Raw genomic sequence first — 72,089 nt, 5'->3', positions numbered from 1 at the left:
ATAAAACCAAACGCTCTTAACTGAAACAACTTGGTTATCGTAAAGAAAATACTATGCTTCTTGTTAGAAACAATAAAACTACACTCATGTCCTCTTCTTTCATATCCAAAATGGTCGGCCATTTGTTTTAGAAGGAAACGGTGGTGTAAAAAGTGGAAATACAGTTAGTATGGAAGAAATAAGTCGCAAGTACTTAAAATATAAACGAACTGGTCATTGCTGATTATTTTTCAAAAAATACAACACAAGCAGCAAAATCGAGTGGCATTATTGACAGAAGCATTAAAACTAAACCATTTTAATTCCAAGGCAAGCTTGCTTTTATGTAGGATATATGCTCTTAGAAAGGTATAAAATAAAACCATTTGATCTTAACAATTCTCTGTCGATAGACTAAATAGTGTTATTTGGATTTCGACAACATTGCTTCCTGGAGATCCTGAGAGCCATGATAGATTAAAATATAAGGCTTACATAAAAATTATACATAAGCGACTTAAACATATAAACTCGATTTATTTTAACATTAAACATTAAAATTGGAGATATTTTTTTTCAAATTAATAGTTTTCGGATTTAAATTGTTTAATTATTATTATTTTTTAATCGCCAAAACTCAGAAATATTAGGGCGCGTGAGTTATTTAGACCTATTTTTCTTAATATTATCAATAAAGTTGGTTGCGCAAGTGTTTTTCTACCTTAACAGTTCGAAAAAACCAAGTACCTACTTTTTATTATTTTATGGTTACAAATACGTATCTACCTATCAAAACACATGTAAAAATTTGTTGGCCTATACGGAGTATATGGGTTTAAAGAATCATTGAATATGGTAAATTGTCTTTAAAAGTCTCCATTTAAGAAACCTTTTTAAGTTTGCCATAAAACTGCCTGCACTTAAAGGGTCTTTTAACATGATTTTAAAAGCACCTTCACAGCAGCTTTAAAACCAGTTATATGAGAAAACAAAGTTTTAAGGAGGTTTTTATTTTTGGTTTTATTGACCTCTTTCGGTGTGGGCCCATTTATGCTGAAAGCGGTTTTATTGCAACCTTAAGATTTACTTAAAAACCAATTGTTTTTAATTTTAGTTTTATTCTACAGTTTTAAAGCATCTTTAAAATACTTAATAAACCCGTTCGATGCTACGTGGGTAGTCCATAAGCTTTATTTTTAATTGAACACCCTGTATATTTTTATGTGTTTAAAAGCTTCCTATCAACCTAATTTAAACGAACTATAGGTATCATGTTCGTTGTGTTCACAGGTTGTGTTATGAATCATACAGGGTGAAATTTTGAAATTATAATGTATGGAAACCACTTATGAAATAAAATTGTTTGTATCCTCGTTTTAGAAAATTATAAAAAACACTGAGACACATTACCGTTTAAATTTAAATGGGCGCTTTATAATCATAAATTTAATCATATAGAGTGATTCGCAAATATGGAATAGTCTATGATCTTTAGTTTTAATGAACCACCCTGTACATTTGTATGTTTTTAGAAAATGCTAAACAACCTCATCTCAAAAAGTGTATTATGTAGGGTCTATTATGAATAATACAAGGTAAAACATTGAAATTATTTAAAAATTTCGTCAAGACATTGAATACAAAACCCAATATAAAATATTATAAAATACAGGGTGTTTGGTAAAGAATGGGCCACAACTTAGCCTTAGATTTCTGAGCTTAAAATAGGCGGATTTAAGCTAACTTAATTAAGTACGAAAGTTGATAATATCCGAAATTTTGAATATATCCTCACAGGAATGAGGTAATAACACTAAATTTGGTAAGCGAAGGTTTTTTGGGACAAGAAATCTAAATTCGCCACCAAAAATGACGTATTACATAGAGGGCGCCACATACGCCTTTCAGGGCTCATTTGATAGGTTCAATTTTTTTTATTACCCTCTCTACATACTTTTTGAATCAAAACTTTTATTGTCTCAACACTTTTACTTAAAGAAGTTATAATGCACTCATCTCGCTAAACTCAATCGATTTCGAGATTAACGCATTTTAAATCTGCAAGCAAACATAATTTTTTGCATAATATCATTGTAGTTACATCCGAAAAATATCTTAAAACCATAATAATTTCCAAAGATGTATCGAAAATTTCTTCAAATGGATTTACGATGCAATGACATAAATATGAAACTGGGGCCTGATTCTAATTCATTTCGACAGTCGCAATTTCATTTCGACACCGCCATGACAGCCGGAGAGTATAGCGATTCTTGGGGATATTAACCTTATCATGTTGAGACTGCTCAGAATTTGGGTTGGCGCTTCGGTTTCTTGGATTTTGTTGATAGTCTGGGAAAATTATCGAAAAAATACCATTTTTGGGAAAAATTATTTACCAGCTATTTTATTGCTAAAATCGAATCTTAAGATTGCATATATTAGTAATATGGGGTATGACAAGTCCGCAAAAAGTGTGTTATTTTATTTATAAACAAATTAGCACTCCTAAATCTTCTTTTTTTTTTCAATTAGTGGTCTGTAACTCCTATAATTTTTCCTTTGAGCCAAAAACACTCAAATAAAAATTCACCGTAATTTAGTTCTGCACAAAGTTATTTTTTTTCCGATTTCCTTCAACAAAAATTTTACTCAGAAAATCCGAGTTTTCCCAAAAAATCTGCCATTTTCAATTAAAATTTTAGGGAAGTACCTAATTATTTATCAATAATTAAATAATTGAAGACATGAAAGATTTATTATAGTAGATTATACAGAGGGGCTAAATTATGGAATAAATTCATTTCTTTAAAACGGACGATTTTGGAGCAAAATCCCGAAAGAGGTCGATTTTTATTTTTAAATTACAATTTTTTGGCATATATTTCATACTAGTGACGTCATCCATCTGAGCGTGATGACGTAATCGATAATTTTGTTAATGGGAATAGGGGTCGTGTGGTAGGTCATTTGAAAGGGCGTTTAATTCTCTATTCAGTAATATAAACATTAATATCATTAGGTATTTATACAGGGTTGCCAAAAAAAATTTTGAATTAAATTAATTGGCGCAAAAAGAAGAATGTATGTAATTTATTTAACTCAAAATACATTGTACTGCTGTCAGAAAATAGAAAAAAAGGTTTATTTCACAAATAAACATTTCTTTTCGCTTAAATTAAATCACAAACAGCCTCCCTCCTACCTATTGGCAGTTTGAACTTTTAATTTAAGCTAAAAGCAATGTTTATTTGCAAAATAAACATTTTTTTCTATTTTCTGACAGCAATAGAATGTATTTTGAGTTAAATAAATTACATGCATTCTTCTTCTTGCGTCAATTAATTTAATTCAAAATTTTTTTTGGCCTCCCTGTATAAATAATGATATTAATGTTTATAATACTGAATAGAGCATTGAACGCCTTTGTAAATGAGCTACAACACGAACCCATATTCCTATTTAAAAAAATAATTACGTCATCACGCTCGGATGGATGACGTCACTAGTTTGAAATATATGCCAAGAAATTTAATTTAAAAATAAAAATCGACCTGTTTCGGGATTTTTCTCTAAAATCGTCCATTTTAGAGAAAATGAATTTATTCCATAATTTAGCCCCTCTCTGTATATCAGGAGACCGGCGACAATCTAACCAATAGTTTAGCAATAATTAAAATGTTAATTAAAAAATTTCGGTCGAAATAATAACCAGAAAGATTATGATACACCAGAATAACTATGATTTTCATATAAAAAAGCACTATACCTATTCAACGTACCTTACAGGATTGAAATTGGACCATTTGAGCGGTCCCAGGAATGTTATAAAGAAACAATTTTTTGGCTTATAAACAAATAGAACCCCTCAGAAAATATTAGATTAAATTAAATTAAGTTAACGCTGTTGAAAAGAGCACGGCTTCTGTGTCCTTTTCGAAGAAAAACAAATTGAATTGCGAGGGGTGATTCCAGGTATAACCGGTCAAATTTGACCGGCATTTGCGACAGAGTTATAAACAACAGGATTTTAATCTTTGAACCATTAGATACCTTTTAATTCCGGTCCTCTTTGTACATACAAATTTTCATATCTTCAAGACACTCATAACAAAAAAGATTTATGTCACTGTCACCAAATTATTTAATTATTGATAAATAATTACTTCCCTCAAATTTTAGTTGAAAATTAAAGATTTTGTTTGGAAAACCCGAATTTTCCGAAGAAAATTTCCGTCGAAGGAAATTGGAATAAATTATCAATGTGCAGAATTAAATTACTGTCAATTTTTATGTGAGTGTTTTGGTTTAAAGTTAAAATTTTCGGAGTTATAGAGCAATAATAAAAAAAAAGATTTCGGAGCGCTAATTTGTTTATAAACAAAATAGCACACTTTCTGTGGACTTTGCACAGCTATATTACTAATATAGGAAATCTTACGATTTGATTTCAGCATGTCCAGCAATAAAATAGCTGGTAACTAATTTTCCTTGTTTTTTACTAATTTTCCCAGATTATTACCTCACATCTTTCATTGAGTTGATGATTCATGTTGTGGACATTCTCAATTATTATATTTCTAATTTAATACTATTCTATCTAATTCCTCAAAACAAGCAAATTTCAATTAAACCCAGCTATATTATAATACCTTTTGATTTAGTTTTCCTTGCAAGAAATAAACAAAACACATCTAAACTAAACCTAACCTCGCTTTTGGCCATTCATTCATCTCCGTGTCAAATAATTTCGACAGTCGCCATATTGAAAGCGACTTGTTTTTGGTCGAAATTTGATTTAGAATCAGGGCCCTGGCACAACTATTATGGTTTTAAGTTGATTTTTCGGGTGTTACTACAATGATATTATGCAAAAAATTATATTGTATCGTAGATCTAAAATGCGTTTATCTCGAAAACCGTTGAGAATAAAAATTTTGATTTAAAAAGTGTGTAGATTGGGGGATATAAAAAGTGAATGTATTAAATGAGCGCTGAAAGACGTATGTGGCGCCCTCTGGGTAATATATAATTTTTGGTGGCATATTAAGATTTGTCCCAGCTTACCATAAGATACCAAAAAATCCCAGCTTACCAAATTTCGTGTTGTTATCCCATGGCTGTCAGGAGATATTCAAGAATAAATAAAATAAAAGTTTAATTTTGACACCCTGTATTTCGGATATTATCAACTTTCGTACTAAGGTAAGTTAGCTTAAATCTGCCTATTTTAAGCTTAGGAATCTAAGGTTAAGCTATGGCCCATTCTTTACCAAACACCCTGTATATTGATAAATAGTTTAGAAAATGTATTTATTTAGCTAATTTAAAAAATATTGCCATTATTTAAAGTATGATAAATTATTAAAACCCATTTAGCGCCAACGGTTCGAAAACGCACCATTTTTTTGTAGAATTTTTTTTGACAATTCGTTAATTTTTTTTTAAATCTTTGTATTTTTTAAGCAACCAGAAGATATAAGTGTAACTAAATTTAATTTTGTTTAATTTCCAAACTCATGTTTTCATCACAAAAATATTTTCTAAATGTCCGACATTTTCAATCCTGCGACACACCTTTATTTTTTCTGTAGTAATTCTATTGGCATAATACTTTTGTGGTCAAATAAATTAAAACATTATTTTTTTAACCTGTTTGTACATCAATTGTTATAAAAATTGTAAAAAAAATTTTTCTGAGTCATCAAATCTCGTGTTTAAAAATAATGGTTCGATAACGAACCGTTGGCGGAAGTCGACTTATAATTCTGTCTGATCAGGAATTTCAAGGTGACGCACAGGCAGTCATTTGTTGGGATATTTTTATGTGCAAAATGTGTAAAAGCACGTATCCACTATGCTTGCGCTTTGAGCACCTGCAACTGCTCCACATAGTGGATACGTTTGCCGCTCCCGGACTGTGCAATTGTGCGCACTCTGCCTGGGCGTTCCAATCTGTGGCGGTTTATATGTAAGGGGGCGCATACCCTATCGATTGGAGCAGTTGCAGGGAGCGCGGAGCGCAAGAGGTTCGTAAAAATAGTCGATGGTTGGCGCTATCGGACCGTGCAACGGTGTGCGCTCCGCCTTAACGGTCCAATAGGTGGCTGTTTATATGTAGAGGAGCGGATGCCGTCTCGATGGGAGCAGTTGAAGGGAGCGGGAACGCAAGAGGTTTGTGAACATAGTGGATGGTTGGCGCTCCCGGACCGTGCAACGGTGCCCGCTCCGCCCCGGCGGTCCAATAGGTGGCGGTTTATATGTAGAGGATCGCATGCCGTATCCATGGAGGGAGCGCGGAGCGCAACCTTTTACTATGTTTGTAAACATAGTGAATGGTTCTCGCTCCTGGACCGTGCAACAGTGCGCGCTCTGCCTCGGCGTTCCAATTGGTGTTGGTTTATATGTAGAGGAGCGCATACCGTATCGATTGGAGCAGCTGCAGGGAGCGCGGAGCGCAAGATGTTTGTGAACATAGCGGCGCTCTCGGATCGTGCAACAGTGCGCGCTCCTTTTTGGCAGTCCAGGCCCATTTACACTCTAAATGTTTTGAGACTTTTCACAAAAAATAAAATTGTGTATTTCAATTTTTATAGCTCAATTCCGCCAAAGGTTCGAAAACGAACCATTTTGTTGTTGTGACACCTGCCATTATCAAAGTGTAAAACAATTTTTTTACGATTGTTTAAATTTATTTTACTCTAGTTAATCAAATATATTACATATTATTGCAGTATTTCTTTGCTTTGCGGTTAATGGGTTAAGTAATTCCAAAATTTTATGTATTTAATATTTTAACGAAAATTATACATAGATAATTTTAAAATTTCACCTAGTATTATTCCTAATAAACTCTACATAATTCACTTTTTTGAGATGAGGTTGTTTAGAAGTTTCTAAAAATATAAAAATATACAGGGTGTTTTATTAAAATTAAAGATTATGGACTATGCTAGATTTGCATAATGCCTTCCACCCTATATAAAACTCACTCTATATTTAAACTAATTTAAATATAAACAGAACATTTCTTTCATATCAGTAGTTATGTGGGACATATATTTACCTATTTCAAACCTATTAATAAATCAAACGCAAACTCCAAACAAAATTCCGTAACTTTTCACTCTGTCAAAAATCTACATTTTTAAATGAAACTGTTGTTGAAATAAAAAAAGGCAACGGAATGAGGAAGATTAATTACAGAGCTAAGAGAAAAGGTCCCGAAACAGGAGTCCGCACTTATTTTTATTTGCCGTTAGAAGTTTGCTATAAATCAGCGTCACGTTTTCTCTCCTTCCCGAACGCCGTTAAATAACAGTTAGCAGCAAAGTCAGTAAAAAATAATCTATATTTACGATTATCTTCTGCAGAAAAGACACTAGCCGTTACAAGAAATGACTTTTCGAAAAATAACTCGCATTTTTGTAGCGAATCGGGGATTCCTCATGAAAGAATAAGTAACATTTATTCGAAACATTTTTTAGAATTGTTTATAGATGGCGCTAATAAATCGTATTTTTCTGATTGTCGCGCCATCTATCAACAATTTTAAAAAATGTTTCGAACACATTTTGCTTATTTTTTCATAGACAATCCAAATCTACAATAAAAAAAAATGAAATGCGGGTTAAGATTTTAAAGTTACCCTCAAGAGCTACATTCGCCAGTTGGCCATTGAAATCCAATATGTGAGGTTTTCTCCAAAAAAAGTTCCAACCACATGGGGAAAGTCCTGTGTTACCCTGGGTAACATCCAGGTTTATCTTTAACATCAGATGATTTTTTTTGCATTTGCATGATTTTACATTTAAAGGGTTTTCACCCAATACATCACCCAACAAAGAACAAGGGGTGGATGACACAGGACATACTAGACTTGATGGAACAAAGAAGAAAGATGAAGAATTACCTAGACAAATACAAAGAAATAAACAAACACATAAAAAAGAGAATAAAAGAAGCCAAAGAGGCGTGGATTAAAGAACAGTGTGAAGAAATGGAAACCTATGAGAAAAAGTACGATGCGTTCAATATGCACAAAAAAGTAAAAGAGATAACAGGAAGCATAAAGAAATGCGAAATATGTAAACTTAAAGACAAAGATGGAAATCTTATTGTAGATCTAGAGAATAAAATAAAAAGATGGACAGAATACCTGAATGAATTATTTGAAGACGATAGAAACAACTTAACTCAGATAATCAATGCAACTGGGCCAGACATATTGAAAGAAGAAGTAGAATACGCAATAAGAAACGCTAAAAATGGAAAAGCAAACGGACCTGATGAAATCCCTACAGAACTGCTGAAGCTTTTGAATGATAAATCCGTAACCATAATATTGCATATATTCAATACAATATACAGTACTGGTATAATACCGCAAGAATGGTTGCTGTCTACGTTTGTCACCATACCGAAGAAAACTAAGGCAATGCAATGTTCAGATCATCGAACAATCTCCTTGATGAGTCACCTGCTTAAAATATTTCTTAGAGTCATTCACAACCGAATCTATCAAAAACTAGACATCGATATTAACGATACACAGATGGGATTCAGAAAAGGATTAGGTACAAGGGATGCTCTCTTTGCCTTGAACGTTCTAACACAGAGATGCCTAGATGTTAACCAAGAGGTACACGCCTGCTTTGTAGACTTTGAAAAGGCCTTTGACAAAGTACGCCACAGTAAACTCAAAGAAATCCTGGAGAGTAAGAACATTGACACCAGAGACATACAAATAATATTAAATCTGTACTGGAATCAGCGAGCTAATATAAAAATAGAAGAACAAACATCGGACGAAATAGAAATACGTAGAGGAGTACGACAGGGTTGTATATTGTCACCGCTCTTATTTAATATCTACAGCGAACAAATATGCCAAGAAGCTCTCTCATATGCAAACGAAGGGATAATAGTCAATGGAGAAGTTATCAATAACATTCGATATGCTGACGATACTGTGATAATGGCAAGAACAGCGGAAGATCTACAACATTTAGTTGAAACTATGAATGAGATATGTAATAACTACGGCATAAGGATGAACGTCAAAAAAACCAAATATATGACCTTCAGTAAGAATCCAATAAACGACACTAGTATCACAATAAACGGTACCCAACTTGAAAAAGTAAACGAATACAAATACTTGGGAACCCTTATCAATGAAACAGGTGACCAAAATCACGAGATAAAAAGACGTATTGAAATTGCCAGGTCTACTTTTATAAAAATGAAAAAATTATTTTGTAATCGTGATATTAGTATTCATCTACGAACTAGAATGTTAAAATGCTATGTATTCAGTACTTTGCTCTACGGTATGGAGTCATGGACTCTTAAACAGAGGAATATTAAAAATCTTGAAAGCTTTGAGATGTGGTGCTACCGCCGTATACTACGAATAAGTTGGGTGGATAAAATTACAAATGAAGAAGTAATACGCAGAATAAATAACGAGCCAGAAGTTCTACGGAGTATAAAAAAGAGAAAACTTGAATACTTAGGCCACCTGATGAGAGGACAAAAGTACACATTCCTACAAAATATAATGCAAGGAAAAATCCAAGGACGAAGAAATCCAGGCCGTAGAAGAATATCCTGGATGAGAAATTTGAGAGAGTGGTTTGGCTGTACCACTAACGAATTGTTCAAAACAGCAGTAAATAAAATTAGAATCGCCCTAATGATATCCAATCTCCGATAGGAGAGGCACTCAAAGAAGAAGAAGACCCAATACATTTTGGTGGCTCAGGCATGCAACTTTTGGCTTTTAAACACTGATGATGGATTCCTTAATCCGAAAACGTTTTGTCTTGTGACCTTTATTTAGGGTATTTTAATATATACCTTTTACAAGAAACTTGGTATTTTTGTGATTCATGGTATACAGCCAGCTACAGGAAGTTTATTTTCCTCGTGGATTTTATTAAAAAATGAATAACCATTTTCAATTTCGTTGCAAAACGAAAATACAGCCGCATCATTATTCTAGATTCTAGTCCAATCAGAGAGTGCAGCAAGCACCTCTACCGGTTTCGAAACTTATTAGTCTCTAATCAGGAGGCACGTATGCTGCTCTCTTTGATCTAACCAAAACAAACCCCGGCGTGCAGTCACGGATTGGAACGAACGAAATGGCATAGATGCCTAGCGGCAACTGCTAGCAAAAGACTAAGTTTTCAATACAATGGCATATAAAACAACATAATGTTATTCTGCATCCCATCAGACTGAAAACAATGGGAACCTTCTCTGGTTACACTTCCGAGGCTTCTACAATTTGCAAGCCATAACGGATGCTGAGATTAAGCATTTCTAAACTATTCCTTATTCATCATTAACCTGAATATGATAACATTCACTCGTCACCCATAAATGAAACCGTATGGTCACCTGGAGAACTGCTTTTTGATCAACGATTACTCATTTTCTAATCTGGGGGATTACTATTTAATAAAAATTGCCCATTTAAGGGTTATGCCCTCGCCCCTCTCCTGTGTGCCTAGAAGAGAGAACCTGGGTACCTCAGATTTTCGTTTTGATGTAAATGGAGAAATACTTTGGGTTAGGATTAGAAGTTTACTATAATTCAGGGTCACGTTTTCAATGACACTAATGAAAAACTCGGATGTCTTTGAGATGTAGATTTATTCCGCACAAGTTGAGTTGATCGTATAAGGAATCCAACAGTTTTACATCGAACAAAAAAAGAGTACAGAAATAACAAATGCCATAAGAATTCGAAAGTTATATTTCGGTCATGTAATGAGACATACAGAGAAGTATTAAACTTCTACACCTCATAATACAGGTCAATATCGCCGAAAAGGGAGACCCAGACCAAAGAAGCACACTTATATGTTTAGTGCTGCCGTAAAAAAAGTTATTATTGCCAATGTGATCGCCAACGTTTGATAATCGGACAGGGTCCTGAAAGAAGAAGAGAAGCAGCTCTGGACAAGCAATGCTGATTGGTAGAAGCAAGGGATTGTAGTATTTGAGTTTTGAAATATTTGTAAGTACAAATAAGTTTATCATTCATCGATATGATTCTTTATATCTGAGGATATTTTGGCAGCCAAAAGAGATGGGAAGGATTATTAGAACATTAAACCTAGATTTAGTGTAAGCAGAACAGAGGAAGAAGTTTTAGCTAGAGAATTTTGATAAAAGAACATTTCTGAAAGTAATATTTCTTCTTCTTCTTTCTCATAATCCTTGCTGCGTTCAGAGCGTCGGATGTCGGGTTCCGCCTCTTATCCATTTTTTCCATGCGCTTCTATTGGTGGCCAGATTCTTCATATATTATATACTCATATGTCTCTTCTCACTTATATTCTAGATCTGGTCCATCTATGTCTTTCTCGGCCTTCCGTTTTTCTTTTGCTTCCCATTTTAGCTTCATGTACCTTATTTGTTAGTCTCTTATGCTCTATTCGTTGTATGTGGCCAAACCAGAATATTGTCTGTTTTAGATATTCCTCATTATCGGTTAAAGGTAAAATTTAAGTATAAAGAAAACAGTAGAAATTTAGAAAAATTTAGAAGACATTTTAAAGTAGAAATAACTGAGCGCTAACTGGTTTTTCGAGAAAAATATTACAAACGCATAAAGTTTTGAAACGAAACAGTAAAATTATTTTGTCTCTTTGTTAATTTTCTGTGAAGTACATAGTACCTATCTGTTATTTGTCAGGATAGGGAAACTTGATAGGGAAAATTTGATATAACCAATTGATTTGTTTGTACGTGTAATAATTTTCCAAGGTATTTCATTTTGTGCAGCCGATATGTGAAACAATTGTGCAGTTAATGATAGAAGTATATAATTTGGACCACATATACTGCACAGATAAAGGTTTAAATTTAGATATGAGGCCATTTCAGATTTTGCCTTTTACAAAAATGGCGGGGATTCAAAATGGCGACTATACATTGTGACTAATAGCACGATAACTTTTGAACGAGACTTCAGATTTCAACCAAATTTGGTATATAGATTCTTTTTTTGATGTATAAGATCGAGGTCTTGAACCTAAAGAATCAGTTTACCAGAAGTTGTGTTTTTTCTGGTTTTTATGTAAAAATATGCTGCTTTGTTTCAATTCTTTCAGTCTGTATGTATTAATTTTTTAAAAAGTGAATACCACCATTGAAAAGAGCGTAAAAATATTTTTTAGGAAATATTATTAGCTTTTTAGTTATGTTATTTACCATTAAATAAATGCAAAACGTATCTTCACATGTACCTCTATGTGGCAGATTCGCGCAAATATAATAAGAATTATGGTAGAATTATTAAATATTGGCATTTAATGGTAGAAGCATATAATTTGGACCACATATACTACACATATAAAGGTTCAAATTTAGATACGAGGCCATCTCAGTTTTTGTTCCTTTTACAAAAATGGCGGGCATTCACAATGGCGACTATATATAAGTGACTAATAGCACGATAACTTTTGAACGAAACGTCAGATGTCAACCAAATTTGGTAGATAGGTTATTTTTTGATGAATAATATCGAGGTTTTGAACCGGAAGAGTCGGTTTTATCAGAATTTGTGTTTTTACCATTTTTTATATAATAATATGTTGTTTTTTTTTCAATTCTTTAACCCTGCATATGTAAATTTTTCAAAAAGGTAATAACGCCATTGAAAAGATTGTAAATATATTTTTTAGGAATTATTTTGAAGTTTTCAGTTGTGTTAATTACCATTTAATAAATGTATAACGTATGTTCACATGTACCTCTGGGCGGAAGATTCATTTTGAATGCCTGCCATTTTTGTAAAAGACTAAATCTGAGATGGCATCATATCTAAATTTGAATCTTTGTATGTTTAGTATGTGTGGTCCAAATTATATGCTTCTACCTTTAAATGCACAATAATTCTTATATTATTATTTGCACGAATCTGCCGCACATAGGTACCTACATGTGAAGATACGTTTTGCATGTATTAAATGTTAATTAATATAACTAAAGAGCTAAAAATGTTTCCTAAAAAACGCTTTACGCTCTTTTCAACGCCAGTATCACCTTTTTGAAAAATTAATATATAGGGTGAAAGAATTAAAAAAGAAACAACGTATTATTACATAAAAAAAAACAGTAAAAACACAAATTCTGCTAAACCGATTCTTGCGGTTCAAAACCTCGATATTATTTATCAAAAAAAGAACATAGAGTTGAGTCCGCGAATCTTTACCCGTGCGTCATCACTTAAAGCATACGAAATATGTCGATGATAAGTCGGAAATTGAAATTTACTAAACGCAACAGCAAGTGACAGTAAGTGACTTGCTGTTGCGTTTAGTAAATTTCAATTTCCGACTTATCATCGACATATTTCGTATGCTTTAAATGATGACGCACGGGTAAAGATTCGCGGACTCAACTATATATACCAAATTTGGTTAAAATCTGACATTTAGTTCAAAAGTTATCGTGCTATTAGTCACATATGTATAGTCGCTATTTTGAACGCCCGCCATTTTTGTAAAAGGAACAAAAACTGAGGTGGCCTCCTATCTAAATATGAACCTCTGTATGTGTAGTATATGTGGTCCAAATTATATGCTTCTAGCATTAAATGCACAATAATTCTTATAATATTTGCACAAATCTACCGCATATAGGTACATCTGAAGATACGTTTTGCACTTTTGAAAAAAAAAACAACATATTTTTACATAAAAACCAGTAAAAACACAACTTCTGGTAAACCGATTCTTCCGGTTCAAGGCTTAGACCTTATACATCAAAATAAGTACCTATATACCAAATTTGGTTGAAATCTGAAGTCTCGTTCAAAAGTTATCGTGCTATTAGTCACATATGTATAGTCGCCATTTTGAATCCCCGCCATTTTTGTAAAAAACAAAATCTGAGATGGCCTCCTATCTAATTTTGAACCTTTATATATATGTAGTATATGTTTTCCAAATTATATGCTTGTATCGTTAAATGCAAAATTCTTATAATATTTGCACGAATCTGCCGCACTAACTCGAATATTATCATTAGCAAAAAAAATGTGTACAAAATATTTTTTTTTATTTAGAATTCTAAATCAACACAATGCTCTAAATACAATGTTAATTACCTCTTTCAAAAAATAAGCAAAATCATATTATTTATCATAGTATTATATTAATACACAAGTAAATACTAGCTAAAGCTGCAACACCAATTGGCACAATGTTAGAAGACGATCCCTTTGTTGTTGGAGGATCTTGTGTCGTTGGAGGAGAGATTGTTGTTGTAGCATTGTCCTTGCCATTATATAAATTAAGTATATTTATTACATGACGATTAAGCAGACTGTCGACATCTTTAGCTAATAAGAAATCGATGTGATTAAAGCGATCATATTCAATCGTATGATTTTCGACTATATTAGGTAAATCACTTGCGAGATGTTGTACATCCTAAAACAAAAAATAGTAAACAAAATTAGAATCTACCATTGAGCAGACCTATAATTTTCGTTTATTTAAATTTAAATGATTTAGGGCCGGTTTCCCCAAACAAGAAATAAATCAAACAATAGTTATTCATCCAATAAAATTTATTAGTCGATTATATTTTTATTGTGTTTCAATACAATTTTTACAATTTAAAGGTAAACTGGAGAATTTTCTTTGTTATAGATATTTAAAGCGAGATCTACTTGTCAATTTATTCGAAGAGTAAATACTTTCTTGATAAATAAAAATGAATAAAATGTTATATGACGTTAGTGAAACGTAGATGTGTCAGTTTATGGGTCGACTAAATTTATTCATCGAATAAACTACTATTATTTGTCGTTGGTGAAACCGGCAATTCTGTATCTGTAGAGTAGAGGGGGTTGCCGTCCTTAGCTCATTATTCATCCTGCCATTTCCAGGGGATATCTTCCCTATGTCATCAGGTGTAGGCCAAAGCTCGCCGAAAGCTTACTCTTATATTGACGATAACTCCGGACATTCACATAGGAAATGCTCGACAGTTTCGTCATCTCGTTCACACTTCCTCCAAATAGGTGTGTCTATTAGTCCCAGTGCGGGGTTGTATTTTCTTAGTCGAAAATGGCCAGTTAAAAAACCTGTCGAGCGTAGGGTTTTCCTGGTCATTCTTAAGTACCTTTTTGATGCTCACTTTCCAAGGTTCCTTAGTATTACCTTGGCAAGTCTACATCCTGGCCGTTCTTCCCATCTTTTTACGGTTTACGTGTGGAAGTGACATGTGGCAATTTCCGCGATTGTTGCAGTTGACCAGCCAAAAAGATCACCAGGCCCTGAGAGTCTTAGACCTGCTGCCTTCCTAGCTAGCTGCTCAGAAATGCGGTTGCCTTTATTCCATTGTGTGCTTTAACCCACCTCAGGATTATGTTACCATCCGAAGCTTTGGCTAGTGATTCATGACACTCCATTAGCCCTGATATTATATGTGGTCTGTTCAGGGTTAGTAGTGCTTGTCTACTGCAGATTATTGTGATTTTACCGGCTCTACCTTTCCGGGTTAACTCTTTTGCGGCTACAGAGATACCAGCCAGTTCAGTCTGAACTACGCTGGCATTTTTGCCTATACCCCATTTTATACAGTTCAGTGATCTGAAGTACATCCTGCATCCTGAGCCTTCTTCCATTTTAAAGCCATCGGCGTAGATGCAATATGCATGTGCCACGTTTAACTTTCTATGTTGTCTTGTTTCGATTTTGTAGGGTTTGTCGAAGACAATCGTAGGTTTAATTGAGACGCATCTATGGCCTGCATGTAGCAGATGTATTGCCTCCAGCACACCCCGCCAGAAACGACGAAACGACATCTCAATTGTCTCATTCCTACATCTAGGTTTGCACCCGCTGAGCGCAATCTCATCGTCGTCAAGAGCGCTACCTCTTTGACATATATTTGTAAAGAGGTGATGCCAGTCAGCATCTCTATTACAGCAGTTGGTGTTGTTTTCATGGCACCTGTTATATTTAGGCAAGCCATCTAGCGAGAAACCGGCCATCAGTTAATTTTATAACCACTGGGTCTAGGACGTTTCATCGCCGCCGTTTCGATGCCGCCAGTTCATCGCCGGCCGGTTCATCGCCGGCCGATTCATCGCCGGCCGATTCATCATCGGCCGATTCATCGCCAGTCATTTAATCGCTATCTGATATATTTCCGAATTTTCGACAGTTACATTTATTATTTATTTTCAGTATTAATTAGGAATTCTAGGAAATGCGAGATATGACCATTCCCGTTGCCATACTTAATCTTTTAATAGACTTTTAAACTTTTATAATATAAAATATATTATATTGATAATCTTTTAAATTTCAGGGTCAACATTTCCAACCAAGAGAAACTGTTTCTTAAATTCGAAAAGAACCCAAAATTTCTGTACAAAAATTTAGAGGAAGTAGAACAGTAAATATAATAATATTTTTTATCTTTTGAATTCTAATAAGTTTTGAACCGAATTTAACGTCGTGTCGTGTCATCTCCCATAATACAAAATCAACTGACTAACTGGCGATGAAACGGACGGCGATGAAACGGACGGCGATGTAATGGACTGGCGATGAACCGGCGGCATCGAAACAGCGGCGATGAACCGGCGGCGATGAAACGTCCCATTCCGTAACCACTAAACCTTGACGTTTTAGAATAAAAAAAGTGCACAATTATTGAATATGAGTTTAACTTCCATACTATTTTACAACTTGAAATTATTCTGAAGGTACTTTTTGTAGCAGCTTATAGCAATTTAGTCGCTTTGGTGAGAATAAACCACAATTTTACTTTAAAATTAAATTTATTTGATATTTAGATTTCGATTTCAACTTCCGAAATCGTTATCAAAATACAAAAGTGAAACAATTTTTGTTTTTGTTGCTATATAATTGTGAAAAAATACAAATGAAATTGACAGTTACTATATTAAAGAAAGCTTTAAAAATCCTTTGTTATCCTATGGCTCTTTGCCTTTAGTCGGTAAATCAGGCAAAGGAATAAATAATAATATTTAAATCCATCAGTGTGGAAATGTAAAGAAATAAAATAAGATAATAATAACAGTAGTCACTAATATGCTTTCAAATGCTTTACTTCAGGGATTCAGCGGTTGAGCCTATTTTCATTCCATCGAATTTTGCCATTGAGCTAAGGACAAAAAAGTACAACCTTGAAACATTTTTTTAATACAATTATTTTAATTTTAAAATCAATACTGCTCCTTATTTCTAATTGGATTTTTGGGGGAAACTGTCTCTTGTTTCAGTTAGAATGTTGATTAGATTCGATCCACAAATATTTAAAAAAATGTCTTTTGTCTGAAAGGAAAAGCCGGTATTATAACACATAAAAGTATTTATCACATTTAAGCCACCTGAATGCTTATATTCTTATATTACCTAGTCTGAAATTTGTAATAATGCAATTGTATTCTGGAACGCTAAATAGACCAGTAATAATACTCTTTAAGATTATATTGAACAGCAGTCTCAATTTCTGCTCTCGCAATGCTTTGCATAGCGTTTCCTACTGTCTGGATCATGTTTTCTCGAGTAGTGGGCCTAGCGGCAAAAACGAGGTCTTTAATCAGCCCCCATAAATAAAAGTCTACAACAGTTAAATCTGGTGATCTGGCTAGTCAAAAAATGGGATTCCACGTCCATCTATCAGTGAATGACTCATCTAAAAAATATCTTACTACCCTGTCAACGATCGTGCTGAAACAACATGGACCTACGACCTGCTAGCGGTACATCTTCCAGAAGAAGATGCAATTCATTCCTTAAAAAAATTGGATACCGTTTCTTTGTTTCTTCCACAGCGCGCTACCTTTCCATTAGCTTCGTTTACCGGTGATAGTAATGGTTAGGTTTAAAATTTACACGTTTCTTAAAATATCTCTAGACAGAAAAAAGGTATCGACATGCGGTTTTCACTATTCTGTTGCTAGTTTGATCTAATTTTATAATACAGGATTAAAAATGCATACTTCTCTTTATTATTTTCCAAAAAAAACTATATTTCTGAAAATAATTAAATAAGGTTTCCTAGCTGGCATATTAATTAATAAGCTGTTTCAAAATTATAACTCGTACTACATTGACGAAAAAGATGTGTTTCCAAGAAGACCAAGTTTGCAAAATTCGATTAAGCAGAACTGGAGTTACAGCCGTTTTTTTATAACAAGTTTCCCCCTACCCCACCTCTTATTTGCAAAGGTACACTTTTAAACTTGTGAAATCAAATATGCGCAGAATTTTATAGAGAATACGATGATCGGATTTCCAGTGCCCTTTCATTAGGCAAATTTTGTAAACTTTTGATTTATTAATTTTTGATATTCAATTACGCCCTCTAGCGGTGGACTTACATTTATGAAAATAATTTCCAGGCATTTCCCGAGGTAACTTTTGTTATAAATATTTTTCTCTTAAAGCTGTTCTATGAACGGTTACTGAGATATGGCCGAGAGCCATTCTTATTGGGACACCCGGAACATTTTTCATTTTTTTAATTGTACAATTTTAAAGGGTTTTTACCCATATATTTTTATTTTAATGGCTCAGCATGTTATCATCCTGTAAGTATAACCGTCTTTGCTTTGTATATTCAGTTTCAACCTTAGTTAACATATCAATTTAACTGTTGCATTCATTTCAATTGTTATACTTATTTCATAGGCCTGGATCCCGCCTGCCAAAAAAAGTTGATTAATAGCAAGCAGACAATTTGTTAATAGCCTAAGGGTGCCTAGTCGGACAAACTTTGATGTACGGAAACACTGGAACAGGGGAAGTTTTAATTGTGGAACAGGTTACAGGTTTGGAACGTCAGACTACGAAAACGTCCTATGTATTTAGTACTGGCTTTTCTTTGTTATTCTACTAGTTCCCGAATTTATTTGGGATAATTTTGATCTTTGAGGTTTCCTATAATGTGTTTGAAATTGTTCAATGCTTTTTTAATGCTGCTGTTCAATGCTGCAAGTTTTTCTTTAGTTTTGATTGGTACTTTTAAGTACCAGTTACACTGTACCCGGCGTTCCTAGATATGAAAAAGGCGTTTGATATGATCTATAGAGAGGGTATAGGGCAAAGCCTGATAAACAGTTAAGTAGATGAAGAACTCTTAAATGCAATAAAGAGTTCTGTTATGGATGAAGTGATTAAAAAGTGATGGATAAAAACTAAAAAATGCGCTATAGGATATAGAAACCTGCAACAAATAAAAATTGAAGCTTGTGCATTTGCTGATGACATTGTTTTAGTCGCAAGAACTGAAAAGGTTCTTGCAGATAATATTAGAATCTGGGCAGCGGAGCTAAAATTCTACAACTTAATAATAAATATGGATAAAAAGGAAGTAATAACAATAGCCAAGAAAGGAGTAAATATAAATATTGAAATCACAAGGAAAATAATTGAGCAAGTAGACCTCTTTAAGTCTTTGGAAATAATGTTAAACAACAAAGGTACACAAGCAGATAAAATTGGGAATAGAATAAAATTAGCAATGAGAACTGATTCATTGTATAAAAATTTCCTAAATAAAAAGTACCTACCTAAATATCGAGCGAAACCAAAATGCCGTTACATTATATGGCTCAAAAAACTGGGTAATGAATGACACACAAAGTAAAAGATTACAAGCTACAGAAATGAGATACTTAAGAAAAGTGGTGGGAGCAAGAAAATTAGACAAAAGAAGAAACGAAGATATAAGACACGAGCTACAGGTAAAATTGCTCAACGAAAAAGTTGAAGAAAATAAGTTAAAATGGGCTGGACACATGATAAGCATGAGTGGTGACAGACAAGTGAAAATGGCATAGGAGGCCAAAGCAGTGGGTAAAAGCACGAGGGCAGACCAAGGAATAGCTGGAACGCTAGTGTAAACGAAGTACTCAAAAAAAAAGGGAACATCGTGGCAAGAAGCAAAAGTTTTAGCAGCAGATAGGAGGAAGTGGCGTAAATTTGGAGAGAGTAGCATATTAAAAGAAAAACTTCGACATCTATGGGTATAAGAGGCAATCGATTATGTATGTATGGTACATTTACGTCAAGTCTATTATTTAACACTTGTCTAAAGCTAGACCAGTCCACTCTGTTATTGGTCAAGTTAGGCTTATTTTCTCTTAGTAAATATAATATGCTCACTGATTATTAGTAGTCCTAGAGACTATTCAGAATTAGCACCATCTGCTTCTATTTGTTTGCTGTTGTTGGGACCAGCAACTTTTATTGCAATGAAAAAGTAAATTAAGTCGGGTGTTTTATTTTCCATTTACCTATTATATTCTTCTGCTTCTTACACCATATCCTTTCAGAACGTTGGTTACCGTCATAGCCATATTAATTTTATTCACTGCCACCTTACATGCTTGCATCAATAACATACCAACCTTTTGCGTTCATCTACCATGAAATAAACTGCTCGTCAAAAGTTAGGGATATAGAAAATTCTGCTGATTTTCATAGTTGATTTTTTCGCGAAGAGACGGATTCCGCTATTTTTTTATTTTAGCATTTTATTTAGTATTTACACAGTTGTGCAAAGGTTTACTCAAACTTATTTTTTGTACTTATACCGGGTGGAAGAAAAAAATATGTTTTTCTTGTGTTAAGTTTGAGACACCCTGTAGGGAGAACGACGTACAAATGTGAGTATACATCAGAATAATATTGTAGTCTTATGTTTTGTGAACATGCTGTTGTTTGAATGTCGCTGATATCTTTAGAAACAAAAAAAAATAGACGGTTTTGTAATTTAACATGTGTTTTAACCGAAACAAAGTTTCAGACACCTTGTAGGGATAAAAAGGCACAAAGGTGAATATACCCCTATATTTTGTTGTAGTCTCATATTTTTTGAATATTTTATTTTTTTAATTTCTCTGATATCTTTAATAACAAATAAACTAGACGGTATTACTCTTTAATATATTTTTCTATGTTTCACATGTGTGATGTGACGCATGTCGTCAGTTAAAACACATATTAAAGAGTAATATCGTCTAGTTTCTTTGTTATTAAAGATATCAAAGAAATTTAAAATATAAAATATTCACAAAATATGAGACTACAACAAAATATCGAGGTATACTCACCTTTGTGCCTTTTTCTCCCTACAAGGTGTCCCAAACTTTTGTTTCGGTTAAAACACATGTTACATTACAAAACCGTCTATTTTTTTTTTATTTCTAAAGATATCAGGGACATTCCAAAAGCAAAATGTTCACAAAACATAAGACTACAATACGATTTCGATATATACTCTCATTTGTACCTCGTCCTCCCTACAGGGAGTCTCAAACTTAACATTAGAAAAACATTTCTTTTCTTCCACCCGGTGTAAGTTCAAAAAAAAATGTTTGAGTAAACCTTTGCATAACTGTATAAATACTAAAGAAAAGTCTAAAATAATAAAAAACAATTAGCGGAATCCGTTAATCTGTTCACGAAAAAATCTACTATAAATATTCAGCAGAATTTTCTATATCCCTAACTTTTGACGAGCAGTTTATTTCTTCGCCTTAGACTGCGATTGCCAGCTATTCCATTTTATATTCTATTGCTGTATGCAAAACTCTAATTTTTCTATGCTTTTTATTGGTTAAATTTGAATTCTATATCGTGCCTTTTGCATTAAATTACTTCGATTTTTTTAGCGATAAAACGAAAAAAACTCGAATATTTGGGTCACCTGATGAGAGGACATAAATTCGCATTAATTCAAAATATAATGCAAGAAAAAATAGAAGAAAAGCGGAATCCAGACCGTAGAAGAATGTCATGGATGCGGAATTCGAGAGAGTGCTTTGGCTGAACCACTAATGGACTCTTTATGTCAGCTGTAAACAAGGTCAGGATAGCCTTGATGATTTCCAATCTCCGATAGGAGTAGCACAAGAAGAATAAGATGCATCAATGATGAATGTTTTTCTCTAAGTGTGTTGAGCAACAGGGAATAGGATAGGGAGGTGGGCAGAGTGAGTGTGTAAATAGGTCACTCGCGCTGCCACTGCTCCGGGCTACCTCAAAATGTCGGTTTTTTGGGCCGGAAGTCAATGGATAGGTAGCGTGACCGCGAGAGCCAATCTCGCTATCTCGCTCACTTGCCACCGGCGCGCGGCATTTGAGTGTGAAAGGACGTGTTGTTTCGTCGTTTATAGGGCAACTACTTACTTGTTTTTATATTCCGTTGTAATAAAATTACCCTATTAATCTACGCCCATATTTTTACTAATTAAGCATATCGCATATAAATAATTGAATTTCGATAATCTTCCAAGAAAAACGATCAATAGTAATTTAGGGAACAAACAATAATAATTTTACAATAATAACTTTCATCTTCTTTGACGAGGGCGTTTTGATTTCTTTTTAAAATATTAGAATCATTATTTGTAACTGACCAGACATAATGCTCTCCTTGCAATTACTTCCACGTCTTGTGGAAGTAATGTTTTGGTTGTTTAAGCTGAAAAGGATTTTCTGCTGATGTTGTGAGAGGCCACTTGCGTATTTAACTTGCAATTTTATCTTCTAACCCAGAAAATCTACCAGCACTGTTGCAGATCAGATGCGATATGCACTTCATTACATAGAGAACTACTGTCTGAAAGAGAACGTTTCCGTGAACCTTCCCAAAACTAAACTGGTATTTTTTTGCAATTGAAATACTGATACTATCAATATAACCAATAGGGCTAAGCGACGCTTCTGGAACTGCAGACTAGTTGTAGGCAAAACAAGGGGATTTAAACCAAGGGTAATATGTTGGTTATACACATCAGTGATACGACCGACAGTCACTTATGGTTCCGTACTCTGGTGGAGAAAGGCGGCTTTGCAATCTTGTGTGACCACCCTCACCACCATACAAAGACAAGCGCTTCTAAATATAACAGATGCCTTAAATAGTACAGGATGGGCTTCGTTAGATGCTATCACTGGTCTTTCTCCTCTGGAATCGTATATTTCTATGAGGCGGTAGTCTCTATGACCATCCTGAGACTCAAAGAAAACAATACTTGGAAGCCGAATTATGTATTAAATAGTCATACAAACACTACCGGTACTATACTTAAGGAATCCATCTTTATTCTGAACTCAGCCATGATGACACCAGAACTAATCTTCACTGAGTAGATTAACACAATTGTGTCATCTAGAAAACAAAAAGTCCCAAATGAGGTGCTCAGAGCAACAGTGACCTAAACCACAAATTGAGAAATTTTAGATTAATCTATCATTAGTTTTAATCAAACAGCAACATTAAATCTACGGATTAATCGGGGTCTACACAACCTACCTTTATATTTTGCTAAATGGCGCTGCATAATTTGTAGCGCCATCCCATAAGCACAATGGAAAAGCGAAGGCAAATATTGTATTTATCTCAAAACTTCGTTTTTGGGGTTAGGCCACTGTTGCTCTGAGTGCCTCAAATATTAATGGAGATTTAATAAGGTTGACTGATGGATCTAAAACTGCCCATGGTACTGGATCAGGAGTCTTTGAGCAAACATGTAACTATAATATATCTTATAGCCTAGGTCAACATACAACGGTGTTCCAGAATGAAGTTTTTGCTTTGGTGGCCTGCATTGATGAAATCATTAATGAACACCCTAAAGCTAAGGGAATCAACATTTACGCAGATAGCCAATCGGCTATTCTGGCTATAAAAGACCCTCTCACTAAATCAAAACTGGTGAGAAACTGAGAAAAAGTCTCCTCAACAACCTGGCAAAAGACAATAAAGGGTATTTAATATGGGTGCCAGGTCATAAAGGGGTGAATGGAAATGAACGAGCAGATATGTTAACGAAACAAGGCTCGAGAGAAACTTTTGAAGCCCAGAACTTTTCTGTGGCATCACTAACGATGCTACAAAAAATAAGGTTTAAAAATGGCTGATAAAGAATAATCAAAATAAATCGAGAGCCATTTAAGGGCAAATCCAGACAGAAAAATGATCAAAAATATTGATAAAATACTCTTGAAAATTTTGGTGAACCTGAATAAACGAGAGACCAAACGGTCACTGGAATGGTGGACATTGCCGTGTAAGAAGTCCTATATACCTAATAGACCTATACAAACTAGCTAAGGTGAATGAACCATGGTGCAGAAAGTGAGAAATATGGAAGAAGAGACTACCGTATACATACTATGCCATTACAGTGTGCTAGCTGATGCAAGGCAGGACTTCCCTGGTCAAATGAGTTTTGCATCAGAAAAGATCCTAAAACTACCAATGAGACAACTCTTGACCTTCGTTGGGGCCACAGGACTTATTAGAGTTTAAGGAGGACTGGGTTTGGTACAAAGGTCTTATGACCAAGTTCCAGAGGCTAACGGGTTTTGGTTGACTTAAGAAGAAGAAGAAGAAAAAGAGAACGAATAGATAAATGTTTAAGTTTATACTTACCGCACTTGTTGATATAAGATCATTTTGACCGTAAAATAAGGCTACTGGAACAGTAACATTACTTAAATCGTAAATAGGTGGTTTTATACTGTTATATATTTGTTTATTTTTTATCATTCCATAGTCATATTGGCTGAATAGACCTAGAAGACATTAGAAAAAAGTTTAGTATCAAAATTTTTAGAGATACCAGTACCAAATAAAGGAAAAAAATAAAAATGTTTGTACCGTTTCCGTATTGGACTTTCCAACGCTTATCATTTGTTTCGAGCTTCTGTCATATGTCGTATATTATACGTCGATTATACGACATACGACAGAAGCTCAAAACAAATCAGAAGCGTTGAAAAGTCCTGTTATAATCTCTTATATGTCTTGGTTTTTAAAATTTAACAATAAACCATGTTTGCTGTCTTTTGAAAAGTGGTTCAGTCACCATAAAACCAAATATGTTATTTGTAGAGGTAATGGATTTTGACAAGAGTTATGAGTCATGCCGATGATGCAGTACACAGTTTTACGTGTTAATTACAAGCTCATTGCCCGTGTCAAAATCCATTACCTATAATTGTTATTATGTACCATGTAAACCGCAAACTGTAAACTCTACTGCATGTGACAATATATATGACATGTACGTTAATTTAATAAAAAAAATAAATGAATGGCAAATCTCAAAAACCGTAATTTTTCGATTTATTTTGTCGTTTATTTTGAAAAATCTTACAGTAGTAGATTAATTGCATTATTCTCAATCAAACTTTTCTACAGAATCAAATTTTTTTGATGTTTTTTGCAGATAGTCCATTGAAGTTTTATATTTAGGATTGCGTTTTTCAGAGGACGCAATTTAATTTTTTAATATGTAGGTGGGGTCAGTAGAAGCTTAAGTTCAAGTTTGTCGAGTCGTCTCCCTTGTACTGCGGCCTCCACCTTGGAAAAAGATTTTCGCGGTGTATCTCGTAAACGAGTAACCCTACAGAAAATTTAATGAAACATACAATGTAGCAAATTAAATTTAATACAATTTTATTTCTATTACTTTTTATCGTCAAGTGACAAACAAAAAAAGTGATAAACAAAAATTAGTAAAAATTTTGTTACAAATTTCTTTTTGGAGATTATAAGTTTTTTTCTGTTCATTAGAGAGAGACATTAGTTTTTTTCAATTTTATAGAGGGTTTTAGATCAACTTAGATCTCTGACGTAGGTAATGCCTTGCAACTATAAGTATATAGGACGTACTGTATTCTAAAAACATCTTCGTATTTGAACTGTGCCCATAATATTATAAACATTCTGCTGTAACACAAAATGTCAAATGGTTACAATTCTGTACAGATATCTTTATGTCCTTACATGAACTTGTTGAATATTGTCACAGATTTCGTTGAGAAATAACCTATAAAATTGTAAGATTTAGTATGTTTTATAAGTTTATTACATTATAATTACAATAGGGTCGTGCATGACTTTTTAAACTTTGGTCTCCTGGTTTTCTTACTTTTAGATTAAGCTAAAATTTATTTACTCTTCCTTATTTATTATTGATAAAGATACATCAGTAGAAATATTTAAAGAAGCAAGTTAATATTAAAAAGAAATACATACAATTTGGATGCAGCAGAAATCTAAGACATAATTTGAATCCCATTTCAAGATTAAAGTTTTAAGAGATCTCCAGTACATAACAATCAAAACACAAAAAAAGCTAATTAAAGATAAGATTTAAACTTACCGTTCATTTTCCATTGTAAAACGTGATTAAGTTCCTTAACAGATATACCAGCAGGAAATGATGAGAAGAATGGTATAATAGAGGACTGAAAGAAATAATTTTTTAAATTATCAGGAGAAGTTGTAAGATTCACGTAACCTTAAGATTGTATTTTAATAAGATACAAATTTATGTCGAACCCGCTTATTAGAATACCGGTTACAGGAATATACCGGTTTAAGGAATCGAAATTTGAGGTCCTGAAACGTTTCTAAAAGCCATCAGTGATCGGATTAGAATATCCCGGTTATAGGAATATTTTTCCTTTGCATGAAGGTTATTCCAATAAGCGGGTTCGACTGTAGTATATAGCTTTACCTATAATTAGAGACCAAACTTTATGACAATTGCATATTTCTTGCATATTTTGCTTTTTTTTACTGTTAATATTTTGGAATACTTGACATATTATAGCATCTCGTCTACAAAATCTGATTTCCAAAATAAATATATTCAGGAAAGTAATAGACCAGGGCATTTAGCACTAAAAACACCCGAATAAATAATTTTTTAAATACAGCACCTAGAGACTTGCAGTTTTTTGCATTATATTCAGGATGACGCCAAGAAAAAAGTCTACTATTCAAAAATGGGTGGAAATGCATAGTTGCACTGTAAAGTGCATAAATGCATCCAAAATTGCATAAATATAAAAAGAAAGTAAAAATCGGTATACTAAGGAACAAAATTTATTATTTGGCGGGTTTTTGGGGTCACTGAATACAATTACGCCATCAGAACTGACCTCCGGATCACCTGGTGCCCAAGGTCACTGCAAGAGACGTCATCTTCCGGAGTTTCGATGGTTTTTGGCATTAAATCGATGCAAACGGGTTACTCGCGGGTTTTAGGGGTCGCTAAGTACGAATATGCCATCAGAATTGACTTCCGCTACTGAGTTTCAAGGGATTTCGGCACTAAATTGATGCAACTGGACTATTCGGGGGTTTTTGAGGTGGTTAAACACGAATATGCCATCAGAACAGACCACCGGATTACTTGGTGCCCAATGTCACTGCAAGGGACGTCATCTTCTGACGTTACGGGTTCTGATAGTTACGGGTTTTTGGGGTCGCTAAACACAAATATACCATCAGAATTGACCTCCGGAAAACCTGGTGCCCAGCATCGCTACTAAGGCACGTAATCTTCTGGAGTTGCGTGAGTTTTCGGTACCAAATTCATACAAACAAATTACTTTTGGATTTTTGGGGATGTTGAAAACGAGTAAGACTTCGATGAAGGATTCTGGAGAATCTAGTGATTATGATGATAAATAATAACGCCAACCCATCACAACATTGTCAGATATAAATATAGTTTACATAAATTTTATAAACCCATAAGTAAGAAAATTGAATAGAACAGTATAGTTATTTTAATAAAAGTCTACAAAAAGAAAAAAAACCTTTTTTAGTGTAACCACTTTAATGAGTCAACAGTGTATCTAGTTTATCGTTCAATCAACGTTCGTATTGCTAGTTTCGTTTTGCGGATCATCTGGAAATGTTATATTATTGTGTTGTGCATTTATAAATTATTATTTACAAATAAAAAGATATTGTTTTACGGAGTACATTTGCAAATGTGTTTACAATAGTTTTGCTGTACACATTTATACATGTAATTGAAGGATACTATGCCTACAATTTTTAAGTATTTATTTTGACATTTTAAGAAACAAGGATTCAGAATAAGGTAAGTTAATTCAGTTTTATTATTTTTTAACAATATTTAAGAGGAAAAAATATCGCTCCATTAAAATCTATATAATATTAAGATTACTCGTACAAATCTATTTAAGTATAATATTTTCTTTTATTCTCATTGGGATACAGTCCTGTCGCCAGGGGGGGTACAACGGCCTCCTGTATTCAGATGGACTTACCCAAGTTTTTATTATGTATTTTGGCCCGTAGAACACGAATTTTTTGGGTAACAGTTGATCCGGATGTCGATAAGATTGTTATAAACAAAGAAGTTGAGGAATTACATAACAGCGATTTCTCGCAAAACAAAACATGTTTTTGTATTTTTTGGGCCATTATAACCAAAAAATGTTCCTACAAGTTTTTTCGTAGGATGCATAGTTTTCGAGATAAACGCGGTTGAACTTTCAAAAAATCGAAAAATTGCAATTTTTGAACCCGAATAACTTTTGATTAAAAAACAAAATAGCAATTCTGCTTACCGCATTTGAAAGTTCAAGTCAAATTCTATCGGTTTCGAGTATATACATTGCTAAAAATGTATGTGTCTATTGCTAAAAAAAGCTATAAACACATAGTGTTTCCCGTGCCTAATACATGCGTTTACATGCATGTTACGTAGAAATAGCCTCGCTTGCACTTGTACCTACTCTACCTACTCGTTCGATTTTAAATGAGAAATCATTGAAAACATCACTCCAGCACTAGGTGTTTATACTTTTGTTTAACAATAAAATAATAAATTTTTAGCAATGCAAATAACTAAAACCGATATACTTTGACTTGAACTTTCAAATGCGGTAAGCAGAATTGCTATTTTATTTTTTAATCAAAAGTTATTCGGGTACAAAAATTGCAATTTTTCGATTTTTTGAATGTTCCACCGCGTTTATCTTGAAAACTATGCATCCTACGAACAAATTTGTAGGAACACTTTTTAGTTAGAATGGGCCAAAAAATACAAAAACATGTTTTGTTTTGCGAGAAATCGCTGTTATGTAATTCCTCAACTTCTTTGTTTATAACAATCTTATCGACATCCGGATCAACTGTTACCCAAAAAATTCGTGTTCTACGGGTCAAAATACATAAAAAAAACTTGGGTAAGTCCATCTGAATACAGGAGGCCGTTGTACCCCCCCTGGCGACAGGACTAATATTCAAATTTCAAATTCATTCAAAAATATATGTTTGTAAAACATTTTACATTTAGATCCTATATTATTATTAGTGTCAACTGACTCAGCACCATGCCTACGCAAGAGTTGTCTGTTTTGCACTGTACTAAGTCAATCGAAACTGTATCAATTTTACATAAAAGTAGTATTAAGGTTGGAACTAAGAAGTAACATACCTAACTATCGAAGAGATAATGCAACAGAACAAGACGGACGGTAAACCTCTCTAGCTGCTGAATACTTTGCTAATTATAATACCAATATCCACCCAAATTTTACTCTGATTATGCTGTCGTTCATATATTAAGACATTGCGTCGAAAAATAATTGTAAGTGGGTTTTTAGAGAGGTTTTTTGTATTTTTTAAATTTAAATAATTTAGGTGCGGATGTCAAAATATCTATTCCGTGTGCAAGTTTCAAGGTTATTTCTATTTTTATTATAAACGATTTTGACTTACTAAATCTTGTTTTTGGCTTCGTATTTCACTCACATTCACTGCTAAGTGTTCCAATTTTCCAATGGTCACAATTTCGCAATTTTCTACTTGTAAGTTTCCGTTATTTCGAAGTTTTCTTACAGAGCGGATTTATCACGTGTTTACTATCACCAGTGGCGTAACAAATTATGGGAAGCAAGAATTCAGAAAAAAAGAAACAGAGGAAGACCATCAGAAAACTGGGATACAACCATTGCGAAGATTATCCAAAAGAAAGGGAAAACCGTAGCAGAAGCAAGCAGACTGGCGCAGGAGAGAAAACAATGGTCAAAGTTTGTGCACACGTGAATAGACATTAGTCCCGACACTGAAAAGTAAAAGGGACTTAAAAGACTATATATATATATATATATATAATTTAGGTTCTTGTTTGATATGTATAGGAATTATGTTATAAAATTTAGGTCCAAAGAACATTAGGGATCTTTGTGTTACTGATTTTTTGAACTGCTGAATACTAATATCCATATTTGTTACTGATCGAGTTAATCGGTTGTTTTGAAATTTAAATTTGTTTGAGTTTATATAAACATTTAAAACACAGTTGTAGATGTAGAGGGATTTAACACTTAATATCTCGGATTCATCATATAATTTTTTTGTTGGATGCAGTTTTCTTTTTTTAAAAATTATTTTTAATAGAGTATTTTGAACTGTTTCTAAAATGTTAAGAGTTTTGTTAAACGCACCACGCCATGCTACAATACAATATCTTAAGACTGATTCTGCAAGCGAGTTATAAACCATGATTAATTTTTTTCTGGGTAGAATATCTCTTAAGGTATAAAATTTATGCATTAGAGCCCTTATTCGTTTACTGACATGAGTAATATGGTCTGACCAACGTAAATGTTGATCTATGAAGACACCTAAATACTTTATAGAGAAAACTTTTTCTATTAAAGAACAGTCACAATTTTGTCCTTGACATTTTGCGTTATGCAATTTTATATGAAAATTTGTAGGTTGGTCAACAATTGTTGGGCTAAAGGCGATATATTTTGTTTTATTAATATTTAATGTCAGTTTGTTAAATTTTAGCCATAAGTTTAGCTGTTTTAGGTTCATTTCAGAGCTGGATTTAACCTCCTCCCATATTTTCCCCATAAATAATATTGCCGTGTCATCGGCATAACAAACAATGTGGCCGTTGAAACTGTTAATTCTTGTGATATTGTTCAGGTAAATATTAAATAAAAGTGGTTCTAATACTGTTCCTTGTGGTACTCCGAATTTTATTATAGATTCAGAACTCAATTCTGGGCCAATTTTTACTCGTTGAGCTCTTTCCGGCAAATAATCTGCTATTAGATTTAGTGCAATTCCCCTAACCCCATAATTACTTAGTTTATCTAAAAGAATTTTATGAGAGACCGTGTAAAACGCCTTAGCTATATCAAGGACAACCACTAAGCATTTCAATGATTCATCCACAGCTCCTATCACTTTCTCCAGTAGGTCAACTACAGCCCTTTCTGTACTTGATTTTTTTACAAAACCAAATTGCTTATCTGAAATAACCGTATTTATAGTAAATATTAAATATTTTAGCAAAATTATTTATTAAAGAAATGGGCCTATAGTTGTTCAGTTTACTCGAATTTTCGGATTTAAAAATGGGGGTGACTGTAGATTCTTTCCATTGTAGTGGTATTTTACCACTTTGAAAACACAAATTTATAATATGAGTTAAAGGCTGTGAGATTAGATCATGGATATTTTTTATTGTTTTAGCATACAATTTATCTGGTCCAGGAGCACAGTTATTTTTTAACTTTGATATTAATATTGTTAAGTACTTCATTTTTAGTTACTGGTTTTAAGAATAAGCTAGATTCAACCTTATCATTAGCAATAAAATTATCAGGTATACTTCTTGTCACCGGTATTCTATTTGCCATATCTGCACCAATATTAGAAAAGAAATTATTAAACATATCTGCTTTTTCTTTGTTATTACTTACAGATATATTGTCATTAACAATTGTTATGTGTTCAATGTTTTTAGATTTTTGATTCCGACCAGAGATATCATTTATAATATTCCACATTTTTTTTGTGTTTCCACCAGCTTCATGAATTTTATTTTGATAAAAGTCATTCTTGGTTTTTTTTTAGTAGACTATTAAGTTTGTTTCTATAATTTTTATATTCAGCATTAAGTGCTGGTGAAAATTGTTTTAATAATTTCTTTTTAAGAAAATATCGTCGTTTGATTGACGATATCAGCCCCACTGTTATCCAGGGTTTTATTTTTGATATTTTTTTATTCATACTTTTTACCTCCGTAGAGGTTTGTATGTAATGATTTAAGTTATTTATAAATGTATCATATGCAACTTGAGAATCTATTTTGTTTATATAAATATCATTCCAATGTTCATTTTATAGAAGCTGTTGTAGTTTTCCGATATTAAAGTTTTTAGTTATGACTGGAGATTCAGGTGTAGGTTTTTTTAGTTTAGTTATTTACTAAAACGGCTGGAGTGAAGTGATCAGTCATGTCAGTGTAAAAAACGAACGGATCAATACTAATTTGCTGTTTTAGATTAGCTTGTGTTTTTATAAATATATGATCAATGATTGATTTTGTATTTATTGTTACTCTCGTTGGCTTGTTTATATAGGAAACAAAACCATTAGAATAATATATATTTAAATAACCGTTTGTATAAAATTCATCTTTTTTTTTATATCAATATTAATATCAACTGCAAATATTTCAATATTTTGTTTTTGTATTGTTCCAAAATATTCGCCCAAATCCCCTAAAAATTGTTTAATATCTGTTGATGGAAGCCTATAAAAAGCCGTATACCTATTTTGCAAATTGTATTAGAGAATTTTTTACTAGAAAACGTTACCCTTAAAAATTTACTTTCATTGATGGGTAATATATTTACCGAGGCACCTAAATTATTCCTAATATAAACAACAACACCATCACATTTATTAGCTAATGATTCATTATAATGAATAGTAAAACCTGGTATTATATAGGTACTAAGATCAGTTTATATTTGTATTTATATTTATATTTATATTTATATTTATATTTATATTTATATTTATATTTATATTTATATTTATATTTATATTTATATTTATATTTATATTTATATTTATATTTATATTTATATTTATATTTATATTTATATTTATATTTATATTTATATTTATATTTATATTTATATTTATATTTATATTTATATTTATATTTATATTTATATTTATATTTATATTTATATTTATATTTATATTTATATTTATATTTATATTTATATTTATATTTATATTTATATTTATATTTATATTTATATTTATATTTATATTTAAGAAAACTCAGAAAATACTCATTCTGAGTTTCGACCAACCCTGTATACTAAAATTAAAAATTTAGCTATACTAATGATTCTTACAATAGTAGAGTATATTAAAAATCATTTGAACGTAAGTAGAGTTTTAGATGTCAAACTACTACAATTCTACAAGGTGTGAATATTGCTACGAAATTAATAAAAAAAACGTAATCTTTTAAAATACCCTGTATAATATTACAAAACCTCATATTTTAAGAAAGAAGACATCGAACAGAATCCAAAAATGTAAAAATATACAGGGTGTCCCATTTAAAAAAATGAAGTTATAATCAACTTCCGGTATAACCGGAAGTAGCAAATAGATAAAAATATTTTCATTACATAGTTCACTCTTCAAAACCCCTTCATTCCAATTTTCATGATTCTGTTGCCTTTAGTTCTCGAGATATTTCTAATAGGCCAGTTATCTCTCTCTCCTGTCGTTTCCCCATTACTGAGGATCGTGATTTCTTCCAATATTCCTAACAATGTTTCTCCATTGGTCTCTATCTTCAGCTGCTCTAAGAGCTGCGCAGAATGAGTTTCCAGCTGAATGCTTTATTTGGTCAGACCATCTAGTTGGTGATCGTCCTCTTGATCTTCTCCCCGGAACGTTTCCAGAAACAATTAATCTCTCCAAACTGTCGTCACCTCTGCGAACTACGTGACCAAAGAATTGAAGAATTCGTTGCAGACATATTGTGGACAGCCTTTTTTTAATATTGAGTTGGTTTAGAATGGAAACGTTTGTCCTATGAGCTGTCCAAGGTATGCGCAGCATTCTTCTCCAGCACCACATCTCAAAGGCATCAATTTTTTGGCGCTCGCATGCGCGAAGAGTCCAAGTCTCTGCTCCGTATAGAAATATTGAGAATACAAGGGCATTCACCAGTCTCATCTTGATATTTTGAGAGATAGATCTGTCTTTCCAAACTTTAGTTAGGCGACTCATCGCATTTTTTGCCATACCAATACGTCTCCGAACTTCTGCTTCACAGTTACCATCGTTAGTTATACTAGACCCGAGATAGACAAAGGTGTTTACTATCTGGTATTCCTGTAATATGTTAGTCAGTTGAATAGTGTCAAATCTGTCGACCACCATTATTTTTGTCTTAGCTTTATTGATTTTCAGACCAACTCTATTGCTTTCGTACTCAACTCTTCGCAGAAGATCAAACATTTCTTGCTCATTTGCTGCTATAAGTGTAGTGTCATCAGCAAATCTTAAATTGGAGATTTTCTTACCAGCTACTGTTACTCCACCGGCCCATCCTTCTAAAACCATCCTCATGACATATTCACCATAAATGTTAAATAAGTCAGGTGACAACACGCATCCTTGTCTAACACCTCTCTCGGTCTTGAATTGGTTTGAGAACTTCTGATCTAGTCGTACTGTCGCTATATTAGACTGGTATAGATTTTTAATAAGTGTCAGTTATCTACCTCACCCTATATATATTTTATAAAATTATGCAGTATTATGTAAAAAGTAAGAATACTACCTTTTGGGACAGATGTTACGAGGAGCATGATAATGATATACCTTTCAGCCACTGGTACTAGAAAGAAAGGTATAGGATAATAGAGGTCTAGGATGTTAAAAGATGTCATGGTTGCGTAATATTCACTAATAGAACGATATCCACAGTATCTCCTTGGTATACCTTAGTATTATGGCTGCAGAAAATTTTACAACATACAAAAAATTGGTACAACCAGAGATAAGAAGTTATACCTAGGCATACTTCATTGATTCCAACCGGAAGTCAGGTGTCTTAATGACTTGGCGACCTTGTTTATTAATCCAAGAAAACCTATCTCATAGTATGGATTTAGTACTTACCCTATCTAATTGATCAGTATCGAATCCAGTCAGTAAAAATATTAAATCAGCACACAGTTCCTTAAACATACCACATATGGCACCCAAACCTAAATCCCATATTATAGAGTTGTGGTCTAAAATAACTGTTGCTTTTGCACTTTCTTCTGCAGCCTGTAAGTTTAAATTATAAATGGTAAACATATTAAGCTCGGTACACATATCATACGAGCCGAGCTATATGCGAACGCATATTCCTATAATTGCGGGACGAACCGCTTCGGAGCTGTACGTTTGCCGCTTTTCTCGAACCATGGCTTGTCGGTTTATGGGACGAACACAAAGGATATTCGCCGCTCAATTTGGATCGCGTTCGCAGCAAATTGTCTGGATCGTTTCGTCGAATACAGATTGTGTGAATGACGTGTTAAGAGGTAAGGAATGTGAGAAACACAATGTAATAAATTTTTATTTTATAGTTGATAAACAAATAAAAATTATTTATATTTATTTATACAAATAATAATAATCATTTGTAACTATTACAGTCTTTATTTACATTTAGAATAACTTTAAAATAAAATTACAAATTAAATGAATCATTTATAGAAAACTCTCACAAGTGTTGGTTCGTAGCTTGTTCGTCGCTTTCCATGAATCGTGAGTAGTTTACGATGAGTTCGCTGTAAATACATTTTCAAAGAACTATACGCGAGCAGTTCGCAAACAGCTCGGCTCGCACATGTGTAGCCAGCTTTAAATTTTATGACTATATCAGATGACTAACGGTGTTTTTAAGACCGGAAAGAAGCTTAATAAAATAGCTTTAAGTATTGTGTTTATATGGGATTGAGCCACAATTATTATTGGTTAGATAGAACTACGCATTGTTAGGTTACATAAGATATAAGCTAAATTCTTCATTGATTGCAAAGAAATACATAACCTAAAAAAATCAGGTTATAAAAATCTGCTCAGAATTTTTTAAAATTATTCTTGCCTTTTTTTTCAGAACGATTTCCGGAGCGAAAATCGTAACGTCAAATATTAGGTAGCTAAAATATTAGGTAGTAATGCTCCTTACACCAATAGTTGGTGCTCAATCCCTTATATACATAAATTAAAGATAATTAAACCAACGTTTATTATTAGGATTCACAACTACATATGTAAACCAATAGTAGGTATCCATATTATTAGCCCAATAAATGACCGTTTTGGAGTGTAATCTTCAGGGTCAACTCTGAATTGCATGAAAATTTGGATCTAGGTTCTACTTACCCTCCAGTTCAAAGTTAAAATTTACTTGGGGGGTGTAAAATTTAATTCTATGTAACTTTTGTTCTATAGAGTTTTTTAATTAAGTATATACAGTGCGTCCATAAAGTAACGCATAAATTCAATATTTCGTATACCGGCGACTTTGAGGAAAAATCCCGAAACGGGTCGATTTTTATTTTTAAATTTCGATTTTTTGGCATATACATCATACTAGTGACGTCATACATTTGGGCGTAATGATGTAATCGATGATTTTTTTAAATGAGAATAGGGGTCACGTGATAGCTCATTTACTAATATAAACATTAACATAATTATTTATACAGGGTGTTCAAAAAACATTCTTTACTTAGATTAATCGAGACAAAAAGAAGAATGGGCACCCCGTATAAATAATTATGTTAATGTTTATATTAGTGAATAGAGAATTGAATACCCTTTCAAATGAGCTATCACATGACCCCTATTCTCATTCAAAAAAATCATCAATAACGTCATTACGCCCAAATTGATGACGTCACTAGTCACTAGTATGATATAGATGTCAAAAAATCGTAATTTAAAAATAAAAATCGACCTGTTTCGGGATCTTTCCTTAAAGTCGCCGGTTTACGAAATAATGAATTTATGCTTTACTTTATGGAAGCACTGTATACTTTTCGAAAAAATACTTAACTTTTTGAGTTATTTGCGAAAAACTGCCTGAATGGTGTTTTTTTGTCAGAAAATAAACGTTTTCAATCGCAAATAACTCGGAAAGTATTGACTTATTTAAAAAAATCTCTATAGGAAAAATGTTGCTTGGAATTAGTCAACTTATTCTTTTTCGGATTTATTTTAAACATTCGTTTTTTCACCCCCGAGAGGTTGTGACTCTCACCCAGCAAGTAAAACTCATCAACGGCACAAGTTCAACTTTGAAGTGGAGGGTCAAGGGTTCATTTACTGGGCTACATAAACATAGTTTCAAAAGTTATGCATTACCTACGTTGAGTCCGGGAATCTTTACCCGTGCGTCATCATTTAAAGCATACGAAGTAAGTCGATGATAAGTCGGAAATTGAAGTTTACTAAACTCAAAAGCAAGTGACAGTAAGTGACTTGCTGTTGCGTTTAGTAAATTTCAATATCCGACTTATCATCAACTTATTTCGTATGCTTTAAATGATGACGCACGGGTAAAAATTCCCGGACTCAACTATAAAATTATGCTCATTTTCATAGTTGATTTTTTCATGAACAGATTAACGGATTCGGCTTATTTTTGGTTATTATTTTATATTTTTCTTTGGTATCTACACAGTTAAAGGTTGACTAAAATTTCTTTTTTATTTCTTATGTTAAGTTTGAGACACCAAGTAGGGAGAACAAGGTACAAGTGTGTAGCGCATTACAAATTATAAAGCGCATTTTTAAATCTTCTTAAGAATCTTCTTTTTCTCCATGTAACTCGAAAATAATAAGAGATACGAGAAAAAGATACCACACAAAAATGTAGGATTTTGTTGAATAAAAATTTTGTTTTGTGTTTATTGTATCTCTTATCATTTTCAAGTTACATGTAGAAAAAGAAGATTTTTAAGGAAATCTAAAAATGCGCTCTATAAATTAATCTTATTTTTTTTCAAAAACCATTTATTTTAAACCCGTCCATAATACTATAATAAAAGGTATTGTAGACGTAAAATGATGCATTAAAATTCTGGTGGATGAGAGGCTAAATATACTTCTCATTTTTTCTTAAAATACATTAATCATCAAATTTTTGCAGCATAACTCGCTTAGTTTGAATGAAATATACCTTTAATATTGCTCATTTTAAAGATCGTTAAGCACTACAAAAGGTGTTGGTAACATTATACACATAAAATCGACCGTGTGTCTGTTATTTTAAGTTGAATACAACAATTTGAGTATGCACCAAAAAAAAACAAACTATTTTCACCTACCATATCTCTTTTTATATTATAACTAGAAGATTTATAAAGGCTAAAGTCTTGTATTTTTATGGGCTACAAAAATGTTTTATAAAGTTTTTCAGTTAGATGCATAGTTTTTAGGATATTTGCAAAAAACCGTTCGAAAAGGTGTTATGTTTCAATGAAAATGGCCAATTTTCAACCACAAATAACTAAAAAAATATTGAGTTTTCAAAAAAATATATACAACAGTTTTTGCTTGAAATTAAGTTTTCTAGCCAATTTCGTGGTTATTTTAACCAAGAAATTTTCTACCCCCGAGAAGGGGTGGGAACCACCCCCAAGATATAAAGCACACATCGGCAGAGGGTAGACTTTGAATTAGAAGATAAGTAGAGGCTATTCCCAAAATTTCATTAAAATCCATGCAGTAGGATAGAATTCGGAGGTAATATCCTATTTTTGCTCCCATTGACTGGCGTATAAGAATAATATTGAATTTTATCAATAATTTATATATTTTTTTGATAAATAAAAATTTAAAAATTGTACTTACCAAAATTTGTGCATAATTATCTTTAGTTACCATTTTCAGAAGAAAATTAGTTGAGTGGTCAAGGTAAACTACTGGAGCTAGTGCAGCTGCGATCTTAACCTTATTTTGATATTCTGGTTTCATAGATGTGGCAATTAAAAATTGGGCAACTCCAGTAGAGTGAGCAACGTAGGATAAGGTCTTCTCTCCTGTTTTGTCTAAAATGAAGTCAATGACTGCTGGTGTGTCTCTTACACCAATCTCGTGAAAGCTAAAAACGAAGCAAGTTTAAAATAATTATATTGTTTACATATTAGCAAATTTAGAACAATTTACAGTTCTTCTTCTTCATCGACCTTTATTAAGTAATTTTGCTTATTCATTGACGGACTGGCACCTTTATACAGTTCTATAAGTGCTCTACTTTCGTTTATTTTTACTTAAATCCATTCATTGTAATCATTGTTTCTTTGAGCAATATTTGTTTTTTCCGATTGGTAGGTTACTAACCTTGCCAATCACCCTCCACATTGTATCCGGGCATGGGACCGGCTGTGGTAACTGTAGAGCTACTTAATCCACCCCGAAATTACCCCAGGCAGAATACAACAAACCGGCATGTTTATGTTTCGTGGACCTTAAGAAAGCATTTGACAGGTTCAAAATAAAGGACGGTATCCATTTGTTATACTCAAAAGAGGTACTTCTAGAAATAATTAAAACGGTCGAAAACATCTATCAGGAAAACACAATAAGAGCAAAAGTAGAACATGAACTGACACAATTAAAGCCGGCAATGGGATAAGACAGGGGGATTCCTTGAGTCCTTTATTGTTCAACCTGATCATGGATGAAATAATAAAAAAAGTAACAACTAAAACAGAATGCCAAATGAGAGAAAAACACCTTATAACAATACTAATCTCTCAAAGTGAAGATGAGTTACAACGTATGTTGCACCAATTTAACATAACCTCCAGAAAATTTAACATGTTAATTTCTCCAAAAAAGAAAAATAACAGCAAATCCAATAAGATGTAGATTGGAGCTGGAGGGTCAGAGAATAGAACAAGTGATGAAGTTTAAATATCTAGGCATCACACTATCTAGATACGGAAGGCACGAAACAGAAGTGGAAGACCAAGTGAATCGAGCAAACAGAGCCGGAGGTTGCCTGAATGACACAATATGGAAAAATAAAAATATCGGGAAATAAATGAAAGGCACAATTAACAAAACAGTCATCAGACCAATAATGACATACGCGGCAGAAACACGACCCGACACAGAGAGGACAAAAATATTGCTCGAAACAGCGGAGATGAAAACCCTTCAAAAAATCGATGGCAAGACTCTATGGGACAGAGCTAGAAGTACAGATATACGACGGAAATGCAAGGTGGATAACATTAATAACTGGGTAAGAAAGAGAAGAATATATGGAATGACCACATAAGCCTAATGACAACAAATAGGGTACTCAGGACAGCGGGAGACAGTTCCCCAATAGGAAGACGATCAGTGGGAAGACCACGAAAACGATGGAACGACAACTTATTATAAGCATGCACATTGAAGGAACAGAGTCGTGTATATACAAAAGAAGAAGAAGAAGAGACGAAGAAAATTTATTGAAATCAGTGTAACAGTAATTTTCTCGTCTCATCATCCAGCCTCAAAAGTCCACTGCTGAACATAGGCCTCCTCCCCTCGTTTCCAACCCCATCTATCCTGCGCCGCCCTCATCCAGTTTTTATTTACCTTTCTTAAGTCGTCAGTCCATCTTGTAGGCGGTCGACCGACGCTTATCTTGTCTTCTCTTGGCCTCCATTCCAATAACCTCTTCGTCCATCGCCCATCTGTCATTCTGGCTACGTGTCCTGCCCATCTCCACTTCAACCTGGCTATCCTCTCGATGACGTCAGTCACCTTTGTTCTTCTCCTGATTTCTTCGTTTGTGATTTTGTCTCGCAGAGTTATTCCTAACATTGACCGCTCCATTCTTCTCTGCGTGACTCTTAGTTTGGTAGCCGAGGCTTTAGTTAAGGTAAGTGTTTCTGATCCGTACGTCAAGACTGGGAGGACGCACTGATCGAATACCTTTCTCTTTAGACATGTGGGTAACTCACTTTTAAAAGTTTCTCTCAGTTTTCCAAATGCTGCCCACCCAAGACCGATTCTTCTCTTCAGCTCATGAGTCTGATTTTCTCGTCTGTTAATTATTAAAAATAAAGATTTCTTCAAATAATATTTTGCATCTTTAGCCCAGTCGGGATAGCATTTGACCTTGCATTAGGAGCTGCTCCAAATTTTATTTTTGTAATCTTTAGAGAGGGTCAGTATTAGTATAAATTTAAAATCTCGACTGAATTCCACCGTTGCGTTAGCCGCCATCTTGATTTTAAACGAGAACTGTTTTTGCTCAATATCTCCGCCATTTTCAATTTTTTGACAAAAAGTGTACAAACTCAAATTGTTGAAAATACGATTTTCTATAATGTCATTTATTATAATTTTTTTCGTGCGGTCGATATTTTCCGAGTTATGAGGGGAAAATAGTGACAGTTGGAGCATAATTATTTAATTATTGAATTATCCCGTTTATTATTAGTTTTACAACAAATATGTACCTATACAAAAATGAAGAGGATTAAATTCTACACAATGTTGATCTCCTTAATTTTTTTGCTAAAATTAATATTTAAGGTAGTACGTATGCGGTAATGGCGCGAGCGTAAGACCTGATTGATTTTGTAGCAATTGTTTTTGTTCAATATCTCCGCCATTTTCAACTTTTCGACAAAAAGTGTAAGAACTGAAATTGTTGCAATTACGATTTACTACAATTTTTCGAGAGAACCAGTGGCGGGTCTACAAGGGGGGGGGGGAAATGGGAAAATTCCCCCCAACAGGGTCCAAAATTTAAAAAAATTGTTGGAACATCACGATATATTAGCTGACATAAAACTTAAAATATCGACTGGTGATGTAACGAATGTCATTTTTTGAACATTCGCGAATACGAATGCGAATGCGAATATCTGCTACCGACATTCGCGAATGCAGATGCGAATGCGAATATTCATTTTTTTAAAATTTGTTTCTATTTTTGTAATGTTTCCTAAATTTATACTTACTTACTTACTTAAGCCGTCCTCTTGTATCTTACGGTGTCGAGGTAAGTGGAGAAATCAGACGTCTCCATGCCTTTCGGTCAGTAGCTAGTCTTTCTGCTTCTCTCCATCCAATATTTCTTTTTACGCAAGCTTTTCCAATATTTGCGTTCCAAGTCCTTGCTGGCCTGCCTCTTCGTCGTTTGTTGTCAGATGCCGCTTTCCATACCCTATTTACAGTTCTACCTTCACTCATTCTCGTCATATGTCCGAACCACGATAACTGTTTCGTTTCAAGTCTGTCTAAGGTCCTTCCAACACCGCACCTTTCACGTATGTCTTCATTTCTTATACGATCACGTCTGGTCACCCCGGATACCGCACGTAAATATAGTAAATTTATAATGAAAAGTTAATTGATATTTAGTGTAAATCAATCTGAATTTTAAGCTTCATTACATAATACCAAATAATAAAAAAAGTGAAGGCTGATAGTGTGATTATACAAGGTTAAGTTCTATATATCTATTGCCCTTCATTTGTCCAAAGTTGAACGTAGGCCTCCCCCTTATTTTTCCACTCTTCTCGGTTCAGTGCTAATACTGTCGATCTGGTCCCTGCGTATCATTTTAGGTCTTCCGACCATCTCGTCTGTGGTCTGCGCCTTCCTCTTTTGTAGTCCCAAGGTCTCCAGTGATTTATCGCTTTATTCCATCTTCCGTCTCTTTGTCTGCTGTTGTGTCCTGCATATTTCCACTTAAGGGTAGCTGCATGTTTGAGGTTAAGTTACCTTTTCTTAATAAAAAAAGATGAGAAGTGAATAGATTTTGATTTTATTAACCTAATATTATCTTAAAATGATTTTTTTTCTGGTTTTCATATTCGCAAAACATTCGCAAAAATTTCGCGAATGCGGATGCGAATGCGAATATGCAAAAACATGCGAATATTCGCGAATGCGAATGCGAATACGAATATTCGTTACATCACTAATATCGACAGACAAATTCAACCAATAAAACCCTCTAGTTAATAAAATTAAGTGAACTTAATATATATAATGTATTTTTATGTCTTTTATATACTTAGTTTGGTTGATGTTTCATTGGAAGTTTCAAAAATTGTATAAAATATAATTCTCTTTATTTTTGTTTACGTACAATTATGTCGCAAAGTTAATAATAAATGAGACAATTCAAAAATTATGCTTCCCCTCCGCTTCCATTATTTTCCCCCTTAACTCGGAGAATATTGATCGTATAAAAAAATTGTGACAAAGAAATTGTAGGAAATTTCATTTCCAACAATTTTCTTTCCAACCATTTATGTCGAAAACTTGAAAATGGCGGAGATATTAAGCAACAACAGTTCTCATTTAAAATCAATATGGCGGCTAATGCAACCGCGGAATTCAGTCGAGATTTTAAATTTACACTACTATTGATTTCTCCTAAAGGATATAATTATAAAATTTGGGGCAGCTCGGATACAAAATTCAATTCAATAATTATGCTCCCCCCACCACTTTTTAATATTTTCCCATGTAACTCGGAAAATATCAACTGCATGAAAAAAATTGTTAAAAAGAAATGGTAGGAAACTATATTTCGAACAATTCTAGTTGAAAATGGCGTAGATATTGAACAAAAACAATTGCTATAAAATCAATCCGGTCTTACGCTCGCGCTATTACCGCATACGTCCTACCTTAAATATTAATTTTAGCAAAAAAATGAAAGAAATCAAAATTGTGTAGAATTTAATTCTCTTCATTTTTGTACAGGTACATATTTGTTGTAAAACTAATAATAAACGAGATAATTCAATAATTCAATAATTATGCTCCAACTGTCACTATTTTCCCCTCATAACTCGGAAAATATCGACCGCACGAGAAAAATTATAATAAATGAAATTATAGAAAATTGTATTTTCAACAATTTTAGTTTGTACACTTTTTGTCAAAAAAATTGAAAATGGCAGAGATATTGAGCAAAAACGGTTCTCGTTTAAAATCAAGATAGCGGCTAACGCAAAGGTGGAATTCAGTCGAGATTTTAAATTTATACTAATATTGACCATCCCTAAAGATTAGAAAAATAAACTTTGGGGCAGCTCCTAATGCAAGGTTAGGCCTGCTATTCGTCTAACCCGACTGGACTACTTACGCTTTAATTTGGTGGCAGTTTCCCAGTCGAAGAAAATACATTAACCGATCTTATGGGGAATTCTCACGACGAGGTCGAGGCGCGTGTTGAAGCGAGCTTCAAGTGGGTCCTAATTTAAACGTCGGCAAAGAGAGATATAATATATATAATAGTGGAAAAGAAAGAGAACGCAGATACCCTACAAGACGGTAAAATTAGTAATATTTACTTTGTGATAGAATGTCCCGAATATGTCCCGAAGAATACAGCCAACCAAAAAGTTGACCGCCCTCAGTGGTGGAGATAAAAATATTAGTTGGTTTTTTTAATTCTCACAATGATAAAAATTAGAAAAAACGTAGTTTGACCATAAAATTACCACGCCACTGATCATACCCTCGGCTGACGAGACATCCACACTATCCACAGGCTAATAAATTTTAGCATTTGGTGTTATTTTAACGGTCATAAATACCAAATTTTGACAGACATTTCTCTATCTCTTCTTGCGTTTAATCTTTTTCACGTTGGGTTGAACCCCGTCTTCAGTTTTTATCTTTTTCTGTTACATTTTTTTATTTCACTCATAATGTCGCAACATAATGTCAGTTTTCCTCTTTATGTGTGTGAGATTAGAACATCTGCACAGTTATGTTTACTAATGAGTTGTTTGAAAGATCACTAAGTACCGATTCGGCGCTCCAGATTGTAAGGAAAAATTAGTAAATACTACTAATAATACGTTTAAGTAAAAGTACAATAATACGTTTTTAATGAGTTTTACCTTGGAGCCTAAGTTCGTAATAAATTATCTCAGCAACTAAAAGGCTTTGAGCACTTTGGTGACTTTTCCACGGCTAAGCAGTATCGCACAGAGTGCAAATGATGAAAATGTCAACATCTCAAATAGGTGCACTTAGTGAGTTTTACCTCTAATACGACAATACCTACGATATAATTATTATTTATATTGTATACCCATTCGCGGTGTGCAAGTACTTGGAAGGGAATTGAGAAACGATCGTGCTCGAATAGGGCTTTTCATCGATTGTCATTTGTTTCGAGCTTCTGTCATGTGTCACACAATATTAATATATCTACGTCATACGTCTTTGATTTGTATCATTGGTTATATCAATAACGTACGACGTAGATATATTAATATTATGTGACACATGACAGAAGCTCGAAACAAATGACTGTGAATGAAAAGCCCTATAGCGGAGAAATATTGCAAATTTCTTAAATAATTCATATTGTCAATTGAAATTGTCAAATTGACGTACATTTCATATCTACTGTCATTGAAGAAGATAAATTATATGTTCCTCCAGAATATTGATATGATATGCTATTATTATATAAAGGTAAATTTAATTAATTGTATTTTGCTTGCAGTACTGCATTTTAATAACTAATTTTATTTAATACATACAATTGTTTACGTTTTAATAACATAACCTGAATCTTATTTTTTTTCTTATTATTTTTTTGGACTATGGCCTTGACAATTATCCAGTAATCAGGACTAATATAATTTGCCAAAATAATTAAAAGTGCGAATAAAGATGCAGAGCGTAGAAATAATAGGTGTAGCTTTGCCGAACTTGCACGGTCCCAATATCTAGGAACTAATGGGTTAAAATTTTGATCTTTAAGGAGCTTAAAAGCAAAACTAGTAAAAGCAAATAATATGTAACTTGCGAGAAAACGGCAAAAAGCTGCTGTTGCCTTTATTTAAGCTTTTTTATGTTCTTTTCATCAATGGTATGTTTAGAAATTAAAGTAAATTATTATGAAAGAAGTTCCAGTTTTTAAATCAGTAATAAGGGACTTAATTTTTACTTTAAAAACGGTACTTTCGTTTAAATTTTTTAAGGGGTAGGCACACAATCTTAGCCCAATGCTATTTACATGCTTTTATTTTTTCGAATCATGAGAAAACTAATACCTAAGTAATTTTGAAAAATTTAAACGCAAAATGAAGAATTATATTATTACCGAGGGCTGAAAGTCCCTGAAAACTTTTATAATGTTTATTACTTTAATAAGTACAGGGATGAAAAAGAGAAAATTTAGTGTGATTTTTAATTTCAAGTATTTTATTCGAAAGATACTTTTTGTTTATTCTAAGGAACTTTCTACCCTCGGTAATAATACATCTTTCATTCTGAGTTTAAATTATTCAAAAATGTTTATTAGTTTTCTCAGGATTCAAAAAAAAATAAATCCATTTAAATAGTATTGGACACAGAAACCCAAGAAGGGAACATAAAATTTTATCGATAGATTTGACTGCTACTGGAGACCAAAATGCAACTTCAGAAGCTGTTTTACATCTAACATTTTTTATCTATTTACAAAGGTTATTTTTATTAATCACTAAAATAGACCAGGATATTTAGGAAAAAATAAATCGATTTTTGAATACAACACCAATTAAAACTTTTTGCATATGTTCGGGATGAGGTGAGGAAGAAAGTCTGCAATAGAAAAATGGGCGAAAATCCTTAATTGCATTTGTGCAAAAAATGCATCCAAAAGTACATAAACATGTCAAAACCAGTACATTAAGCATAGACATAATAAGGATAGACAAAGCATACTGAGCAAAACAGCGTAACGCGCGGGCAGTCGATAGGTCGTCTATCTATCTCTTTTAACCAAGCGATACCGCGCTTGTGAGAGTTAAAGTTGGATAGGTCACTCAAAGTGAATATTAACCAATGACGTCCTTGATAACGGCGTTACATCTCGATGTAACACCTCGGGGATTTTTGGGATAACTTGAACACGAATAATCCCTCAGAACTGACCTTCGGAGCATTGTGTCACTGCTAAGGCACCTCATCTATTGTTTCGGCACTAAATTGATGCAAACAGATTATTTGAAGGTTTTTTGGGGTCACTGAATTAGAATACGTCATCAGAGCCGATCTTTGGTGCACCTGATGCCCGGAAACTCTCGGAACTCCAGAAGATGGCGTGCCTTGGCAGTGACACTGGATACCAGGTCCTCCGGGGGTCGCTTGCTTGGTTGGGGGTCAGCGACTCCAAAAACCCCCCGAGTAACAGAATCTGCAGTTCCACCCATTTTTATATTGTAGACTTGTTTTCTGATGTCTTCCTGAACACAGTGCAAAAGGTTGCAAGAAGGGCTGTGGATTATTTTTTCCCTGGAAAATAAAATGGGTTACCAATCGAATAGTTGTAAACCAATTTTAACAAGGGATAGCTTATTTCTGATGAAAGTTGTCTTAACGCGTTTTGCTTTTGAGCCCCTTTTTATAATTCGGTATAGTTTCGTATAGTTTTTATAGTTTTAAGTTTTATTGTTAAAAAACAAACGACATTTGATATACATATCTTTCAATGTTACCTAAAGTCCCAAAACGAAGCATTTTTGATTGTAGTGGAACTGTGTTTTTGAGAGTAAGTATTTCCCCTGTTGTTTCCAAGCCACACATCGTACCCTTCATCAGATAATCTTAACGGTAATGCTTTTCCAGGACCAATGTGAATAAAATCAGCTGAGCAACCCAGGAGACCTAAATAATAAACAATATATAAATATTTAAATTATACACCCAAAAATGTTTCGTTCTACAAAAAAAAATTATTAAAATTTTACAAATTATTACTGATTATTTGATTTTCATTTTTCCCTAAATATTTTTTCTTTCAACTTTTTTAAAGTGATTTTCTTAAAATGATACTTAATAATATTGTTTTGGAATAGTCTAGCTAGGTCTGCAGTAACCAGTACAGCCTCATCAGTGGAAAATCTAACGGTGCATTTAGATTTAAAACCATACCTAAAAGCAAAACTGCACGATGTTTGGCAAAACCAATGGAATACAAGCAACACTAAATTGGTAGAAATAAAATCACCCGTCCTTCCTTGGAACTTCTGGCTTCTAAAACGGCAACATCAAGCCGTAATAATATCAGGTCTCAGATTAGAACACATAGACGAAGCAACGAAGCACTAAAAAGCCCAAAACCTAGGAATTTACAAGTGCAGTAAGATGAATCATCATGGAACTTTTTGCATTCAATTAGAGAGAGTGTCAGGCAACTTTGTGAACTAAATTCATCTAGGGCAAAAATTTTTGTGCATAAGAAAATGCATTTTAAAAGTACATCTCGAAGAGGTGAAAATGAAAAATTTAGAACTTGGGAAATATTGACGGACATGAGTTGAATTTTTATACTCAGGGTTTTGGGGATCGCTGAGCACGAATTTCATATCGGCGATGGTCTCCAAGGTACTTGGTGCCCACGGTGGAACTCGTCGCCTAGAGTTTTATGTTATAATCATTAAAAATCAGTCAATATCCATTAGTCGGGGGGTTTTTGGGGTCGCCGGCCACGAATTTAATGTTGGCGATGTCATCCAAGATACCTGGTGCCCAGGGTGAAACTCGTCGCCTAGAGTTTTTAGTTATAATTATCCAAAATCAGCCACAAACTATTACCCTGGTGATTTTGGGGGTCGCTGAGTATGAATTTAATGTCGGCGTTGGTCTCCAAGATACCTGGTGCCTAAAGTAGAACTCGTTGAAAGGAGTTTTTAGTTATAATTATTCAAAATTAGCCAAAAACTATTACCCTGGTTATTTTGAGGGTCCCTGAGTACGGATTTCAAGTCGGCGATGGTGCCCAAAGTACCTGGTGCCAAGGGTTGGATCTCGTTGCCTAGCGTTTTATGTTATAACCATTCAAAATCAGTCAATAACCATTACTCGGGGGTTTTTGGAGTCGCTAAACACAATTTAATGTTGGCGGTGGTCTCCAAGGTACCTGGTTCCCAGGGTGCAACTCGTCGCCTGGAGTTTTATGTCATAACTATTCAAAATCAGTGAAAAACCATTAATCTGGGGGTTTTGGCGGTGGCTATTTAAAAATTATTTTAAAATTTTGTCGCTTTTAAAGCAGTTGTCGTTAAATTTTGACACTAATGACATTTATGAAATTTTGACATAACTGGCATTTCAAGGGTAATTAAGTTATATCAGCGATTTTTTGTGATTTCTGCGGTATTATTTTAATTTTTAGATTTCTAGTCTGCTTTTATAAAGAAAACAGTGGTTTTTAGAACTCTTTAGCGACGTATTAGTATAATATAATGTTGATGGATTACCGTCGAAGGCCGATATGATCAACCAAAAAAGAAGATGTATAATATGGTGATTTTTCTATTGACTTTCTTGGGTGTGAAACTGTCTTTTTATTTTACTGCTCCTGGTTTAAAAACAAAGCATAGTATATATGTGAATACCTCCAAGCTACACTTTTATGTAGTTCTGTTCTTTTAAAATTTTTTAATTAATTATAATAAAACATCTAAAAAGTGATTTAAAGTGACTTAAGTATTTACAGCAAAGTAAGTTTTTAATGTTGGTGTTTTGAAAAAGTCATATATTTTATACTTATTAGTTTTGTTAATTACAGAAATAATAATAATATTATAATAGCAACCTGTTTAAGATTGGTATTAAAGGAATTTTCATTATCTACAGTCTATAGCTGCGCTGTTTTATAATTTTGATTTTCGAAATTGCGGAAGAGAGAAATTTGTGTAACTTCAAGTATATATATTTTTTTATTTTATTTTACTTTTTTATTAATTTTTTCATTATATTATACAAATAAATTGAATATGAATACGTGCACTAACATTTAATTTAACACGTATTTTTTAGATTATTGTATACCTACCTTGAAGACCATCGCCAACATGAAATTAATGCCCAACGACCCCTAAAACCTTCATAGTAATGGTTATTGACTGATTTTGTATGATTATACCATAAAACTCCAGGCGACGAGTTCCACCCTGGGCACTAGGTATCTTGGAGACCATCACCGTCATGAAATTCGTGTTCAGCGACCCCCAAAACACCCCGAGTAATGGTTTTACATGATTTGTAATAATTATAACATAAAACTCTAGACGACGAGTTCCACTTTGGGCACCAGGTACCTTGGAGACTATCGAACACATGAAATTATTGTTCAGCGACCCCCAAAATCCTCAGAGTAATGGTTATTGACTGATTTTGAATGATTATAACATAATACTCCAGGCGACGGGTTCCACCCTGGGCACCAGGTACACAGGAGACCATCGCCGTCATGAAATTCGTTCTCAGCGACCCCCAAAACCCCCCGCGTAATGGTTTTAAATAATTTGGAATAATTATAACATAATACTCCAGACGACGAGCTCCGCCCTGGGCACCAAGTGTCTTGGAGACCATCGACCACATGAAACTCTTGTTCAGCGACCCCCAAAACCCTCAGAGTAATGGTTATTGACTGATTTTGAACGATTATAACATAAAACTCCAGGCGACGAGTTCCATCCTGGACACCAGGTATCTTGGAGACCACCATCAATACTAAATTCGTAGCCGGCGACCTTAAAAACCCCCCGAGTAATGGATATTGACTGCTATTTAATGATTATAACGTAAAACTCCAGGAGACGAGTTCCACTGTGGGCACCAGGTGCATTGGAGACCATCGCCGATATGAAATTCGTACTCAGCGATCCCCAAAACCCCCGATTATAAAAATTCAACTCATTTTCATCAATATTGCCTGAGTTCTAAATTTTTCATTTTCACCTCTTCGATATGCACTTTTAAAATGCATTTTCTTATGCACAAAAATTTTTGCCCTAGATGAATTTAGTTCACAAAGTTGCCTGACTCTCTCTCGAATCGAATGCAAAAGGTTGCATGACGATTCATCTTACTGCACAAAATTCCTAGGTTTAATGCTTCGTTGCTTCGTCTAACATGGCTGCAACGCACGAATACCTATTGAAAAGAGAAGAGGAACCAGTGTGTTTTGTTTGTGACTGTAAAGTGACTGTGAAGCACATCTTGACTGACTGTCCAACATATGCAGTCGAAGGAGTACATTATTATCTTTCAAAAACATTAAAGCAACTATTAGGAGAACCTAAGTACACATAGAATTTGGTAGAATTTCTAAAATCTATAAGCTTTTTTAATAAACTTTAATATAATACCTACACCAATAATATTATTAAAATGTATACTGTATATTGTATAATGTAATTAATATTTTGTATCTGTTTATTATGTTGTGTTATTCTTTATCACTTTATCACTTTTTGTAACTTTTTTTCTATACCTACTTTGTATGCTTTGTTATGCTAATAACCGTAGTAGTTGAAGCAAAAATAAATAAAAAAAAATATTGTTCTGAAGCTAGTTCTTTTGGGCCATTATGTAATTTACTACCAACATAATATAGCAAAAGTTAAGCTAGGCAAGGAAATCTCGTCAGGATTTGAAGTGAATAAGGGTCTTAAACAGGGCTGCTGTCTATCGCCGACACTATTTAAAATATATTTAGAGCAAGTTTTGAAATCCTGGAAAAGGAAATGTAAGAATATGGGTATACCGCTAAATGATGATAACATGCTATACACTCTATGTTTTGCGGATGATCAGATTCTTATGGCCCAGGATTATCACGATATTGAATATATGACCCGAAAAATCATAGAAGAGTACCGGAACTGGGGTTTAGAAGTGAATACCAAGAAAACGGAATATATGTGCGTTGGAGGTATACAGCAGGATCTAGCGTTGGAAAATGAAATAACTATTAATCACTGTCAGGAATATAAATACTTGGGTCTTACAATTACACAAGATGGAACGTTGGACAAGAATATCCAAGAAAGGTGCACACAAGGAAGGAAAGCTATCGCATTATTGAACAAAATCCTATGGGACCAAAGTATCTCCAAAGAAAATAAACGTAACATCTATAACAGCATTGTTAAGAGCATTATAACATACAGCAGCGAAGTTTGGCCACTTAAAGAAAAATCCGAAAATATGATCAGAACAACTGAAATGGACTTCTGGAGAAGATCTGCTGGTATATCAAGAATACAAAAAATCAGAAATACAAGAATATTGGAGATAATGGATGTAAAGCATACAATAATGGACGATATAAAAACAAAGCAACTAAGATGGTTTGGCCACGTACAACGTATGGAAGAAGACAGATTACCCAAGCAAGTGCTACGATGGGCACCAAAAGGACGGCGGAAGAGAGGAAGACCTAGGAAAAGCTGGATAGAAGGAATCCATAGGGAAATCGGAGAAAGAGGCTTGAACGAAGACATGTGCTACGATCGAGAGCAATGGCGATTGGGAATCGGAAGACGTCGTAGAACGTTATAAACCGATTATATATATATATATATATATATATATATATATATATATATATATATATATATATATATATATATATGTAATTTACTATTCTAATTGAGAAATAAGCCACAATTTAAGTTGAAAAATCATTTTATTGACTTATCGACTTCCACTTCGGAGGTCGCTATCGAAATACAAAATACAAAGACACCCACATGCAATGGTGATAGTAAAATTTTCTTATTAAGGTAACTGTCTACTTGAGATAAAATCTCGAGAGAAAACCTCGAGATTAGTCTCAAGGTGTTGTCCATTTAAGATCGCTTGCGGTTTCGATATCGGCATGGAAGACTCGATCGTGACTTTAGTCTCGAGATGAATACAATTCCGTGTTGACTAGAGGGTCACAACTTAGTTCACAGTGTGACTTCATCGCGCATATACCTATTTTAATTCTACAAAATATATTCGCATCAGGCACTAGCTTTTATAATTTTGTATACGATTGTGCATAGGACAGCACAGCACTAGCATCAAAAAATAAAGAAAGGAAAAGCGGTAAGACCAGATGATAATTCCTGGGGAAGTATGAAAAGCATTGGGAGAGACAGGAACGAGGTGGCTAGCAGGTTTATTTAATAGAATTATGAAAGTTGGACAAATGCCAGACGAATGGAGAAGCAGTATACTAGTACCTGTCTACAAAAACAAGGGAGATATACAGCAGTGTACAAACTACAGGGCTATAAAACTGCTTAGCCACACCATGAAAATATGGGAGAGAGTAATTGATATACGGATAAGTGAAGAGACCGACATATCCGAGAATCAATTTGGCTTTATGCAGGGCAGATCAACAACAGACGCAATTTTTATTATAAGGCAGTTGATGAAAAAATACAGGAGTAAAGAAACAAACGCTCATATGGTATTCATTGATCTTGAGAAAGCATATGATAGAGTTCCTCGAGAGATTCTCTGGTGGGCACTCAATAAGAAAGGAAACCCTGGTGCATATGTAAAAATTGTGAGGGATATGTATGAGGGAGTAACGACTAGTGTTAGGACATGTGTGGGAGAGACTGATAAATTTCATGTAAAAGTAGGATTGCACCAAGGCTCGGTGCTTAGTCCGTATTTATTCTCATTAGTTTTGGACCAGATAACAGCGAAACTACAGGGTAACATTCCATGGTGCTTAATGTATGCTGATGATGTCGTGTTAGTAGGAAATAGTGAAAGAGACTTAGAACAAAAACTGAAACAGTGGACACGAGCTCTGGAGGAAAAAGTTTGTAAACTCAGTAGGACAAAGACAAAGTATTTGGAATGTTCATTTAAAGATGGAGTTACTACAAATAAAATGGTATCTTTGGATGGTGAACTGATTGTGAAAAGCAATAATTTAAATTACCTGGGATCGGTATTACAGAGAAATGGAGAAATAGATGGAGATGCATGCAGTAGAATTAGGGCTGGATGGATGAAGTAAAAGGAAGCGAGTGTTGTGTTGTGTGACAGAAAAGTTCCAACGAACCTGAAAGGAAAATTCTATAAGACAGCCATAAGACCGGCTATGATGTACGGAACTGAATGTTGGGCAGTGAAAAACAAAGAGGAACAACGAATGCATGTGGCGGAGATGAGAATGCTTAGATGGATGAGTGGAGTGACAGGAAAGGATAAAATTAAAAATGAGGCACCAATTGATGCCAAAAAGAGAGAGCAATTGAGATGGTTTGGTCATGTTCAACGTCAGACGTTAATCATCCAATACGAAGAGTAGCTGAAGTGCAGATTATTGAAAGGAGTAGGAGAGGAAGACCAAAGAAGACGTGGGGGGAGACGATTAGGCAGGATATGTTGGTAAAGGGGATTAATATTGATATGACCCAGGATAGAATTGTGGAGAAATGCAATTAGGGAAGCCGACCCCGCATAGGGATAAGGCAAAGAGAATGATGATGATGATACGATTGTGCAAAAACGAAGAAAAAAAGATAAAAAAAAGTTTTAATGAGAAAATGGATGATGTATAGATCATCGAATTGACTTGGAAGCCGGTTAAGCTCTCATGAATGAGTTGCGGTTGGAGAATTCAAAGTAATTCAAAAATTTTATTCGGGTGTCTGCTGTGCTGCTTTTGAGCTGCTTTTAGATTTAACAAAACACCAGATTTAAGAGAATGTAAATTTAAATTGTGTAACTTCCTTTGTAGTTTGTGTGCATCCTAATTTTTAGGAAAATTTATTAAAAACTCATCATACATTCATTTTTTTTCGCCGTTCCTGTACAACTTTTGATTAACATTTCATTCGTAAAGAGAAACTAATTACAAAATCAATGACGTAAAATCCTCTATTATGTCATTTTTTGAAGTTTTATCATCGGTCCAATGTCGCGCACTCATTTTTGATAAAGCCAATATTTTCTTTTTTACTAAACACCAGCTTGCGACTAGTCACAACCCTTCTGGCATAGACAGAAGACTGAAGATTAGATCTCGAGATCTAAAGAACCATGTCCACTTGTGACAAGCGTGACAATTCCCAGCGTGTCTCGGAGAGTTCTCTCAGACCCATGTACATTTGTGAGTGAAGTCTCGAGACTTCTCTCGAAACTATTTTGTCTTATCCGGGCAACATATTTTACTTACCTAACCGGGAAACTCGTGTCCTTTGGGCCCACCATTGTTCTTGAATATACTATTCATATTTACCCATATATTTATAATATTCTTTTTGGATTTTATATTAAAGTTAAATTTAAAATTGTCTAGATTAAAAAAGGTGCTACTATAGTATGCGGTCTACCTCAAGGATGCGATCTACCTGAAGCATTTGCACAAAATAATGAAATGCAAGAAAACGTAGAAAAAATATTTATTCACAAGTAATAAACATTTGGAGTCAAATAAAGACTTAATTGCTAAATAAATAAAAACTTTTGTATATCTACCAGGCCATTATATTTGAAATGAGGGGTTGATGTTTACGCAGTCTTCTGAGAAAAGATTATGGTAAATTAGCAGCTCATGTATAAAGTACCGACAAAAACAATCTTTACAAAATGAATAAAACGCATAAGTCAGAAGAATATTATTATTTTACTTTTACAAATTAATACTTTGTCATATCAATTTACTATTTTAGTTGGAACTAAGCCACAAGATTAGCTTATTCCCAACTAGAATAGCAAACTGATATGACAAATTAAATTATTATTAACTTCTAGGTTAAAAAAAAAACAATAAAAATAAAAATCCATAAATTAATTTTCGGGACATTCTATTCGCACTATCTACTTTCACTGTAATTCAATGTAATTTTAGGAGCTTAGTTGTCGACACTAACATCGGTATCAAACGACTGATATATGATGCATTATTTATTTCAAAATATGTATAGGTACCTCCCTAACAATCTTATTGCATTACAAAAATGATTACCAGTTTTTAAAATTAATTTAGAATATATATAACACCTATTGTAAGCATGTCTTTGATGTTCACATCAAAGAGATGTTTACATTGTTTGTTACACATTTAGAATTTATTATTGAATTTCCGGAATCATTAAAGTCGTTTATATAATCCACAAAAACATTACCTGACTGCCAGATTAACTTCTGTAACAAAGATTTAGACTTTAGGTATTAATACAAATAGGGTCCGACGGGCCCGTGTTGTCCGTTTACGTGACAAAATTCTTTCGACGCGACGCAAGAATTTCATAAATAATAATGAATATTTTGAATAGCTCATGACTATGTTAAAGGAAGCATACTTCTAAACAAATTCAGTGATGCATAAAATTCAATAAAAATTTTTGTATCAGTTTATGATAAAAGAATTGGCGTCTCGGGCCCGTTGGTTCCACCTTGCCCGGATAAGCGTTAAATGGACACTTAGCTTTAGTAATTCCATAGTAAATCACGAGGAAAAACCAGGAAAAAACCTTATGATGCTATCCCGATATGGTAAGTATTTGTTTTTACATTCAGTTTACTCTCAAAACTAACACCAAACTCTTATTTTATATGTGGTATTTTAAATTAAAAATAATATTAATTATATAGAGGTATACATAATTAAAACTAAAATATAAAGTATGTAATATATTCGATATGTAATTGACTTACTAATAATGGTAATTTCTTTCTATTGACTTCCTTTTTTAATATGGATAAACACATCCTACTGCATTCTACCGAGGAATTTTTGACACAATTGGTTTCATTTATACCCAATTAAGTGAGGTCATCGTCATTGGCTTTCGCTTTCTTTTTTATGTTACCTTTCGTTATGCCCTTATCTCTCTATGGTGTTAGCCTATCTAATTAGATGTATTTAGATATCAGTTTGAGTCTTTCTATAAGTTCCGATCTTTCGTCATACCTACTAAAATAATTATATTTCCTTCACAGACGGTTTCCGCCTATTTATCTGACACCAATACTTCTTTAGTCCTTTGTACTACACCTTTCTTAATATATACACCGGTTTATTAGGCGTTAAAGCCATTCAAGTAGGGATCTATAGAGGTGTATCTCTGAGCCGCAAGTTCTTAGCCGCATACTCTTATCGTACTGCTCCCCCATAGCAGCAAACGTACAAAAATATATGTCAAGGGATAAACAATGGAACTGGTAATATTTACAAAATATCTGTAAGGAAGTATCGAAAACAGAAATACGATCACGGATTAAACAAATAACGAAAATATTGATCTTTACAGAGAATAGCCAGCAATTTAACTTACCGCCTAGACTTACCGAAATGTGCTGTGTAGAAACACTAACATACTATGTTATATTCGGATTATGTAATATTGTATTTAAATAAAAAAATGTTAAATTTGACATAATATAGTGCAGTTACTGAAGGTTTTCACCTTCGATTTCGTTGAACCTCCATCGATTTTAATGAACAAAAGAATGACATAAAGAACAAAGGTGACATGATACCAACTTGCGCTTTTACCCTGGGGGTGGATGCCACCCCTTATCGTGGGTGAAAATTATTTTAATAAAAATGATACCATAAATCGATAGAGGGACAAATTATTCTAAGTAAAATTTGTTATATAAAGTTATTAATATAAATCAATATATTTTGAGTTATTAAAGATCAAACATTTTATTTTTTCGTAAAAAAATGCATCCATTAAAGCGATTTTTGATGTACAACTCAAAAACTATAAAAAACTTCAGAACAACATTAAAAAACTATAATCTTTCAAAAAAAGTTATTATTACCGAAATTGAAGATAATAAAAAACTGAATACACTCCTCACTTAAACGACTAAAATAATGTTAATACAAAGTGAGTTATGGGAAATTGAATGTATATTTTTTTCGACGAGTACTCAAATCTAAAGCTAAAATGGCGGGAAAACGATGCATTTTATAAAATATACCTGCTAAATACTTGTGAAAGTACTTCGGAATACCTATCAAATGAGATAGAGAAGAAATTAATAGCATCAAAATTAAGCAAGTTATGATGAAAATAAAAGAACCCTTTCGAATTTTTTAGGAAAAAGTGAAAAATACAACATCCGCCATTTCCACAAAAATTTAAATTTATAGTGGCCCTTACAAAAATTTCTTTATATTAGCATAAGTAATGACTTCAACAATTGTGACCGATTTAGAATGCATATTTTTGAAAAAAAGATATAATTTAAAAAAATCACTATTTTTAAAATTATCGTAATTTTCACAATCTTTTGATAATAACTCCAAAAATACTCAATAAACGTAAAAAATGATATAAAACCAACTTTTAATTTTTCTGTATCAAATATTTTACCTGTTTTACTATTTCTGTAGGGTAAAAAAATAACCGAGATAGAAATGTTTAAAGCTTAAATTTTGCTGTGATAACCATGTAAATTACCGGGGCCATTTACCTTTTATTTTTAAAAATGTATGGGGTTTAAAATATTAAATTCAACGTGGTTTAATAGCACAGTACATTTTTAAAAGATAAATTTTGAAAAATTTTTGGAACGTAAATTTTAATGCTGTTAAATCTTTCGGGACTCGTTTGATAGATATTTTTAAGTACTTTGACAAATATTTAATAAGTTTATGTAATAAAATGCATCGTTTTCCCGTTACTTAAGCTTGAATACTTAGATTTGGGTACTCACCGAAAATAATATACATTCATTTACCTATCACTTACTTCTAATTAATGTTAAAATGTTTTTATAGTCAGGAGTTTATTTCTTTTTTTAGTAGCTCCAATTTTGGTAATAATAAGTTTTTTCCAAAAACTCATAGTTTTTGAGTTATTGATGAAAAATCGGTGAGAAACATGTATTTTTCTCACGAAAAATTCAAATTTTTGATCTTTAATAACTCAAAAGTTTTGTTTTATTTTAATAACTTTATATAACAAATTTTGCTTACAACTTTTCCCTCTATCGAATTATGACGATATTTTTAATAAAGTAATTTTCATCCACGAAAAGGGGTGGCATACACCCCTAGGGTAAAAGCGCAAGTTGGCACCATGTCACCTTTGTTCCTTGAGATATCTTCTATAGACCAGGGCGCATCTGTAAAAATATTAGTACATTTGGACGTTGAGAGGTGACTCAAATTTTCTGCAGAAATTGCTTGAAAATAAATCAAATAATAATATTTCAGTTATCCTCCCTCTCAAAAAGGTCCGGAACATTGTTTAAATAATCAAAATGTCAAAAAATTAAGGAAAAATTCGATTTTTTTCTTCGTTTTTTGATTATAACTTTAAAAGTGTTCATTTTCGAGGAAAGTTGTACCAACATAAAAGTTGCGTAATTAAATTTCCTACAATATAAAATTAAAAAAAAATTTATTAAACTTAAAAATTAAAAAAATAGTCACCCTTGTTGCAAAATAGCAATAATTGCGAAAAAACCATACAAAAATAAGTATTCGCATTTTACGTTTTTCAACCATTTGTGCTACACCTAGAACCATCATATTTCACCCAGAAAAACTTTAGGACACAGTAAAACAACACTGTAAATTTCATTAAGATAGGTTCAATAGATTTTGCAAAATAAATTTTGCAATCCAGCTTTCGCAAAAAAATTCATTTTTTCAAAATGTTACAGGACTGAAAATAAAGCAGATAGTAAGTTGAAATTGTTTTTTCGTATAGAAGTGTACTGTACCTTTCATTTGCAATTTTGAAAAAATTAAAATCGATTAACACCACGGCGTCAGGAATTTTTTTAAATAAACATTAATTATTGGTGCTACGCGCAGGACAGCGGATAGTTTGCTCTGATTGGGCATTCCATTGACCTTTGATAATGATTGATACATTTTAATTTTTATTACATTTCGATATAAATAAATAAATTTGTTTATTGCAAAATAAAAACACATACTCTCTCCTTTGAAATAACACTTTTATTAGCAAAAACTTTCTTTGTTCATATATTTTAACTTAGAGAATAAAAGTTATTATTATTTTTAAAACATATGCAATTGTGTAAACAATATTTCACAAACAATAATAAAATTAGTTTGATTTTTGTGGAATTAAAATATTAAGATACAACAAAATATAGAGTAAGAAAATAATATATTAGGTAAAGATTGGAAGAAATTTTGGTGAAAATCAACTTGTGTGAATCGAACACCGCTGTCCTGCGCGTAGCACCAAAAATTAATGTTTATTTAAAAAATTTCCTGACGCCGTGGTAATTAATCAATTTTAATTTTGCAAATTGCAAATGAAAGGTACGATACACTTCTATAAGCAAAAAAAAAATTTCAACTTACCATCTTAGCCCAATAAATGACCGTTTTGGAGTGTAATTTTCAGGGGCAACTCCGAATCGCATGAAAATTTGGATTTAGGCTCTACTTACCCTACACTTCAAAGTTGAATTTGTCCCATTGGTTGCTTTCACTTGGGGGGTGTCCGTCACCCCTTCTTATGGGGTGAAAAACGCGTGTTTAAAATAAGCCCGGAAATGGATAAATTGACCGATTATAAGCAACTTTAGTTCTATAAAGTTTTTACCTAAGTCAATACTTTTCGCGTTATTCGCAATTGAAAATGTTGATTTTCGACAAAAAAACTACGTTTTCAGACCGTTTTTCGCAAGTAACTCAAAAAGTAAATATTTTGTCGAAAAAAATATTCTTAGCAAAAGTGTAGCTTATAAAAAAACAAAAAAAAAATGGTGTATTAGTAAAGTATATAAATTGAGAAAAAGCAAAGTTGTAGCTCATGAAAAATACGTTTTTATTCTAATTTCAAATCGAATAAGTCAACGCGAAATCACCCAAAAATTAATCACTTTTCGGGAAAAGCTTATTAACATTTTTAAAGTACCTAAAAAAGATTTATATTTGTTGTTTACAAAAGTTTCTAGCACCAAAATAAACGAGTTACACTGAAAAAAAGTTGGCCCCTTTTTTTGGTAAAAAAAAAATTGTGAAAGCCTCCCTCTATTTAGCACCCTAAATAAAATTAATCGTTACCGCTTTACCATTTATTTTAACTGTATGTATATTAGGTCTGGATCCCGCGTATGAAAAAAAAGTTGATTAATAGCAAGCTGAAAATTTGTTAATAGCTTAAGGGTGTCTAGTCGAATAAACTTTGATATGTGTGAACACTGGAACAGGGGTAGTTTTAATTGTGGAACAGGTTAAAAATTTGTAACGGTCACATCACGAAAACGGCATATTTATTTTGTCCGACAGAAGAGACTTAAACTCTTCGAACAGAGATTAAACTCTCATGCAAAAATCAGACTGCTATTTATCACCAAATGGGCGTTTTAATGAGTGGAACATGTACAATATGTCAAATGACAGGAATTATGACAGGTAATAAATAGCAGTCTGATTTTTTCATGAGAGTTTAATCTCTGTTCGGAGAGTTTAAGTCTCTTCTGTCGGACAAAATGAATGTGCCATTTTCGTGCTGTGACCGTTCCAAATTTTTAACCTGTTCCACAATTAAAACTACCCCTGTTTCAGTGTTCCCATATATCAAAGTTTATTCGACTAGACACCCTTAAGCTATTAACAAATTTTCAGCTTGCTATTAATCAACTTTTTTTTCATACGCGGGATCCAGACCTATATTGTTTATATGATCTGTAAGTTTGATTGGCTTGAAGTGCTTATTTTTGAAAAAATTTGGTTTTATAATAAAACAAAATTTTTTAAAAATTTTTGAAAAATTTCCTTTTTTTAAAATAACTTAAAAAGTATTAGTGATAAGGAAAATCTTAAAGAGTAAAAAATATGGGTTTTGTTATTATAAATATGTTAGTTTCATTTTGTTTTTCCGCAAGACAAAAAATTGGTTAAGATATGGCTGTTCAAAATTTGCATACACTCATGATTAGTGACCCGTTCAAGCTTTTTTAACATAACCCTTTCAAAAGATCATATAAAAAATAGATAAGCAAGTAGACTGTTTGTAAAGCGGTAGCGATTAATTTCATTTGAGGAGCTAAACACGGGGAGACTTGCATGATTTTTTTACAAAAAAAAAGAGGGCCAACTTTATTTTGAGCATAACTCACTTATTTTTAATGCTAGAAGCTTTTATGAATAATTCTAATAAAGCTTTTTATAAACACTTTAAAAAAGTTTAAATAGTTTTTTTCCGAAAAGTGCTTAATTTTTCGGTGATTTCACCTTGAAATATTCGATTTGGAAATAGACGCACAAGAACGTATTTTCCATGAGCTACAACTTTGTTATTACCCGCTTGATAGACTTTGCTGATACACTTTTTTTTCAGTTTTTTATAAGCTACACTTTTGCTAAGGATATTTTTTTCGGTCAAGTATTTACTTTTTGAGTTATTTGCGAAAAACCGTCCGAAAACGTAGTTTTTTTTGTCGAAAAATAAACATTTTCAATCGAAAATAACTCGAAAAGTATTGACTTACATAAAAAACTCTATAGAACAAAAGTTGCTTAAAATCAGTCAATTTATCCATTTCCGGGCTTATTTTAAACACGCGTTTTTCACCCCATAAGAAGGGGTGACTGTCACCCCCCAAGTGAAAGCAACCAATGGGACAAATTCAACTTTGAAGTGGAGGGTAAGTAGAACCTATATCCAAATTTTCATGCAATTCGGAGTTGCCCCTGAAAATTACACGGTATCGCCGTATTTCTCGTTCATTTACTGGGCTATCTGCTTTATATTCAGTCCTGTAGCATTTTGAAAAAATAAATTTTTTTGCGAAAGCTGGATTGCAAAATTTATTTGACAAAATCTATTGAACCGATCTTAATTAAATTTACAGTATTGTTTTACTGTATCATATCGTTTTTCTGGGTGAAACATGAAGGTCCTAAGTGTAACATAAATGGTTGAAAAACGTAAAATGCAAATAGTTGTTTTTGTATGGTTTTTTCGCAATTATTGCTATTTTGCAACTAGGGTGACTATTTTTAAAATTTTTAACCAATTCTATATTGTATCAAATTTAATTACACAACTTTTACGCCAGTACAACTTTTCTTGGAAATGAAAATTTTTAAAGTTATAATTAAAAAACGAAGAAAAAATCGAATTTTTCCTTCATTTTTTGACATTTTGATTATTTAAACAATGTTCCGGACCTTTTTGAGAGGGAGGATAACTCAAATATTATTATTTGATTTATTTTCAAGCAATTTCTTTAAAAAAATTTGAGTCACCTCTCAACGTCCATCTCAAAACAGATGCGCCATTGACTACTAACCAACCAATTTTCATGCGAATCGATGGAGGTTCAACGAAATCGGAGGTAATAGCTCATATCCACTTTCAGTGACTGGACTAATAAGTACTATCAAAAAATAAAATAATTCATCACATTAATTATTTTGTAGTATCTAGAGTTCAATCAGATTCATTAGGTATTATACAAAACATAATGTTTTTTATTTGTTAGTGGTGTATTTCAATAGATAACATAGTTATAGTTGTTCCATTTTCCCTTTGCCATGGGTCATGATTTATTTTCAAACAAGGTAAATCAAAACATAAAGTGAAAAGTACGTCGATGGATACTATCGTTGACTCGTACTATCAGTGGTAATAATTAGGAACTATCTATTATACCGTGGACGTTTTTAAAAAGGAGATTGATAAAGGAGCTTGCTGGACTCAACATTAAACAACTTGAGCATAATACCGACTATTACTAGTATAAAGATAAAAATATAGAACGGTAACAAATAAATTAAAAGAAAACAGAAAGCTAAACAGTAATCTCGAAAATAGACAAATAAAATTACTCATAAATATTACTTGTCACGTTTGCGTAAAAAAATAAATAGGTACTTACCGGAAGTAATCAAATTAAGAGAGGACATTAGTTAGTCGTTCAAACAATAATTATGTTTGACAATAAAAATTACAATAACATAATATAAAAAGATTCAAAATTAAACAATTTTAAAAACCAAATAAAAAAAATTTCAAATAATAACCAACGAATGCGCTAATGTCTCTGTCACTTAAAGTCATAAACGTCAAAATTCATAGTAAACAAGGTATTACCAACTTGCTTAACGATGATCAACCTCGTTAAACCTATTTTGATACAAGCAAGTGATACAAGCAGATTAATTTTGGGATACTAGTTTCTGTAATAGCCCAGTCGGGATAGCAATGCAAGGTCACATTAGGAGCTGCCCCAAATTTTATTTTGTCAATCTTTCGAAGGCGTCAATAGTAGTGTAAATTTAAAATCTCGACTGAATTCCACCGTTGCGTTAGCCGCCATCGTGATTTTAAACGAGAACCATTTTTGCTCAATATCTCCGCCATTTTCGACTTTTCGATAAAAAGTGTAGATACTGAAATTGTTGAAAAGACGATTTTCTATAATTTCGACGAGTTATGGGGGGAAAATACTGACAGTTAGAGCATAAATTAGCACAGTACCGCAGGATACTGAGAATATCGTGGACAGAGAGAGTGACAAACATGGAAGTGTTGCGAAGGATGCAGAAAGAAAAAGAACTTGCGCTTATTATTAAAAAGCGCAAACTGCAATACTTGGGACATATAATGAGGGGACAAAAGTACCAGCTACTACAATTAATTATTCAGGGAAAAATAATAGGTAAAAGATCCATTGGCAGAAGAAAACATTCATGGTTGAAGAATTTAAGAGATTGGTACAAGTGCAGCAGCTGCCAATTATTTAGATCTACGGTATCAAAAATACGCATAGCCTTGATGATAGCCAAACTTCGGAACGAGGACGGCACCTGAAGAAGAAGAAGAGCATAATTATTGAAATATTGAATTATCTCGTTTATTGTTAGTTTTAAAAAGAAACAAGTACGTATACAAAAACGAAAAGAATTAAATTTTGTACAGTTTTGGTTTCTTCAATTTTTTTGATAAAATCAATATTTAAGGTATTATGTAGGCTGTAAAGGTGCGAGGGTAAGGCCTGATTGATTTTATAGCGATTGTTTTTGTTCAATATCTCCGCCATTTTCAACTTTTCGACAAAAAATGTAAGGACTGAAATAGTTGCAATTACGATTTACTACAATTTTGTGAGAAAACCAGTGGCGGGTCTATAAGGGGGGATGTGGAAATTCTCCCCAACAGGGTCCAAAATTTAAAAAAAATGTTGGAATATAAAAATATATATTAGCTGACATGAAACTTAAAATATTGACAGACAAATTCAACCAATAAAACCCGCTAGTTAATAAAATGAAGTTAATTTAATGCATAATACATATAGTATTTTTACTACAAAAACGTTATTACGTAGGTCAAAATTTTTGACGTAAGAGAACTGTCAAAACATTAGAATGTGACTTTTCATTCTTGCCATGTTTATAATAAACATGGCAATAATGAAAAGTCACATTCTAATGTTTTGACAGTTCTCTTACGTCAAAAATGTTGACCTACGTAATAACGTTTTTGTAGTAAAAATACTATAAGATATTACTTATGTCTCTTATGTACTTAGTTTGGATGGTGTTTCATTGGAAGTTTTAAAAATTGTATAAAATATTATTCTCTTTATTTTTGTTTATATACAATTATGTCGTAAAGTTATTAATAAATGAGACAATTCAATAATTACACAGGCCTGCAAAAAATATTTTTTGAAAGTTGTTTGAAATTTGATAACTGACTTTTATGTACTTTTCAGAGCTGATTTCAAAAATGGGAACCATTTTTGTCTATCACGTTAGGTTTTCTCACAAACTACTGAGTATGTTTGGGTATAATAACAAAATGTGAGCAGTTTTTCACCTTTTTCCAACGTTATAAAATTTAGTTTATTTATTAATCATGTTCTAAACTACATTTCTGGTACACTTACATTTCTCTTTAAGCTCATAAGTCCTTATAATAACGATTTCTCTTTCTGTGGGAACCTGTTTTACTGCTTTTCCGGCTGTGGCCTCGTTGGGGACCATCTCTTTTCATCATCCAGCAGTAGTCTACTATCAACTATCATGCTCATGTTTTATCTTCCTTGGTATCTTCTTTTCATTTGTTTTGATGTTTTGGTAAAATCTTTCGCCCTGCTCTTCACTGACATCGCCAAAGTTTGCCGGGAAGTAGTCAAGATGTGAGTGAAGAAAGTGAAGTTTAATTCTCATGTTACAACTTAGCTTCTTTACAGTTGTCGATCATGTCTGCGACGATTGTCTTGTAGTTTGGATCTCTTTTGTTACCTAGAAAACCGGTAACAACAAATTTAAAAGATGTCCATGCTATCCTTTCATTTGTTTCCATTTTGTCCACAAATTTGGAATCTGTCATGTAGGACAGTATCAGAGGCTCACTGCTTGTTAATGGCGGGAAAATGGGCAGCGATTGGAGGGCACTGCCATGAAAGAAGGCGCAGTGAGTCAGGAAGTAGTTGGGGAGGGGGTACAGCAAGAGCAAATGCTGACCTGAAAATACTGTTGGTTTCTCCTAATTACTCTTTGTTATATCATTTTGTGAATTAATTGTACGTGATGGAATTTTTTCACTATTTTTCCCGAAATTAGCGTTAAAAACGGTATGAAAATCACTTATTAAATTTTAAACAATTTTTTGGTCGCGGACCTGTGTTATGCTTCCGCTCCGCTTCCACTATTTTCCCCCTTAACTCGGAAAATATTGTTCGGATAAAAAAACTGTGCAGTAGAAAATGTAGGAAATTGCATTTCCAAAAATTTTATTTCCTACCGTTTTTGTCGAAAAGTTGAAAATGCCGGAGATGTTAAGCAATAACGGTTCTCTTTTAAAACCAATATGCCGGCTAATGCAACCGCGGAATTCAGTCGCGATTTTAAATTTACCCTACTATTTATCTCCCCTAATGGATAGAATTATAAAATTTGGGGCAGCTCGGAAACAAGATTCAATTTAATAATAATTATTAAATTGAATCTTGTTTCCGAGCTGCCCCAATTTTTATAATTATGATACTCCCTCCAGTACTTTTTACTATTTTCCCACTTATCTCGGAAAATATCAACCGCATGAAAAAAATTGTTAAAAAGAAATTGTAGGAATTTATATGTGGAAAAATTTTAGTTGAAAATAGCGTAGATATTGGACAAAAACCATTGCTCTAAAATCAATCAAGTCTTACGCTCGCGCAATTACCGCATACGTACTACCTTAAATATTAATTTTAGAAAAAAAATGAAAGAGATCAAAATTGTGTAGAATTTAATTCTCCCTATTTTTGTATAGGTACATTTTTGTCGTAAAACTAATAGTAAACGAGATAATTTAATAATTATGCTCCAACTGTCACTATTTTCCGCCATAACTCGGAAAATATCGACCGCACGAAAAAAATGTAATAATAGAAATTATAGAAAATAACATTTTCAACAATTTTGGTTGGTATACTTTTTGTTGAAAAGTTAAAAATCGCGGAGATATTGAGCAAAAGCAGTTCTCGTTTAAAATCAAGATGGCGGCTAACGCAACGGCGGAATTCAGTCGAGATTTTAAATTTACACTACTATTGACCCCCTCTACAGATCAAGAAAATAAAATTTCGGGCAGCTCCTAATGCAAGGTTAGGCCTGTAATTCGTCTAACCCGACTGGACTATAAGTAAAATAGAGACTTAATATAAAAAGTAATTCGTAAATAATTTCATGCATGAGAAAAGTTAGAGTGGAAGAACTATATCTACTAAAAGTAAGAAATAGTTTCTTACCATGCATGACTAATACAGGAGGTCTCTTTTTATTCTTAATTCCATTTGGACTTTCACTAATGCGATGGATTTCCAATATGTAACCATCTTCAGTGGTTACTTCAAACTTATCAAAAGTGTAACCAAAACTTCTTACATTTTGCGCCTAAAAAATGAATTTATAGATATTAATCTTTTTACAAAAAATTAATTTTTCTAAGGGAAAATTCTTGTAGTCGTTTTAAACCTAGGTTAAACTGATATAAAAGTAGAGATTTCAATAAAGGTACAATATGCATGTTATATTTAAAAGAACCCAAGTGATAAGGAAGATGGTAAAGCAGGCAAAAGAAAAACAGTTTGAGAGAAATGCAATGATAGGCCCTTAAAACAAGATACGATATATTTAATCTACTCAAGAAAGTCAAATAAATGGCAGCACTTAGGAAACCTAATCTCACTGGTGCATTTCTGGATAGACACGGGATTATTATAACAAAGGCCGATGATAAAGTACATACAACGCTAGGCAGAATGTATCGACGAACTACTGTTCGATGATGAATGAGGGGACCTGGAACACAAAGAACTTGCTTCAGAAGAAAGAGGTTCAGAGTCCAGATATATACATGCTTCCTAGCGAATTACTAAAAATTATAGATGAGCAACATATTGAAATTTTAGTGATAATCGTGAATCAAATTTATCGCTCAGGCGTATTACCCAAAGAATGGTTAACGTTTATCTTTATTTGTCTTCCAAAAAGGAAAAACCTACGAGATTGCGGGGATAATCACACCATTATCTTGATGTCTCATGTGCTAAAGTTGTTACTAAAAGTACACAAACTTTCTACATAAACTGAACATAGACATTATATTACTGATACACAATTTGGGTTTCGCAAAGGCCAAGGAACGCGTGCGGCTTTTTTCACTTAATATATTAATACAAAGGATCCAAGATGTCAATCAAAATAATATGCATGTCTCATTGACTATAATAAATCATCCGATTAAGTACGATATCAACAGTTAAATAATGTCCTTAAATCAAAGAAAATTTGACGTAAATGACCTCAGGATCATATCTAACTTGCTACCTCTAAGCAGCCAATAAAAGTACGTGTTAACGAACAGCTGTCAAAGAAAATTGAAATTAGACTTGGGGTGAGACAGGTGAGCGTACTGTAGCCAATTCTTTTTTATGTCCATTCGGAAGAGATCCTAAAAGGATAATCCTAAAAGATCTCTTGAGGATGAAACAGCTTGAATAAAGCTAAATGCAGTATCCATTAAAATATTGAACATATTTAGAGACTGCTGACCAAGATAGCGGTATATGGACAAAAAAAAACGGTCAATCTTGGAATAATAATCTACTCCAGAAATCATTACTTCCTGGAAATTAAAATCAGAATAGAAAAGGCTACAATAAATTTAAAAAAAAAAATGAGAAAAATTGCTCTGCACAAGAAATTTCAAGTTAGGACTAAGAGGTAGGCTGGCTAGGTGCAACGTTTTCTCGACCTGTTTCATGCAATGGGAGCTTGGACCTTGAATGCGGCATCAATTCTGAAAATAGCACGGACAGAACACGCCAGAAACAAAGAAGTTCTGAGAAAAATGAATAAACAAGAAAATTGGAACATCTCAGAAATAGTACACGTGGAGAGAGATAAAGCTTTCTCAACTGATTATGATTAAGCACGGATATATTCAAGGAAAAAGAAGCATAGGGAGGTGCAGAATATCATTGCTGCGCAACCTGAGACAGATACTGATGTAGTTACATCAATAGCGAATAGCTATGATGATTGCCGACCTCTGTTACGGAGATGGCACTTAAATTTTTTTTGGAATATTAACCGAAAATCAGAAAATAAAAGATTTTAATATGCATTTTTAAGTTCATAGTTAAAAGATCCGTTCTAACAAACACTTAAACTGGTATCCGTTAAAAGCTAGTTATATAGATGGCGTTAGTGTACATTGATAATTTACTTACAATATCGTATGCAACAACGGTTGATATTCCTAGTATAAGTAATATAACAGTAGTATTCATTTTAGCACAAATATTTAATACTAAATTTTGATTACATACCGTTGCCCTTTATCGCTTACAATTGTCATAAGATAAAAAGAGATTTTTTATCGAATTAATGAACAAGATATTTTCTTGAAGTACTGATTAATGTACTTTGAATTTTATTTATCCTATAATATCTATATGAATAATCTCGAGTGTTTCATTCTGACATTTTATATACAGTGTGCGTATAAACAGCGATACTCAACATTTTTTACCCTGGGTCACATAGTGGCTATTGTCAAGCTTGCAGGTCGCAATCTATGTAGGTGAGTAATATACAGTATGGTGCAATGAAAGGAATAAATTCGTTATTTTGTAAGCCGGAGATTTTAAGGAAAAATCCTGAAATAGGTCGATTTTTATGTTTAAATTATGATTTTTGACATATTTATGATATGTTATACTCCTACTAGTGATGTCATCCATTTGAGTGTGATGACGTAATTTATGATTTTTTTAAATGAGAATAGGTGTCGGTGCTAGCTCATTTGAAAAGTAGTTAATGCTCTATTCAGCAATATAAACATTTTTTGCATATTTCATTTTTGAATATGAGGATTCGCACAGGTATGATGAAGCAAACAACGAGAAGAGCAAGTAAGCACAACGTTTAAGAGTTTTATAGTTATCCGGTACTTATTTGCAGAATCCTTCATATTGATTTGCGTCTCTTTTTTCTTTAAATTTGCCACCAGATTTGTATCATTTTTAAAATCAATTAGTTGGTCTGACAATACCACAAGTTGTGTAGTAGCGGCTACTTCTAAGTGCCAGTGATTTGCCACTAATAGAAGACATTTCCAAATTTTTCGAAAATCATTAAATCTTTCCTGAAATTCATTGATCAAGGAAACTAAGTAATTAGAAATAAAAACATAGTTTTCTGGAGATACATCAATTCCATCTTGTTAACCTTTTACCAATGTCAAAAATTTGCACATTTTTATGCACATTTTTATATTAATTTCCTCGATGTACCTACATCTTTAGCTTGTCGTCGAAAGTAAATATGTACTTTATTCGTCAACTGCGAAATAATTTTATGTTTACCTTTTAATTTGTAAACGACGACGTTTAAGTTCGCCAAGTTCTTCTGTCATGTCGCAAATAAATACTAAAAGCCACCACCAACTATCTGACTCAAGTTCAAAATAATTTAACCGTTTACAGGGCCCTCTCGTTAGCCTTCGGGCCACATAAAAAACGCATAGAGCCGCATGCGGTCCGCGGTCCGCTGGTTGAGTATCACTGATCCAAAGTCTCTTTTCTAAAAAATATATATATTTTCCTAAATTCTTGAGATGATTAAGGGCCGGTTGTTCGAACGCTAATCAACAATGATTATTATCAAATATTTAATTACTGTCACCAACTGTCAATGTCAACTTTGTTTGGGTTGCTGAAAACATAATTGATTACAATTATGAGACTAGTTAATCAATTAACATAATAATTATTAACATAATCGATTAATAAATCTCATAACTATTGTAATTAATTATGTTTTCAGCAACCCAAACAAAGTTGACATTAAAATTTGGTGACAGTAATTAAATATTTGATATTGATCATTGTTGATTAGCGTTCGAACAACCGGCCCTTAGACTTTTTCAGCGCTTAATATGTCTTAACGGTCTCTAGTCGGACACACTTTGGTGTATGAGGACACTACAACAGGGGAAGTTATAATCGTGAAACAGGTTAAAAATATGGAACGTCATACTTCGAAAAGGTCCCATGTATTTTGTCGGCCAGAACTTCCAACTGATTTGTTACCTTTTCATTAAAGTCTTATGCAAAAATCAGACTGGTATTTATCACCAACTGGGCATTTTAATAAGTCTGACACGTGGATTATGTGAAATGACATAAGAGATTTTACACAACTGATTTTTGCATAAGAGTTTAATGAAAGAGTAACAAATCAATTGGAAGTTCCGTCGGACAAAATACATGGGACGGTTTCGTAGTCTGACGTTCCAAATTTTTAACCTGTTCTACAATTAAAACTTCCCCTGTTTCAGTGTTCCCGGACATCAAAGTTTGTCCGACTAGACACCGTTAAGCTATTACAACTTTTCAGCTTGCTACTAATCAACTTTTTGATCCAGGCCTATAAAGCAAGGATGAAAATTTGACGATACGTCAGTATCTATTATTATATAAGAAAAAGTGTACACTTCTACATCCCCTCTATTTTACAAAAATTGGGATATACCCTCTTCTCGGGGGTAAATTTTTTTTTATTATTTTGAATGCATATTTTATATCCATTTAAAATAAGTCCGGAATTGGATAAAATGACGTTAAGCAACTTTTTTATATCGAAATTTTTCACTAAGTCAATACTTTTCGAGTTATTTCCGAGTAAATATGTTCATTTTTAACAAAAACAAAAAATGTTTTTAGACTCTTTTTCGCAAACTTAAAAAGTAAGTATTCTATCAAGAAAATCATTCTTAGCGAAAATATAGCCTATAAAAAGTAAAAAAAATGGTGTATGTATGAAGTCTGCAGACCCAATAGAAGCAGAGTTGTAGCTTGCTAATGAAAAGTAGGATCTTATTCATAAAGTTTCAAATCAAATATCTCAACGTGAAATAACCAAAAAATGGAGCACTTTTCGGGGAAAACTTATTACAATATTTTTAAAATGGTTTATTTTTGTTTATAAAAAAAAAAATCTGACATTAAAAGTAAGTGAGTTACGCTCAAAATATTGTTGTTCCTTTTAATTTTTATTAAAATGAATCGCGAAAATCACCCCCCAATTAGCCTCCCAAATAAAATTAATCACAAGCAAGTTACCGCTTCACAAGTTACTTTAAGTATATATTGTTTAT

General features: G+C 33.1%; 1 protein-coding gene across 2 annotated transcripts; it reads right to left on the bottom strand.

The window, feature by feature from the left end:
* Positions 1 to 14,041: 14,041 nt before the first annotated feature.
* On the bottom strand, positions 14,042 to 69,368 carry LOC114332605 (lipase 3). 2 transcript variants are annotated; one of them, XM_028282427.2, is made up of 8 exons: positions 69,160 to 69,368; positions 67,174 to 67,318; positions 47,157 to 47,325; positions 38,539 to 38,788; positions 34,804 to 34,956; positions 26,171 to 26,255; positions 24,433 to 24,575; positions 14,042 to 14,432 (listed from the first exon to the last, which is right to left on the bottom strand). In XM_028282427.2, exons 1-8 carry the CDS (start codon positions 69,217 to 69,219, stop codon positions 14,142 to 14,144), a joined length of 1,296 nt encoding a protein of 431 aa, XP_028138228.1. In that variant the 5' UTR covers positions 69,220 to 69,368; the 3' UTR covers positions 14,042 to 14,141. The 2 variants fall into 2 exon arrangements, with proteins under 2 accessions (XP_028138228.1, XP_050509824.1); XM_050653867.1 differs by having other exon boundaries at positions 14,370 to 17,145; positions 69,160 to 69,313.
* Between the last annotated feature and the right edge of the window lie 2,721 nt (positions 69,369 to 72,089).

The sequence above is a fragment of the Diabrotica virgifera genome, chromosome 1 (assembly GCF_917563875.1).
Source record: "Diabrotica virgifera virgifera chromosome 1, PGI_DIABVI_V3a".
NCBI lineage: Eukaryota > Metazoa > Arthropoda > Insecta > Coleoptera > Chrysomelidae > Diabrotica > Diabrotica virgifera.
Note: the sequence above shows the minus strand (reverse complement) of the source record. Positions and strands in the feature narration are given on the sequence as shown.

Bases quoted from the DNA above. Each gene is read 5' to 3' on its own strand.
- LOC114332605 (XM_028282427.2), bottom strand. From the start codon at position 69,219: ATGAATACTACTGTTATATTACTTATACTAGGAATATCAACCGTTGTT. The intron at 38,789-47,156 runs GTAACATTGAAA...CTTCGTTTTTAG, and splicing joins GCTTCGTTTTGGGACTTTAG to CTTTCACGAGATTGGTGTAA. The intron at 24,576-26,170 runs GTAAGTTTAAAT...AATGTCTTCTAG, and splicing joins TTTACAATGGAAAATGAACG to GTCTATTCAGCCAATATGAC.